General features: G+C 42.0%; 1 protein-coding gene across 1 annotated transcript; it reads left to right on the top strand.

Annotated features, from left to right (window-relative positions):
• The first annotated feature begins 18,507 nt into the window (after positions 1–18,507).
• On the top strand, positions 18,508–60,081 carry slc24a2 (solute carrier family 24 member 2). The gene is made up of 9 exons (XM_034188258.1): positions 18,508–18,637; positions 24,426–24,461; positions 27,615–27,726; positions 28,927–29,010; positions 33,692–33,771; positions 33,883–34,026; positions 52,495–52,584; positions 59,517–59,683; positions 59,814–60,081. Exons 3-9 carry the CDS (start codon positions 27,669–27,671, stop codon positions 60,061–60,063), a joined length of 873 nt encoding a protein of 290 aa, XP_034044149.1. The 5' UTR covers positions 18,508–18,637; positions 24,426–24,461; positions 27,615–27,668; the 3' UTR covers positions 60,064–60,081.
• The last annotated feature ends 12,008 nt before the right edge of the window (positions 60,082–72,089 follow it).

Raw genomic sequence — 72,089 nt, 5'->3', positions numbered from 1 at the left:
CTGGGGTCGGATGGAAGTTTTACCCAATTCCCCGGTGTCCAGAGTCATACCCCTGCATCTTGAATGTAGTGCATGTACAGAAAAGGGGCTACAGGTTTAAAATAAGGTGGGGACCTAATTATGTTGATCCATTACAGGGAGTGTATGTGGATATTTGGCTTGGATCTTTCCAGATTTGGACCAGTAGTCCCTATATGTTTAAAAGACTTCAACTACAAGAGGCACATTCAACTTTCTGTTTGATTGAGAACCAAACTTTGCCAATATGCACGACAGTACAGCACCTTGACATAGAGAAAGGCGGAAGTCTCCCACCTATTAGAAGTGGATGGCGAACCAGAGTACTAGTGGGGCTTTGGCAACCCCCAAAGGCTATACTGATACGACTTAGCATAAAGTCGGGAAGAGGACTATTCCGGAGATCGACTCCTCTGTACTCTGTGATGGCGCAGTATGTCTACAGTGGAACGGCATATTGGGACGCCTATGAGGATATCTTGCACCTACGTAGAGAATTGAATCCTGTGTCTTCACAGTGTTTCTACACACCCCAGGGACCACCACCTGAAATGAAGGAGGTGACAGTCGTCACTTGGAAATGGGCGTGGCGAGGACTAGATATTAGACTCCCATGGCCATCTCCCTTGTTAGTCACCCTTCTTCAGCAACGAGCATCAAGCGTCTCTGTTGGGAGCACGAGACAAACAACAGCACCTAAGATCATCTATCTCCGAGATGGAAGAACCACGGGAAGGCAGCGTGATCACCACGCAACCTCAAAGAATCAACGAAAGACCAAGAGAAGAGGAGCTTGGCATAGAAATGCCACTGCTGCAACGACCCCAAAAGCTGGAGCCGCTGCCACCAGTACCAAGTGAATTCTACTACGAAAATGTTGGAAGAAAGCAGCAGCAACAAAGCCAGCCGTGGAAGAAAAAGTGCCTGCAATGTTGGAGTTGGATGGCCAGACTTACAGCATTATTAGTCGGCATTGCTGTACTTCTAGCTATCCTGTACCACTATGGTAGTACGCCCTGGACCTTAACCCATATCAGGGTCCAGTACGCAACAACTAAAACTTTCCAACAGACATGTTGGGGAGTTGAATCAAGAAACATCTACATGATATGGGACCAGAATTCTACAGAGAAATGGGCAAAGATGAAGAACCTAACCCAGCAGATGCTAAAGAATAAGTGGCTGCAATACTTGAACGACAGTGGGGAATTTCCAACCGTCACCACCAATTACAACCTGACCACCGGAGCAGACATCCTTCAAAACCTACAAGTGAGGGAGCAAGAGATTATCGTGGCAACCATTTTACGGTTAAAACAAAGAGAGCGAAGAGAAGTAGGCTGCACTTGGATAAGACCTGAACCTGGCGGGCCAGCCTGGTATTGCTCATGGGGATGCAGAGTACTACTGGGCTATCGACAGTGATGCCGGTAACGCGTTACTTAGTAACGCGTTACTCTAATCTGACCACTTTTTTTAGTAACGAGTAATCTAACGCGTTAATCTTTCCAAATCAGTAATCAGATTAAAGTTACTTCTTCATGTCACTGTGTTTTACTATTATTTTTCATTGTGGGTCGATAGCAGCATTAAACTTGGTCCGTGGGCAGGGGGTCGGGGTTCGACTGAACTGCCCACTTTCAGTCCGCGGTTTTTTGCAGCTGTTCGACTCGTTGTCACCTCTTAAAGCACGGTGATCAGCACACCTGCACTGAGCTTTACAAAGACATTTTTATACTTTTTTCCTCCTTTATTTAGAGCTGAGCTGAGACGCTCCGTATCTGCACGTTAAAACAGCTGATCCTCCGTGACGCGTCAACAACTAACACTATTTTCCACTCAAATGCACCTAAACTCTCTTTCTGAGGACCACATGATATGAAAACACAATAAAACTTTCTTACCTGTAAATCTGGTCACGTTTTCTGCATAAATAAATGTTATCCATTCTTTGTGCTCAAACGCCAAAGTAGGGGCGAATCCAGATGGAATGGGGGCGTGGGGGAGGGATGTGCCCCCCTCACAACACCCCTAGATTAAAGGTCCAGTTTTGAAGCCTTTTTTTACTACAACTACTAATACTACTTAAAATAATATTAATTTCGACAAGTAAAATATTTAGAGAGAATTTAAATGTTAGAAAATTCTAGAATGAATTTAATAGTTACATTTATAAACAATGTAGGTTCAAAATTGCAAGTTTTACTGTTACAGTGCTGTCAACAGTTAAATATGAGGTCAAGAAAGAGGTCTTTATTTTACTTTTTATAAAACAAGTATTTATTTTCATTGAAGTCAAGAAAGGGTGACTATAAAGTAAGTTTTGGCAAAACAGGTATCATTGTCATGTTGAGGTGGCAGAGGGTTGTTGTCGGCAGCTGGGAAAAGTAACTAAAAAAGTAACTAGTAATCTAACTTAGTTACTTTTACAATTGAGTAATCAGTAAAGTAACTAAATTACTTTTTCAAGGAGTAATCAGTAATCAGTAATTGGATTACTTTTTCAAAGTAACTGTGGCAACACTGGCTATCGAGCAGGATATTGGGAAAGAGAAGCTGTTTTTCCAGCATTACCAAGACATGATGTTTGTAGAATGATAATGCCTACTGGGAAACATTGGGATAACTATAACCTCACCTGTGACAACACCCGCAGAAAAGTGCCGAAAGTGGATATAATATCTACAATAGTCCCTCCGTTGAACGACACTACCGGTATGGTAGCAGGGATACCATATTCCAAACCAACCGCCATCTCACCAGTAGCATTGGTGGGATCCACAAAGATATCACCAACACAGGGAAAAACCAAACCACTCCCTACATCGCCAACACACGATACCCAGCAAGTATTAGAACCAAAAGTTAAAAGTATCGATAACGCGGCTAAAAAAAGATGGAAGAAGATTCATGATTATTGTGTAAAAGAAAAAGTAGCAAAATTAGATAGATGTTACTGGAATCGACCTATTGGATGTAAATCTCAAAATTACATGGTGCTTGCACCAGTTATCGATTTGATAGACAGGATTACTTGGAAACAAAAACAGGAGGCAAAACATGATGAATGGCTTAACGACACCTTTCCATGGGTCTGGAGCGTTCCACTGATACATTTTGAGGGGAATTTTCCAAAGGGATACACGTGGACTGGGCAAAGTTTGCGGGGACCACATAAAGCAAAATTCTATGTGCAAAAACTACCAAAGCCTGATGAGCTAAGGTCAGTACCTCAGGAAGATTTTAGCTAAATTGATCAATGCGTGGCGAATAGAATTTATGAACGCTTACATGAGACAGAATAGCATAATAATTTGGCTGAAGGTTCTGGTAAATCCCCTCGATGTCCAATAGACCAAATTAAGACACGGAATTGGCTAAGATGGGTATATAACTGTACACAGTTGTTACAGATTCCAACCATTAAGGGGACCCTTCAAGCATGGCAGGAAGGAGTTAGACGTAGTAAGGACGTCACCTGGTGGGGAATGGAGAAATATGAAGTTGAAGATTGGGTATTCCCCTGTTTGGATCAAAGTAATAATTATTGGGTTAAATATCAATACATCGCCACGGTCTACTCCAGAGACAGAGCTACTTGGTCCAGTGTACTCTGGAGACCAAACCGTTATGTTACGCCACGGCCCTGGAAAATGATTTGTAATAGACTTAATACCACATGCACGATAAGCCTTGCCCGCCAAAATTGTAGAAATGTTCCCGGCTGGGAAGAATATTGTGATGCTTACTATGACGGCGAGTATGACACTTACGGCCATCAAACAGTTTGGGAGAAGAACAGTGCTGGCGCATGGATAAGAGCTTTTCCACCCAACGTTGGATGTGCGAAGGCTGTCCTGGGACATGGAATGTTGAAAAGGAAGCAGGTCCTAGGCCACATAGTGCCATTTGTTGGTGATGCTTTGATAATGCTTGAGGAAGGATACGCCTTCAAGAAAAGTCTATGTGAAGGACGAGAAGTTGTCGGTTACGAATGGTTGGGACCCAGTCGGATTTACAATAATGGTACGTGTGAATCGCCTGCAGAACATTGGTTGAGCTGTGGAAAAGGAAGAAGTCGGCATGAATGTTCTTGGTGGGAAAGAACGCAAATAATAGCTGGAGGAATAATCACCACTTTCGCTGCAGAGACCGGAGAAGTCATTAAAGAAGGTCTCGAAGTGGTGACTGGTTGGATTGGACATTTGTTTGCATATCTTTGGCCCTATCTGTTAATTATAACAGGACTTATTATTGCTGCAGTGATTGGATATGTTTTGTTAAAAGGAAGTTTCGCAGCCGCCTTGCGCTTGTGTGGGAGGAGCACACAACGCAGTGATATGGAGCCCCTCCTCCGTTAGGGGAGGAGCGATGAAGCCTACAAAGCCCGACGCCGAGACACGCCCTGTTCATTCTAACTTGGGGGAGTGAAGGAAGAAGAAGCATCTACATAACAGCGTACAAACTTAAGGGGATAAGTAAAAAGAATAAGAGAGCACAATGTCCAACAATACTGGCGGCATAAATGACACCATCTTCAAAGTGAGTAGAGTGGAGTTTATTGCACTACTGTTAATATGGCTGCTATACTGCTGTGTCGGCCATTGGGACTTACGACAACCACTGCGAATAGTAACGCTACTACATGGATGTGTCAGATTGGCGATCATCAATCTGCACTACGGTCAGAGTGACTTAGGGTTGTCTTTATTTATCACTCACGTCCTCGGTCACTTTACTCTCCAGTTTGACTGTTGGGGAATATGGCAGTACACATCAATTACAATTTGGATGGTGATAGATATGACAGCAATCTTTTATGCCCCGGCAGTGATAGCTGACATTGTGTGCGAAGCTGTGATGGCCTTGACCTTGTTGGCGTACATAGCTACGTTAACTGGAGCCATACAACGCAGGAAACCCTGGCTCTACAAACTTGGACTTATCATAATTTGGGCCTTAGGATGGGAAATGTTATCAGCTTTATACTGGCTGTCCATGGTTAGTCAACTACTCCTGCTGTTATGGTTTACGACCTATGATGCTTGCTTCCCGCGTACGGCTCCTTCAGCTACAGCGGGAATGACAACGTCACCACAGTCCCACTCTCCTACGGTGATCATGAGGCGTCTCTGGCGTACATCTGAATAATCCCGACGAACACTTTTGCTTGCTTGCAATATAATAGTTAAAAGACTAATGTTTCCTCTTACACCTTAGGGGGATATAAGATGTATTCATTATCAAGCCACCCTGGAACAAGCGCTCTACTTCTGGGAGATAACACCGACTCTGTGGTGCCCGACGTGTTATGCCAACAACTTCCCTGTTCAAGTGGCACGGGGAATAATGGGACGGAAGGATACTTCTTTTCTGCCTCAGGTACCACCAGAAGCATACTTAAAAATTGAGATTGAGGCAGACATGATCTGGCATTCTCTCTTGATTGATCAAATACGAGCTGACACTATAGTGTCTCCAGAGGGATATATGTATTGCCCCGTGTTTACCAAAATGTGGATGTATCCTACGGGAATACGATTCTCCACAGCTCATCTTGCCGATGGCCGGATCGTGGCTATTGGTCCTTCATTACCACCAGTTCCACGTTCATCTCCACAGCGCACTGCGGAGGTTGGGGTGCAAACCGAGGACATGAACTGGTGTTTGGAGGCCCTCACGCAGGTGTTCCTGGATGAACACCTTCAACAGCCCGAGCCTGAGAATATTCTCGCTGAAGCTTCACCTCAAACAAAGGATACATCACCGCGGCCATCTACACCATTTACATTGTGTTATACACCCGTCACCCCCACTTCACCAAGCGCACCATCGTTCCCTGACGGATTATCATCTCAGGAATATGAGGCAAATCCGTCTCCATTGGGATTACCATCACAATCACCACTACTGGACGAGCAGCCTTCTGATGGCGACGGCAAGCTACAGGTGGGCGGAGAGGAGTACGTGGTGCTGGATGAGTGTCGTTCAACTCCAGCTCCTCCTGTTCTGTCTCCGATGGTGGATGAAAAAGAAGTGCTCACCCTTCACCCTGTCGACGACGACGAGGATGTTTTTATGGAGGTATAGAGAGATCGGCGGAGCTTCAAGTCATGGAGGGGGTGTCAGGAAAGATGACTTTAAGCTTGCTTTCAGTTTGTTTTCATCTTGGAATATAATACGTGCCATGGAATTAATATACATGCTGTTGGATTAAACTGCACAGTGTTTGGTACCTTCCAGGAGTAAGTGAGGTCATACCGGACTTCTCCATTGCAAATGGGGAGGCCCACGGAATGAACTCGGTGGTGAAGACGAGGGAATATATCTAAAAACGATTCTAACATGACAAGTATGATCAAATTAAGTATTAATGTGTTAAAATTAAGAGTTGATTAGAAAATGTATTTTACGAATAAGTGAAATGAATGATTATATGAGTTGTTTTTCATAAAGAGTGCAGAGTCAGAGAAAAAGAGGAAGTGAAGAAGATGTCGCAAGCAGGGCAAGAAAAGCTGATGTTAAACAACTGATCAAATGATTAAGATGTTGGTAAAAATTAAATGAATAATAAGGAATGAAAATGTTTGTATATGATCATATGAATTGTTTTTATGTGAAAGAGAGTTGTAATGAAATGATTGAATATGATTGATGTGATTCTAAAGAAATGATTTAAAAGAATAAATTCTCAGAAAAGCTGAAGTGTTAACAGAAAAGAGGAATTTGAGAAATAAGTTACTGGTAGGGGCTGCGGGGATTTCCAGTAAAGTAGAAGGAGAAGGGAGGAGGTTTTGAGTCAACAGCGTCCCCATGGTAACCAAGATCATCTGAGGACGACAAGAGTCAAGAACATATATAACCTGTTGAAACACCAGAAAACGGGGTTATTCTTCCAGGGAGAGGTGCTGTTGCCACTACTCCCCTGCTACGAAGAGATCACAAGACTTGACCATCTTGATTAGATCAACTTTTGGTTGATTGAAGACGGAATAAATTCTTATGTGGATTAACTTCCTGAAGGATTACAACATCACACAAGGATCGTGGTCCGCTAACGATTAATAGCTGATGAAGAGGAAATCAAGTTCATCGAGCTGGGGACCCTAACCTCAAAAACCTCCTTCCCTCACTCCTAGAAAAAATTGTTAAGAAGTCAATCCAGTCCCAGTCAAAGTAAGATCAGTCAGAATTATTGAATTAAAAACAAAAATCTCTGCCAATCATTATTCTAATTATACTTGAATTACTGTTGTGAAATTATCACCATATAATCTATGCTGATTATGTTAATGGAACTTGCAAAACCTGCAATAAATTTCCAAGCATGCAGTTAAAGTGTTAAGGCTCGGACATTGGATTATTGATGCTTCTTAAGGTGTAAAAGTTAAAGTTTATTGGGTGTACAACATCAAAAAGGCTCTAAAAGGTTAGTCTGGTTTTTTAATGAAAATAACACATTCTGGGGACTCGCTGTACGAGTCACTACATTCAAAATCTAGCAACATTCCAAGAGCCCTGATCCATAAGAGGAGAGCTGCCGTTAACGGGCGTGGGCGGTTCGTATCCTGGTTCCTGAGAAGGCTATTCGACTGGGGTGCGAGATCAGCTTCAGCGGGGTGGACATCCAGATGGAGGCAGTGAGCAGCTAGACGAATCTCCTCACCACCAGCTTGAACAGCCTTTGTGCAGCCCTGCCGGGTAATACCCGTGGAGACACGAAGGTCGGACCCCAGAGACGGAGAGCTGGTTTTTACACAAACACACTCATCGGAGGGTGAGCGTGTGCCGTGTATCTAAAAAGCAGGATCTGACACCTGATCTGGCAGGTATAGGATCTGATACCTATACCTGCCCTATAGGCAAACTGCAGGGTGATATTTCACCTGCTTAAGAATCTCTTGCTTAACCAGTTTGTCAAAGCTTTTCATCACTATTGAAGTGAAAGCTACTGGTCTAAAACCATTCAGTGTTCTGGGATTGTCACACTTAGCAATAGAGACAGTAGGGACAACGTTTCCATACTTTAAGAATTGTTTGCGAGGCATTTTCAACAGCCACTCCAAAAAAATGATTAATCCGCTACGAAATAATTATTTTATATATGCAGCGTTCAGTGCACAACCCGTGGCATCCAGCGGAACAAAGCACAGCATCCAGCTGGGAATACAGTGGGTGAGATCTTCATGACTAAGTGCATGCAAATGCGCGGATCAAAGTCGTGCAACTGTTAGGACACCCTTAAGCCCCTTTCACACTGGGGCTGCTCCCAGTTTCTTCCAGTGATGTCATGACGCAGGAATATCTGTGTCAGGTGCGTGCAGCAGGGGGCAGAGAGGAGGTGAGAATGCAGCCTGCAGGTTCTCTGCACAGAGAAGTCAGAGGGCACAGTTTGGCTGCAGACAGACTGTGCACTCTGATTTCTCTTCTACTTTATATTTGTTCTTGTGCAGAGCTGCAGGGCTGCACTCTGAGTTCTGTCATAATTTATCTTTCCTTCTTTGATGGCGAGATATGCGCCCAAGCAAACCGTCCTTAAGCAAACGTGGAGATGTCTGGAGTTCTACTTGATGTTGACATGTCCTGGACTTATGTCCTTTTTTTGTCCTTTTTTAACTGTGATGTGAGAGTTTGAGCAGAGAACAAGGAACTGATGCCTGCAGCCAGACTTTTTTTTTCTTTTAATTGTTCACATGTGTGCATGTGAACAAACGTCCATGAGTAGAGATGTCCGGACTTTTTACTGGCTATTTCTGGCAATCAGTCTCTGAGGAGGACTTTTATGGATTTTATTTAAACACATTTGTGAGAGAAGAAGCTGCAGCTGCTTCTCAGTGCCTCTCTTCACCAGACAGCTCCACACAGAGAGGAGCTGAGCTGCAATCAGCATTTTTTTTCTGTGGTCTTTTTTTTCAGCATGTAGTTTTTACTGCATTAAGTACACGGTATAAAAACAATCCTGTGTGATTTATACTGTGGGAACAATGGACCACAGCAGGAATCATAAATTGGCTTCGAGTCACATTGGGTAACGCCTCTTTGCCCCGAGTTACGCCTCTTTGCCCCGACTTGCGCTGGAACCACTTCCTTTCTGCGTCGAGCACAGGACGCCAAAAAATAAAACAGGTTTAATTTTTCGGCGCCCGACTTGCTTCCTCCTTTGCGCCCCTCGCACTGTTGTGGCGCCGAGCTGCATCGTCTCGGCACTGAGTTGCTTCCATGCGGCGTCGTCATGACGCACGGCGCAACTGGGAGCAACCGGGAGCACCCCCGGTGTGAAAGGGGCTTTAGTATTGAAGCGCAAGACTTTAGCACCTGGCCACTAATGTTGTCTGGACCAGGACTCTTACTGATCTTGGTTTGCTTAAAAAGGTTTACAGCCACAGAGTCATCAATATTAAAAATAAAGCAATCTCTGACCTGCTCACAATTGGTACTCGTTTCATCACAAGAATCATCAGAGTTAAATCTCAGATAAAAACTATTTAATTCAATTAGCCAACTGTGCATTAGATGTGAAACCATTTAAAGAGACAGTACTGCTGCCTTTATGTAGATCCGTCATCAATTTCATACCATTCCACATAGATCTATGGTCAGACTCACTAAATTTAGATTCAAGTTTAGCTTTATGTTTAAGCTTTGCCTTTGCAGTTTAAGCCTGAGGTTCTTTTGTAATACCAACAAAAGCAATTTTGTCCCCACTTCTAAAATGAGCTTTTTTTGATTAATGCAGATTTTTCAGTTCCTTGTTAAATTAAGACTTGTTATTGGGATAGGACATGACTGTTTTTATTGGGATCACACTGGCCACACAGAAAGAGATGTAGCTGCATACTACATCTACGTACTACATCAATACTGTTTGATGATGTCTGCATCTTGTCCCGATGCAGCACAGTCCTGTAGGAGGGGAGCAGGTGCAATACAGTGTGGCCAAAAAAAACCCAAGAGGAGGACCAGGGACAGACGTATCGACCCCTTTTTAGAGGCGGAGCAGAGATTCAATGTCTTATTACCGCGAGTGGGACAAGTGATGTACAGAGTAAAACTGCTCAGTGTCATTTTGCCCTCTGTGCAAATCTTTAATTAACAATTGGGAAGTCCACTGGTTTACACTACAGAATCACAGTTTTATAGCAGTTCCATATAAGAAAAGCATTTAACAGGTGTGTAACTCACATGTGCAGCACAACAAGAAAAGAAACAGCTTTAATCATCACTGAGTGCTACGTATGCACCAAAATCATTATTTATTTCCACAAATATGGATATATGATGTTACTTTTTGTAAGCATTCTGATTACAACTGAAATTTTAAAGAAATTAAAATGTTTATTTTTTTTTTTATACACTGAACAAATATATAAAGGCAGCACTTTTGTTTATGCTCCCATTTTTCATGAGCGGAACCCAAAGATCTAAAACATTTTCTATATGCACAAAAGACCTATTTCTCTCAAATACTGTCAATGAATCTGTCTAAATCTGTGTTAATGAACACTTCTTGTTTGCAGAGATAATGTATCCCACCTCACAGGCGTGGCATATCAAGATGCTGATTAGACAGCATGATTATTGCACTGGTGTGTCTTAGGCTGGCCACAATAAAAGGCCACTCTTGAAATGTTCAGTTTTATGTCACAGGTTTTGAGGGAGCGTGCAGTTGGCATGCTGACTACAGGAATGTCCACCAAAGCTGTTGCCCGTGAATTGAATGTTCATTTCTCTACCATAAGCCGTCTCCAACGGCACACACACACACACGCACGCACGCAGCTGGTGAGAGCCTCTACAAACCACAGGTAATGACACCAGAACAGGACCTCCACATCATGATGTTCACCACCAAGATCATCTGAGACCAGCCACCCAGACAGCTGCTGCACCAATCGGTTTACAGAACCAAAGAATGTCTGCAGAAACTGTCAGAAACCATCTCAGGGAAACTCATCTGCATGCTCATCGTCCTCACTGGGGTCTCAACCTGACTGGAGTTTGTCATCATAACCAACTTGGGTGGGCAAATGCTCACATTCAATGGTGTCTGGCTGCTAATCAACTCTATGTGAAGGAGATGTGTTGCACTGCATGAAGCAATTGGTGGTCACACCAAATACTAACTGGTTTTCTGACCCCTCCCCGTGAAGACCCCCCCAATAAAGCAAAACTACACATTTCAGAGTGACGTTTTATTGTGGCCATCCTAAGGCACACCTATGCAATAATCATGCTGTATAATCCGCATCTTGATATGTTACACCTGTAAAGTGGGATGGATTATCTCTGCAAACAAGAAGTGGTCATTAACACAGATTTAGACAGATTTTGAAGAATATTTGAGAGAAATACGTCTTTTGTATAGACAGAAAATGTTTTAGATGTTTGAGTTCAGCTCATGAAAAATGGGAGCAAAAACAAAAGCATTGCATTTATATTTTTGTTTAGTGTAAATTGGCTGCTGTATACAAGTAAATAGGCCCTTGATATCTCATGGTGTTGATGGTATAGCACAAACCATGTCATAGTATATTATATAAAGGCTGAGTGGATCCTTGTCATTTGATTAGTTGCTTGTATGTCACATGACATGGATTATTCGAACTGTTTGCCATTGTGTTTCACTGACCATGCAATAGTTCTTTTTTAGTGTGCAATTTTGGTGCTATATGAAATGTGCTATTGCAGGCCCCAACCACCGTGCACGCTCACACTACCAGGCCAATATTTAGCTAAACATAGCAGAGTTTGTTTTGCTGGTGGACAACGATTTGAAGGAGCTAATTAACACTGCTAATTCTTCTAACACACACATACACACAAAAAAACAAATCCACCACGCTGTAAGCCGTCTGGAGGCAGGAAGAGCTGTTAGAATGAAGTTAGGATGAAAAGCTGGACAAATTTCCAATGTGATTTTTCACTGGGTTGAAGAAAGCAGACAGCAGTCTGTACACAAAGTCAATGGACGGCATCACGGACTACAGAAAACAATTTTGGACTCCTCTTTAAAGTTTGTGTTGGAATGTTAGTGAGAAACGCAAAAATGTAATTCCCTTTTCTGTTGGTTATACATTAAGAAAATATCAATTGACGAGGATCTATTTTCGGCATTATATTAAGCAAATAATGAATGTTTTTTCTTTTTTTCATTGGAACGAATATTATATTCAGTGAAATATTCGTACCATTGAACTCATAAACATTCATTATTTGTATACTATTGCACCAGTGATGACTATTGTACTGGTGTGCTTTATGAAATGATTTATGAGTATAAGGAGGGTTTGCCACCAGAGACTCTCATTAGCTGTGTGTGTGCGTGCATGCATGCATGTATGTGTGAGTGTTATGTAACTATTCAGAAACCAGAAACAAAGCTATGCAATTTATGACTTTATATTCTCAGACCATGTTAGAGGTTTTTTTAATTGCAAAATTTACAATACAGTGTCATCTTTTCTGGGCTCGGAAGCATCTGTGTTGGACAGTCACACAGTAGGAATCTGTATTATAGTCAGAGCAATCAGTATTCCAGATATTTTTTTGGAAGTTATGGACATTGTGTGGTCTGGATCAAAGGCGAAAAGGACATATATACGAGGTCTGTTAGAAAAGTATCCGACCTTATTATTTTTTTCAAAAACCATATGGATTTGAATCACGTGTGATTACATCAGACATGCTTGAACCCTGGGCATGCAAGAGTTTTGCCTGTCGGTTACGTCATTCGCCTGTGGGCAGTCTTTGAGTGAGGAGTGGCCCACCCTCTCGTCAATTTTTCATTGTTTAGGAATGGCTCAGAGACTGCTGCTTTGTTTGATCAAAATTTTTTCAAAACTGTAAGGCACAACTGAGTGGACACCATTCGATAAATTCAACTGGTTTTCGGTAAAAATTTTAACGGCTGATGAGAGATTTTGGTCTGGTAGTGTCGCCGTAAGGACGGCCCACGGCGCCTGACGGCGATCTGCACTTCGAGGCAACAGCGTCTCGCCATTTCAAGTTGAAAACTTCCACATTTGTTGACCCAGGAAGTCATCAGAGAACAGAGAACTTTCAGAAGTCGTCGGCATGAGGAGTTTTTTCGGACATTCCATTGTTAACGGACATTTTGTAATGAAAGAACGTGCGGGCAGAGTCGCATGTCGGGCCGGACCCGACCGCGGGGGGTCGCGACAGGAAAAACACCTCCGTTGGAAACCTTAACGGGCAAGTTGGAACATGCCCAAGCTGTTAAACAATTTCTCAGTTACTCACTTGTTGAAAGCCATCAAAAGCCGCCTGAATTTTACAAATGGTTTTCAACACGGAGGTGTTTTTCCTGTCGCGGCGCACACAGATTCGCCGAGTCATCACGGAAACGACTCAGCGAATTTGCGCGCACGTCTTTCATTAAAAAATGTCCTTAAACAGTGGAATGTCCGCATAAAGTCCTCATGCCGGCCTCTTCTGAATCTTCTCTGTTCTATTCACGATGTCCTGGGTGAATTAAGCCTTAAATTAGGATGTTTTCAGGTCGAAACAGGCCGACGACGGCGCCTGGAAGCGCTCCGCGACGTCCCGCTCCGTGGGAAGTCCTTACACCGACAGAAACACCCCATAATCTCTCATCAGCTGTTAAACCTTTCACCGAAAACCAGCTTAATTCTCGAATAGTGTCCACTCGGATATTCCTCACAGGTCCAGAAAAAATTTTGATAAAGCAACGTGCGCCGTCTCGGGCAGCGTGTGAAACAAAGGAATTCAGCCGAGAGGGTGGGACCACATCTCACTCAAGGCCTGCCCACAGGGAAATGACGTCACCGACACGCGTGAAAAAACTCACGCATGCACACGAGGGTTCAAGCATGATTGGTGTAATCGCACGTCATTCAAATCCATATAGTTAAAAAAAAATAAAAGTGTCGGTTTCTTATCTAATAGACCTCGTAGACTGTTATCAACACTATGTCTAAAACCATCCATCTGTCATGGTATGAGGTTGTGCCAGTTCCCTTGCCAAAGGTAATTTATACTTCTGTGATTACAGGATTGAAGCAGAAAAGTACACTGAGATTTTACAGCGACATATGCTGCCTTCAACACCACATCTTTCCCAGGGACATCCATGCATTTTTCAACAAGTCCGTGCAAAACCAAAATCTGCACACATTGCAAAGGCATGGCTGCAGAAGAACAGGGTACAGGTACTGGACTGGAATGCCAGCAGTGCTGACCTGTCCCCCAAAGAAAGTAATTGAAGGATATGGAAATGTAAAATCTAACAACAATGACCCCATATTGTTGCACACCTCACGACATGTTTGCTGGAAGAATGGGGCAAAATAACACCTGAAACACGTCATCGGTTGTATCCTCAATACCAAAACATATTTTACATATTGTGAGAAGGAATGACAATGTTATGACGTGGTAAAAGCTTTTATTGTCTCAACTTTTTTTTGGAATGTGTTGCAGGCCTGAAATGTAGGAATGGATGTATATTAACAAATGAAATGAAGTTGACCTAACAAAACATGAAGGCCCGACAGTTTAGCAGCCTGAGTATGCCGACAGCTGAAAAAATTCTCAGACTAAACTTCCATCTACAGACTTAATTTGCAGTCAACAATGCAAAAAAGAGATCACAGCACATTGGGGACCATCACCACCCTGCTCACTTTCTTCTCAGGCCAAAACACACAGCTGACAGCATCATTACACACAGGACTCAATTCCAGAAAAGTTTGTTTCTGGCCACAGTCAGACTGATGGCATCCCTGAACTCAGAGTAATGGACTGTTCACAACCAAAACTCACAGACAATATGTACCACTCAACTATAACCTAATGTGCAATATTTTATTTAATTCCTTTTGAAATAACAGTCATTGGTGCAATATTTGTTTGACCCACATGTGCAATATCCACTGTGTTGCAATACAAGTGTGCAATAACTGATGTTCTCTATCCCCATTAACCTGACACTTGATAATATATTTCTTATTTCAGGCCCACCGGGTAGCTTTGTTGTACTGTTACACCTTTTATACTTTTGTATGTTTATATTTGTTTACGCTACACAAAAATTCCAATGTACCCAATGTAATTTTTTCAAATTTATTAAAAATAAAAACTAAGAACATTCACAGAGTGGTCCTGAAGCCACTCCTTTGACATGCTGGCTGTGTGCTTAGGGTCATTGTCCTGCTGAAAGATGAACCCCAGTCTGAGGTCAAGAGTGCTCTGGAGCAGGTTTTAATCCATGTCTCTGTACATTGCTGCATTCATTTTTCCCTCAATCCTGACTAGTCTCCTGCCACTGAAAAACATCCCCACAGCATCATGCTGCCACCACCATGCTTCACTGTAGAGATGGTGCTTAGTTTCCTCCAAACATGACACCTGCCATTCACACCAAAGAGTTCAATCTTTGTCTCATCAGACCAGAGAATTTTGTTTTTCATGGTCTGAGAGTCCTTCAGGTGCCTTTTGGCAAACTCCAGGCGGGCTGCCATGTGCCTTTTACTAAGTAGTGGCTTCTGTCTGGCCACTCTACCATACAGGCCTGATTGGTGAATTGCTGCAGAGATGGTTGTCCTTGTGGAAGGTTCCTCTCTCTCTCTCTATCTCTCTCTCTCTCTCTCTCTCTCTGTGGGGGGGGAGAGAGGAACTCTCTCCACAGAGGAATGCTGGAGCTCTGACAGGGTAACTATCGGGTTCTTGGTCACCTCCCTGACTAAGGCCCTTCTCCCTTGATCGCTGCTTCCTTTAAACAGCTGGTCGGCTCTAGGAAGAGTCCCGGTGGATCCGAACTTCTTCCATTTATGGATGATGGATGAGGCCACTGTACTCACTGGGACCTTCAAAGTAACAGAAATGTTTCTGTACCTTTCCCCAGATTTGTGCCTCAAGACAGTCATGTCTCTGAGGTCTACAGACAATTCCTTTGACTTCATGCTTGTTTTGTGCTCTGACATGCACTGTCAACTGTGGGAACTTATATAGACAGGTGTGTGTCTTTCCAGATCATGTGCAATCAACTGAATGTACCCAAGGTAGACTCCAGTTAAGCTGTAGAAGCATCTCAAGGATGATCAGTGGAAACAGTATGCACCTGGGCTCAATTTTGAGGTTGATGGCAAAGACTGCGAATACTTATGTATATGTGATTTCTTAGTTTGTTTGTTTTTTAATTTTTAATAAATTAGCAAAAATAAAAAAGTAAAAAATTCACATTGGTATGGGGTATTGTGTGTGGAATGTTGAGGAAAAAAATAATTTCATTCATTTTGGAATAAAGCTGTAACAAGAAAAAATGAACAAAGTGAAGCGCTGTGAATACTTTCTGGATGCACCGTACATGCAGTTAGTGCTGAATAATGTTTGTGTTGAAAATTGGCATTTGTGTATGGAGGACCAAACATGAATTAATAATAAACAAATAGACACATACATAAATGTATAAATAAATAAATATATGTAAAATTACATTAATTTTTTTTATCTTTTATTTTTATATTTATTTATACTTTTGTAATTGTATTAATATTTTTATGCTTGTATTTATACTTTTACACATGCATTTACACATTTATCCTGTTATTTAGTTTTAATTCATGTTTGGTCTTCCAAAGGGTAAATCAAAGGATAAAACATACAACCCAAATTCCAATGAAGTTGGGACGTTGTGTAAAATGTAAATTAAAACAGAATACAATGATTTGCAAATCCTCTTCAACCTATATTCAACTGAATACACCACAAAGACAAGATATTTAATGTTCAAACTGATAAACTTTATTGTTTTTGTGTAAATATTTGCTCATTTTGAAATGGATGCCTGCAACACATTTCAAAAAAGTTGGGACGGGGCAACAAAATACTGGGAAAGTTGATGAATGCTCAAAGAACACCTATTCCACAGGTGAACAGGTTCATTGGAAACAGGTGAGTGTCATGATTGGGTATAAAAGGAGCATCCCCAAACGGCTCAGCCAATCACAAGCAAAGATGGGGTGAGGATCACCACTTTGTGAACAACTGCATGAAAAAATAGTCAGTTTAAGAACAATGTTTCTCAGTGTTCAATTGCAAGGAATTTAGAGATTCCATCATCAACAGTCCATAATATAATTAAAAGATTCAGAGAATCTGGAGAACTTTCTACACGTATGTGGCAAAGCCGAAAACCAACATTGAATGCCTGTGACCTTCGATCCCTCAAGCGGCACTACATTAAAAACTGACATTGTGTAAAGGATCTTACCACGTGGGCTCAGGAACACTTCAGAATACCATTGTCAGTTAACACAGTTCATTGCTCCATCTACAAGTGCAAGTTAAAACTCTACCTTGCAAAGCGAAAGCCAAACATCAACAACATCCAGAAACACCACCGCCTTCTCTGGGCCCGAGCTCATTTGAAATGGACAGACGCAAAGTGGAAAAGTGTGCTGTGGTCTGATGAGTCCACATTTCAAATTGTTTTTGGAAATCATGGACATTGTGTCCTCCAGACAAAAGAGGAAAAATGCTATCCAGCATCTGTGATGGTATGGGGGTGTGTTAGTGTCCATGGCATGGGCACCTTACACATCTGTGATGGCACCATCTGTGCTGAAAGGTACATCCAGGTTTTGGGGCAACACATGCTGCCATCCAAGCAACGTCTTTTTCAGGGACGTCCCTGCTTATTTCAGCAAGACAATGCCAAGCCACATTCTGCACATGTTACAACAGCGTGGCTTTGTAGTAAAAGACTGCGGGTATACAAGACTGGCCTGCTTGCAGTCCAGACCTGTCGCCCATTGAAAATGTGGCACATTAAGAAACATAAAATACAAAAATGGAGACCATGGACTGTTGAACAACTGAAGTTGTACATCAAGCAAGGATGGGAAAGAATTTCACCTACAAAGCTTCAACAATTAGTGTCCTCAGTTCCCAAACACTTATTGAGTGTTGTTAGAAGGAAAGGTGATGTAACACAGTGGTAAACATACCACTGTCCCAGCTTTTTTGAAACATGTTGCAGGCATCCATTTCAAAACGAGCAAATATTTGCACAAAAACAATAAAGTTTATCATTTTGAACATTAAATATCTTGTCTTTGTGGTGTATTCAATTGAATATAGGTTGAAGAGGATTTGCAAATCATTGTATTCTGTTTCTATTTAGATTTTACACAACGTCCCAACTTCATTGGAATTGGGGTTGTAAAAGTATGGGATCGGCCATCCAACTAGCAGCTTGGAGTTTGATTGACCCAAGCAATTTGATTGACATCCACATTTAAATGAATTCTCTCCAGAGAAAACTGGATGTCCTTTTGAATGTTATTCTCCAAACTGGTCATCAGAAATCTTAATTTACCAGCAATATCAAACTTTCCATGATACCTTCGGTATTCAGTTAACTAAGAGGCTAATGAGCTCCAGACTGCAGTAGTAAATCCAGTCACATCTCTTCGACCAAACAAACTCCAGATTGTTATTTGGGCTGCCAAACTTAAAACACTTATGTGTTTATTACATATTTGTTGGATGTTATGTTTACATCTGAATTTGTTTGTTTGTTTGTCAGCAGGATATCCCAAACCAACATGAACAGATTCCAAAGACATTTGATGGAGAGGTGAGCTTCGATTTAAAGACGAGTTGATTATATTTTCAAGTAGAAGGAGATGAATGTTAATTTTTGATTAATATTTATCATTATTTAATTTGAAATACTGTTGCAAGACAGCTCTCCCTGTCTTTGTGTGAACTGAGTTAAAACAGTCAGTTCCAAAACTTTGCTTTTCTTTCACAGTCCTGCTTTGGAAGTTGGCAAACATTCCAAAACATCAATTCCTCATTTATCAAATGTTCATAACAGCTAAAACAGTAACAAAAGGGAGACAATTTGACTCTGTTTTATTGATATAAGACTGTGAAACCTGATGAATTTGAGGGGTTTTGCTTTCTTCCCAGTGAAAAATGTGTCTACTTGTACAACAAAAGTCATTTCAATCTGAATAAATGTTCCTATTTTGATGCATTCAGCTTTAATAGCATTTAATATTTTTGTCCCCATTGTAATTGCTTAGTGCTTCGAAGGTGAGCTTTTTAAAGTCAGTGCTTTTTAAAGTAGCCTCCTGTTATTATTATTATTATTATTATTATTATTATTATTGCTGCTAGCACTTCTCTGAATGTAATTTTACACGTTGATATTCTTACAATTCAGATCGGAGTTAGTTTCACCTGTGAATTATTATATTTCGTACATAAATATTTAGTACATTCAGCATACTAAATCTAATGTCCACACTAAATTAACATTAATGAATGTCAACAAAATGTTTTCAGGAAGTGAAATAAAACTCACGTCAAGTCTGGGAGCATGCACTGATGATACACTTTGCCTCATTCACAACACTACAGACACCACAACACCGCCTTGGGTCCTGGATGGAAACCACCCAGGCTGACATCTGGTCCATTCCCACATCTTTAAAATGTCCATCTGTCTGCTACAGCCAGGTGAAACATGGGCATCCCCTTGGCCTTCTCCAGATAACGGGGTCCCCAACACATGCACCCGTGTGCTGGATAAATGGCCAAAATGTTGTAGCTAACGCTCCTTCACAATGTAAGTGATAGTCCTTATACTTGTCTGTTTTGGTAATCAGTTGTTTTATACAAAGTCATTCCAGCGGTACCAAAGTATCCTAGTACCAAAGACATCCAGACATCGCTTTAAGTCACCGGTAGCGTCCAAGTTTCACAACCATACAACAAGAGAGGTAGCACCAGGACCCTAAAGATTTGGACTTTTTTTTTCGCCCGCAAAGATATTGGCATCGCCAAACACCTCTATCGAGTGACCTCATAACTGCACAAACTCTTCCCAGGTGCATCTCGATCTCAATGGCCGAGGGCCCAGAGACATGTATGTCACTACTGAGTAAGTGAATGGATGTATAAGTTCAACTCTTGTCTCCTGTGGTTTCCAGAGATAGGGCTCCAAATAGCTTTCCTCCATCCCCTTCATAGTGTACTGCCTTCTGATGGAAGGCAGCTGTAGAGCTGAAACAAGAATTTAAATTTTTTGCTGCTTAGTTTATGGTGGTCAAGTGCTTATTAGACTGCCAAACCCTGAAAAAAATATGGTCCTCCAGCTTGTGGGCTGGAGGACCATATGCAGTTCCAGGATGCCGAGATCATGTCAAGGTTGTACACACTGTAACAAAAATAAAAATAAATAAAATTGATAAAATATTTAATGAATATATATATATCCACATAAAAACTTTAAAGTGTTATAGTTGTTGACTCACAGAGTTCATCCAGCCTTTGATAGGTCTTACTTTTTTAACCTGCTAGATGTCCTGCCACCCTCCTCACCAACGTGAATGACAGAGTGGGAGCTGGTTTAGATGGCAATCACCCATCCACGTGAGAAGTTGTAATGGGTTAAAATGTCACCAGTTGAAGATCAATGCTGACCCTTACCTTGCATTAGGCATAAAGGTGCCTCAGTGTTGAGGAACCCAGTGGCTGGAGAACACTGAGGGGATGCCCACAGTTCATCTGGCTGTGGCAAAGAGAAGGTTACTCTTGAGAGGTGGATATGGACTGGTTGTCTGTCTGGATGGATGCCAGCCAGGGTGGTTCCATTGTGTCTTGGATTCAATGTAATTCAGTTTATTTTATTTATATAGCACCAAATCACAGCAATGATGCTTCAAGGTGCTTCACACAAGTAAGGTCTAACCTTACCAACCCCTAGAGCAAGCACACAGGTGACAGTGGTACAGAAAAACGCTCTCTGATGTTTTTGAGGAAGAAACCTCAAGCAGACCAGACTCAGAGGGGTGATCCACTGCTTGGGCCATTCTAACAGTGACAATGTTTTTACAAAAGATGAGAAAAAACAGTCAGTTTAAGTACAATACGTCACACCAGCACACATTCCCAAACTTGGCATTGAAAGTGGCCTACATTTGTGAAATGAACATACAGTGGGCACTCCTGCAGCCAGCATATCAGTTGCAAGCTTGGGCAAAAAATGGCACATTTTAGAGTCGGTTTTTATTGTGTCCAGTCCAAGACACAACTGTGCAATAATCATTTTTAATCAGAAACTTGATATCGTAAATCTGCCATGTGTATGGATTTCTTTGCAAAGTTGAACCCCTCACCAATATAGATTTCTTAAAAAAAACAAACAAAAAGAACAAAATTTGAGAGAACTCAGCCTTTTATATGCATAGGAGAAGTCTTAGATTGTTTACTTAAATGCATGAAAATGTGAAGGAAGAAAGGTTTGCATATGTTTTTGTTGAATGTAAAATAAATTAAGCTTACTTTTTAGTTCTTAATTGTGCTTAACTTTAAGGAGAAACACGTTTATTCAAACTTTCACAGTGCTGAGAGCAGAAATGGTCATATTTCATTCTGGCACATTTTTGATGACAGAAATTAAAGCACAATATAGTAAATAAGAAGAGAACATTCCCTTGGGTAAATATTTCTTGTGTTAGAATGCGTCCTGCTTCCGTCACTACTTTTCCTAAGATTTCTGTCTGTAAAATGGGACATTGACATTACTGATGTGATTTATTTTGTGATGTAATTTTTGTCTTTTGACATAAACACAAAATATGTGTAGTTTAAGTTGCTTTAGATCAATTTTTCCCCAGAAAATCCTTCTCTATACAATTTCATGTCAAAGCTGTATAACTGGCAGTGGTGGGCACACTTCCGATAATCCGATAACAGATAATTATCGAAGATAATGTTTTCATTATCGGATTATCTTTTTAGATAAATTTAAAAACCATCATCGGACTAATTATCTTCCGATGAATTACCGTCCGATAACCTTTAGACCGATAACGTACTAAACTAAGCTGAACAGTGAAAAACATTGTCAAAACTGTTAAAGCTGTTGAGACCTACCTGTTAAAAGTTTCCTAATAGACATGTTGTTCTATCCTCTGCAAACAGAAACCACTCTGTAAGCAAAGGAGAACTGGTGACCAAAAAAAAAAGCAATTTCCTTTAATACTATACTAATATAATCGCAATGTCACCAAGTCATCCAGAGGCATACATGTTTAACTTGTGGTTCAAATTTTAACCACTCTTTTTAGACAAGTTATTTAAAATTATTGTCATGTCTGAAGTTTATAAAGTGAAAATATCAGATATATGTTTTCGTTTTAAAGTAATGTGCTAATTTTTAAGGTTTTGTGAGCACATGCTGTGCCAGGCAGCAATGCATTATGGGTAGCATAAGGTAATCTCAGACGTTCATGACAGGACAAATGCATTTCAGACACTCTGTTCAGGATCCACAGATAACAGCATTAACTCTAGTGCCTAAAACTCTCTGTGAATATATTCTCTGGGTTTATAGACGTTAGTGTATTTGCGTTTGTTAAATTCCACACATCTTAAATGTAGCAGACATGGATTATCTGGAATTTTGTTTGACATTTACTGCCATCTACTGGCCAGGAGTGTTCATGGCAGTATTAAACGTCTGGGTACATGGCTACTGTCAAAGTGTTGGGTATTGTCCATTGTCCAGGCGCTTTTTGTGCATATATTTGTTAACTTTGTATTCTAAAACTACGGTTAGAAGTAATTCCGACTCCTTATCGGTCCACACGAACGAGGTTGGTGCCATGTTTTTAGTTTTTGTGGCAAGTGACGACAGAGAATAAGGCTCCTGATTGGATAGAATTTTATCAGTACCGCCACCCAAAGGTTTGGCAGACTAATTACAACACATTTATATGGTTCGATGTGGATGGATTTTTTTTTTTAACGACGTAGTGTGGATTAAGTTTTTTCCCCCAAACTGAAAGGGTAAGATATTCGGTTTTACAAATACCCGACAACGTGTGTACATGGCCTTATGTCTGTGAAAGGCACTATATAAATAAATTTACTTACTTACTAATATTGAGTGCATGTTTTACAACATCATAAAAGTTTTAAAACATGCAATTGCGATGACACTTCCAGGGCTCCATAAAAATGCCTGTTTTTACAAATAAAAATGGAATATTTTACAAAGCACATTTATCTTTAAACCAACACACGACACACGTCACATTAACGTGTTGGTTTACATAATGGATTACTGAACCAATCACTGTTTAGCACTTTTACCCAGAATGCTTTGCGGTCTGTGTTTGTTACAAAACCTCAGAATTAGTGCCTTATTCAACATTAAAAGATATATGTTATATTTTAACTTTGTACAAATGACAGAATTGACATTAACTGAGTTATTCTATCAGTATATTCAAAAAACCATAAGTTAGTATGACTTTATTTTTCAAGACCTCCGCCTGACTGGAGTGTTGAAATTGAGAGGGAGTTGGTCTTATGACTGCTTTGATTGGGCTGCTGCTGTTGGAGCATTGTTGTAAACAGCTTTGAACAGGGGCAGAATGTTGAAAGAAAAATGATTATGATTAGTAAAGAGTTGGTTTTGTGGGTGCTTTCAGGATTTGTCTGTGCTGTTTCTTGCAGAGAGCAGCATGGTCAGACATTCTTGGTTATTCTTTAGGGTTTTTTTTTTTTTTTTTTTTTTACCGCTTTTGATGCTTTCAAAAGTGATCATGTTAAAAATCAATTTCAGCTCTTTAGTAATTGCAAATGTCCCATAGACAACACTGGAATTTATATATATATTGCAGTTTTCTTTTTTGCATGGGGTGTTTTTTTTTTTTTTGTCATGGTAGACACCCACTTCCTATATGAAATATCTCCCAAATGACACAATGCACAATCTCTGAAGTGGATGTAAGCATATTTGAAAAAATATATATATATATTTTCTATCATTACCACCTCCTGCTAAGCAGGGGTGCCCAAGTTTGGTCCTCGGGATCTACTTTCCTGACACTCTTAGTTGTCTCCCTGCTCCAACACACCTGAATCCAATGAAAGGCTCATTAAAAGCCTGCGAACATGTCTTTCATTGGATTCAGGTGTGTTGGAGCAGGGAGACAACTAAGAGTGTCAGGAAGGACTGATCTTGGGCACCCCTGTGTTACAGCCTTATTCCAAAATGGAGTAAATTCCCTGAAAATTCTGCTCACAACACCCCATAATGACAACATGAAAAAAGGTTTTTGAAATTTTTGCAAATTTATTAAAAATAAAAAATCTAAGAAATCACATGTACGTCAGTATTCACATCCTTTACCCAATACTTCCTTGATGCACCTTTGGCAGCAACTACATCCTCAGGTCTTCTTGAACATGTTGCCACAAGCTTGGCGCATCTATCTTTGGGCAAAAGATAGGTTATTCTTATTCTACTCCTTTGCAAAGCGTTGAATTGCACATAGGACAAATTGATATTACTGTCTGTCTATCTCTGTATGTGCATTAAAAAAATTATTTTTCCCTTGAAGGCAACTGCACATGGAGATGATGAAAACAAGCTGACAGTGAGTTTATTTTGTATTTATGTAATGCTCATTGACAAAAAAGCTTTTGGATACATCAGAGCTCCAACATTTATTGCTGGTCTTTCAGAAAACACAGTTTTTACAGGAATTGAAGCTTCATAAGTGTTTCTTAATAATAATTTTTAAAAGGAAAGGCATGGTTGAATGTATTACTTATTGCTGTAATGCAGTAATGTAAAGCATTACTAATAAATTTTCAGAAATATTACACCCGTTAAATATTTTAATAGTGCATATTACAACACACTTTTGTAACTGAAATTTAGTGGTGTTTTCTTTTTATAAATAGAAAAAATTAAATCACCAATACCGCAAGACGTTTGGCAAAAGAAAAAAATTCTGTGAGTAAAAGAGCTACTTCCTGTTGCTGGAAGTCAGTGGCTGAAGATGGCAAAGGACAGCAAATTTGCAAGGTGGACATACTTGCATTATTTTCAGTTCCTGAGAGACAAGGATAAGAGTAAGTGCAATCTCGTGGTGTAATGAACCACAGCTGATCGGTGATCCATACAGTGCAGAACTGTGGAGAGTGCAGTACTTATAATTATTTTGTCATTGTGACTTGATTTTACAGTACTAACTGCCTTTATTTGCTGCATTTATATTAAAATCACACTAAGTGGAGGGGCCCGTCTTGTGTGCCTCTTCAGTGATGTAGGGCTGCGGAGTGAGGCTTTTCTTCAAAGATAAATCTGCTGACAAGAACCAGCCCGATAAAGGGTTTTTAAAATTAGTTAAACTTAATTCACTAAAAAAAAAAACTGCACACCTCCTTTCCCTTTGTCTGCAAAGTGGATCAGCACACTGCACTGTGTTTTTAAAAAATATACAAACACACTGCTTCACTTTAAATATGCAATAAGATCTCTTTTAGTTCATCAACAGTGTGCAACTTGTCTCTGCTTGATAGCACAGACTCACAAAACTGATTCAACAATTAAAAACCTCTTTCTCTTCATGTCTGTTTTGCAGCACACCCAGAATGTCCAGGTCTCGGGTGCAGGGGCAGACGCACAGGGGGCGAGGGGTGGTTGTACACATTGCAAAACTCCATATTGGAGAATGGGCAGTGGTGGTGTTTGAACCAGGAACCTTCCACACTGGAAATAAGTACACTTAACCACTTAGCCTCCATCCCCTTTAATAATAATAATAACAATGATTTTCAACCGCTTATCCAGGTCATGGACTGGTAAATTGAGAGCCTCGCCCTCTGGCTCAGCTCCTTCTTCACCACGATGGACCGTTTACAACATCCGTAACATTTCAGACACTGCCCCAATCCATCTCTTGATCTCACGCTCCAATTTATCCCCACTTGTGAACAAGACGCTGGGATACTTAAACTCCTCCACTTGTGGCAGTAACTCTCCCCTGACCCAGTGGGGACAATCCATTGTTTTCCGAAAGAGGACAATGGTTCTCAAATTTGGAGGTGCTGATTTTCATCCTAGCCACTTCACCCTCAGCCTCAAACCTGTTCAGTGCGCATTGGAGGTCACCACCTGATGAAGCCAACAGAACCACATCATCTGCAAAAAGCAGAGATGCAACTCTGAGTTCACCAAACTGGACACCCTCTGGTCCCTGACTGCATCTTGAAATACCATCTATTAACATCATGAACAGGATTGGTGACAAGGTGCAGCCCTGGCGGAGTCCAGCTTCCACCAGAAACATGTCTGATCTGATGCTGAGAACACAGCTTTGACTTTGGTCAAATAGGGACCAGACTGCACGTTGCAGCGAATCTGGTACCACATATTCCCACAGCATCCCCCACACCCCCTTCCCCACAGGATACCCAGAGGGACTCAGTGATACACCTTTTTTCCAAGTCCACAAAACACATGTAGACCAGTTGGTCATACTCCCAAAACCCCTCAATATCCTTGCAAGGGTAAAAAGCTGGTTCACTGGTCCATGACCAGGACGGAACCCGCATTGCTCCTCCTGAATCTGAGGTTCCACTAATCCTCTCTAGTACCCTGGTATAGGCTTTCCCAGGAAGGCTGAGAAGTGTGATTCCTCTGTAACTGGAACACACTCTCCATCTCCCCTTTTTAAAGATGGGGACCACCACCCCAATTCACCAAACCAGAGGTATTGTCTCAGACTTCCATGCAACATTGTATAAGCGTGTCAGCCATCATAGCCCAACAACATCCAGAGACTTCAGCAACTCAGGATGAATCTCTTCCACCCCCAGCAACTTGCCACCAAGGAGTTTTGCACCAGCCACCACTGGCCTGCCGGTACCTGTCCACTGATTCTGGAGAACTCTGTGTTAACCAAACACGAAAGGCCTCCTTCTTTAGCCTGATGGCTTCCCTGACTGCTGGAGTCCACCAGCGGGTTCTTGGGTTGCCACCATAACAAGCACCGACAACCTTCTGATCACAGCTCAAAGCAGCTGCCTCAGCAATGGAGGCTTTGAACATGGACCACTCTGTTTTCATGTTCCCAACCTCCCTTGAGATCTGGCAGAAGTATTTTCAGAGGTGTGAGTTGAAGGCTGTCCAGACAGGCTGTTCTGCCAAACATTCCCAGAAAACCCTCAGCACATGTTAAGGCCTTCTGGGTTGGCTCTGTGACTTAACCTGCCATCTGAACCTACTCATCATCAGGTGGTCATCAGTTAACACCTTCATTCCTCCCTTCACCAATGTGTCCAAGACACACAGTGGCATGTCTGATGACATAATTACAAAATTAATTTTTTCCAAGATGGGCAAGGCTTCAAACTGTGACCTTCTGGGATGCATATGGTGGTGATCACAGTGAGATAGTATTGATATGTGGTTCTCACAGACTTCTGTTGAACTGAGTCCAGTTTGTCTTTCAGTTTTAAATGTTTCATGATGACAGTGGATGCTGTCACACTCTTTATACAGCTGAAGACTCCTTATTTCTTTGCCTTAATGTTTATGCAAAGTACTTTATTACTTTAGAGAGGCCTTTAAACCTGATGTTGCTTTGAAGGCAATGAATATGCAGTATCTATCATGCTTATATTACACTGATGTGGTTTGCTATCATCTTTAATGAATGAATAGCTAAGTCTGTCTGTTGATTCTGTTCCTATTCACATCCGTTAAAATCTGGTATTTTGTATTTGTTGCATTTTTGCAGGCCAAACCCAGGCTGCAGAGGGAGGGCAGCTGTGCATCTTTGCACAACTCACTGATGAGAAACAGTATCTTTCAGCTCATGATACACACACTGGACCCACTCAGTGATGAAGGTGCAAAGCGTGCGCGTGCGTGTGCACACACACACACACACACACACACACACACACACACACACACACACACACACACACACACACACACACACACACACACACACACACACACACACACATATATTTCTGTTACTTAGGAAAATTATACCAACTGACCCATTATCATAATCTTAACCAAAATCCCCAGAACAACCATAAATTTGAAAGGCATCAGAGGGCTGATACATACACAGTCAATATACATAAGTCTGTAATGTGTTTCTGACTATGTTTGACTTTATCATATGACTTCTGTGTGACTTCATTATGAAGTCATTCATACCAATCAATCACAAATATTTTGCTGATCAATATATGCTTTAGGTTTCTTGGTTTTTGAGATATACCAAAAAGGAAAACAATGCCCTGTATTCAGCTCTTCATTGGTACATAGGCTAATTAAGCAGATTTCCTTTGAGCTTTAATTGGCTTTTTTGTCTCCTACCTGGAGATGCAACCCAAAAATACAACTTTGCCTCCTACCAGAGTGGCAAGAAACCTGGCTGTCATGGCTGAGGACCAAATATTTTTCTCTGACCATGTTGCCTCTGTCTCCTGGTTGTGCTGCTTTGTACCACATAGCATAAGAACATCAGGCCGTACCAAGCTCAATGTGCAACCCAACTCCTTGTACTGGCTATGGTTATTTCTCGCATTGATCACTGTAACGCCTCCTGAATTGTTCAGTAAAGCCCTTACAGATATCTTAAAACACAGTGGGGTGTCCAGTTTTCAATCAAACGTTTTAAGGGGCACTCCTTACTGACCTCCTTGGGCTGTTCCTTGCTGCCTGCATCAAATTCAAGTCACAGCTGTTTGCCTAAAAGGTGACGACTGGGTCTGCACCCATCTACCTAAATGTTCTTATCAAGGCTTAGGTTACTCCTCAGCTGCTACACTCCTCTAAGCAACTGCATTTGGCACTGCTATCCCAGCACACAAGGTAATCCAGACTATTCTCGTTTGTGGCTTCCTGATGGTGATACCGAGACAACAAGTGCTATCAAGAGGCTCTTAAAAACCCAAATTTTCTCAGAGTACCCTGAGCAATTTTGCTGTTTTCTTCACATATACACAGTTACATTTGAAAATGACCCGAGATAACAAGCTTCCAAGACATCTGACTGGATTCACATGCTTTGTTTCTTTCTGTTTCAGGACAGTTCAAAGAGAAAGCCTCAATGCTTCACAAAATGGCCAAGAAGAAGTGTAAAGATGATGGGGTCAGTGCCAATGGTGTCGGTGAGTAACAGTGAAGCCATTTGTTCTATTTAGTGATAAATCAGATGGCAAAAGCCAACAAATGGCTCATCTCATTACTTGCACTGAGCTTAAGCTTAAAACCTTTAAGATTTTAAAAGTATTTAGGTTATTTAGGGCATATTTATAAGAATCACCACCCTAACCCACTCTCCTCGTTATGTAGTGTTGTGCCAAGAAGATATCTGGAATAAAGTTTTGCCAAATCAACATGCAAATCTATAGCAATCTGCTGTGGTGACCTCAAGTGAAAAAGTGAGAAGCCAAATGGACTTACTTTACACAAAATGCCTTACATGTGAGGCTCGGTGACTGTGTATGTGGATGTGCAGCAAAGACATGGCTTCCTCTGTGTGTAAGCTACCACCTTACTCAACAGAAAACCTGCAGCACACGCTTCTTAAGCCCCGTTTACACATAGACGGTAAGAGCTCCCGGAAGCGTCCCGGAAGAGTTTTTGGCCGTCTTAAGGATCAAACGCCGTTGTTAACACCGGCACTAGGGGGCGTGGCTTAGTTCCGACTTTACCGGGAATCGTCGAAAAAATTATTCAACATGTCAAATAATTCCGGGAGCGGTCCTGGAGAATTCGCGTGACGACGGAGACAACGCGAACAACAGCGTTTGATACTTTTTAATCGCCGTTTCATCCTGCCCCTTCCTGTAGTGCCGCAGTTTATCCCTAATCAACAGCGTGTAAAACGGCGATAGAGCCCACATCAGCGTCCTCAAGGGCGTTTTAACTGGCGACAGAGGCAGACAAAACAGCGGCGCTAGCAGACAGTACGCCGTTCTACACGCCACCTCCTGGTTAACGGCGTTCCAAACGGCCGATAGGCGGCGGTCAGTATAAAAACGCTAACGCGCTGCATGCTGGCCTCTCACTCATGGCCAGCTCCAGATATTTTTGCAGAGAAGCTCCAGTATGCCTCCTAAAAGAAAATTGGCAGCGGCAAGGACTTACCAAGAGGTCTGGTTCAGAAGCAGAGGGGAGGCCTGCGGTGGAGGGGGAAAGAAAGGAGAAGAAAAGGCTGAAGATGATCTCCCTCCCCCTGAAGTGACAGAGGCATGTATTCCTGCTGCTTCAGCCTATTATACTCTGGGGGCGGTGCCTATATGCAAAAGTTCCTGGAGTAACGCAGGATTTGCCTGGATAAAACCAGCGGTACACAGGGCATTATCGGCGGCAGCAGAACACCGCCATTCTCACGCTCGTCTTAACCTGCGATTGTAAAGGACAGAACTGGGTATTAACCCCCGTTGCCTGACATGTGCCGGATGCTACGGTGTCAAAACGTCGCTTTATTCAGCGGATTTAGCTGCGTTTTATCCACGTATTTGCGGCTAGTACGGCGGTCAAAACGCCGGCGAAATGCTCTGCCCCTTTCCACCACAAAACAGCCGGAACTACCGCGAACTTTGGTCTACGTACTACCCGCCGACAAAACCGTCTATGTGTAAACGGGGCTTTAGAGATGAACTTTTAGGCCAATTAACTGCACAACAAGCCATATTACAGATATTTGTAATAAAATGCCCACAGAGGACCCATTTGGTCAAGCTAATATTAACCTTTAGGGCCCCTTTACACATAACATGTTTGGCGAAAAAATCAGGAACTGGATGAAAAACTGTGACAAAAAAAAACAAAAAACCGAATTGGTTAACCGTGAAAAATTCCACCTGCTGTCGGAAGTGACACACGGTCGGACAGGCATGAACAATACCACGGCGATGGTTTCCTACACAATTGTGCGCATGCACACGAACAGTGCGAACAACTGGAAAAGGTGACACCACATCGCGCTCCCACAGCAGCGGAACAATTAGATGCTGGACATATGTACATAAATCAACAAAAATATAGACGCACAAAATAATGAGAGAGCACAGGTTCAGAACATAATAGGAACAATGAATGTACTGTTTAAATGTCACACAGTCATGTTACTGGTCATGAATCTGTTGTCAGTGTAAAAAAAAAGAAAAAGGAAAACTGCAGTTTCTAATAATTCATTTCTGTTATGAAGAGTGGACAATACAAGTATCATCCTCCTGTTCCTCTGTACATGACCCATGGTCATGGACGTAAACAAGCTGATGCACTGACATCAGCCAGCACCACATGTCCAGGTGTCCAGCGAGCAGTGTGCCGAAGGACACCGTGTCATGTGGCCCATAACTCACGTGGTGGACGTGACAGTCCGATTGCCAGCTGAGTGATCACATGATCACACGGAGCTTTTCACATGGGGCAGCCTACCTGATGTTGTGCGCGCTGGCGTGGCCACTGTGGTCGCTGCGGTCACTGCAGTTGCTGCGGTCGCTGTGGTTGCTGCTGCCTGTTGCAAAGGCGATATGTGTTTTTATGTATTTCCATGTGAAGACAGCATGCACATGCACGCACCTCATGGTGGAGTTTTGTAAGTTAATATCCTGCATAACACAATATGTGTTCTCCAGCTGAGTTGGGAGTACACAGTGGTCAGCTGTTCCAGCTGGACATTACAGCCGTCCAGATGTGCGTTGCGCTGGACAGCAATCACACTCCAGTGACCTCAGCCGCATCTGACAGTGTTCATGGTGGGGGTGGGCGCGACACACTCGCACGCCACATGTTGCGGGGGGGGGGGGGGGGCACACTTGCATTACATATGTGTTGCTTGGTAACGGCACACTGGTGGGGCACTTAGACATTATGGGACCATTCACACAGCCAGCTTGAATGTGGTCACCTGCCTTCTACTCTCGTCCCAGCTGAGCAAATACCCCCGCCTTTTCTAAGTGCGTGAGTGATGTTGAATGTTCGTAGGTGGCACCTGGCCGAGAGGAGATCAAATGGGCACTCGCATGACACTCATTTACTTTCGGCTGGTGGTGTGAAGGCTGCCTGGATCGTGCCATTCGACCACAGTGTGACATGGCACGATATGTCCGACCTGCGTGAGACATTCCGTGCGAATACTGTGAACACGATCAGCTGAAAGTGCAACCTTATTTTGTGCGCAGTTTGAATGGGTTACCGGCACAAGCACTGAATTTAGAGGGTATGTGCTGTGTGCAAATGAGTTGGAGAATGGAGTTCGAGGCAGCTCCAATTTTTCACAAGTGGCATGCGATTCCTCCTTTGTGCACCATTCGGCTTCAATTGTGTTATGTGTGAAGGGGCCTTTAACATTACGTTATGTACAATATGATATCATTTTCAACATACATGAATGATTAAATCCACCTTGGTCACATCATCAGCCACATCCTGAAAATATACTTAACGCTAATAAAAAATAAATAAAACTTTTTCTTTCCATTTATCGGCAGATCACAAACCAGCTGTAGGCGCTTACCACCACGTAGTATATCAGAATGTGTGGAATCATGGCGTTCATTATTTTAAGTCAATACAATACAGAACATGCAACAATAAAATGAAAAATAAAATAATCAAAGTTTATTTATAGCTTAAAACTACCACAATGGTGTGGTGATGTTAAAGTTATCTCCATACATAACTTTACTGTCAAAATAAGTGAATGGCCATGAATGAATGGTTGGCAAGAATGGTTTGGTTCGAAACAACTGGTGGTTATTTTTATTTAAACACAAAAAAATTTAAAATTAGAAATGTTTCTTGGAGCCAAAAAACAGTTCATTCAAGGTACTCTTTGGAACTGGAAAAAAGTATACAATAATAAAAAAAAAAACATTCTAGAGCACTCTCTTTAACATATCAAAAGACCTTTATTGTCACTGGATGATCATGTAATGTCTAAAAACAAGCTCTGACGTGTTTCTGCATCAAACCTTCATGTGTTTTAAAAATGTATTTATTTACAATATATTTGATTCATCTCGCTCCTGTGCCCACACACAAGCACCTCCATCTTCGTCTCACAAAAGCCGATTTTCTTCACTCTCTCAGCAGTTATTCCAGTGAGGAATACAAGCAATTGGCCTTTTATTGTGGCCAGTCTAAGGCACACCTGTGCAATAATCATGCTGTCTAATCAGCATCTTGATATGTCACACCTGTGAGGTGGGATGGATTATCTTGGCAAAGGAGAAGTGCTCACTAACACAGATTTAGACAAATTTGTGAACAACATTTGACAGTCTTTTGCATATATAGAAAATGGTTTAGATCTTTGGGTTCAGCTCATGAAAAATGGGAGCAAAAACAAAAGTGCTGCATTTATATTTTGTTCAGTGTATATGGATTATTTTACATGTAGCCAAGCAGTTAAGTGCGCTTATTTCCAGTGCAGAAGGTTCCTGGTTCAAAGCACCCCTGGTCATTCTCCATGTAATGTGGGGTTGTGTTAGGAAGGGCATCCAGTGTAAAACTTGTGCCAAATCAACATGCAATCCATCTTAGATCTACTGTGATGACTGCAGGGACTCACTTACACAAATACTAAATTGTGCTTATATGACAGCATTTACAACCTTTTCGATGTACAGTTTTATTAATGGGAGCACTGTACCTTAATTTCTTAATATGCATTATGCGATCTTCACAACTCAAATATCTCACTTTTGTGATGAAAAGTGACATCACTGGCTTTACAAGTAACCACTAATTTTCAAAAATGATGTTGACATCACTTTATTTCAAATATTCAAACATTTTGTGAATAACTAACTTGAATAACTGTTGTTTTCACAGTCGAAAAAACAATGTCCAATAGTGTCAAAGTTGCAGTGGAAGTCACGCCACCAATGAATGGTGCCATGGGAGGAGTTGTGGTATGTCATGCACTGTCTCGTAAAAAACTCTCTGTACAGTCATCATCTTTTTAAAAAGAGTCACAGCCATGTGTATTATAGACACTACTGTTCTTTCAAACACTCCCACAGGGTGGCGAGGAGGATGAGGATGATGATGAAGAGCAGCCTCTGAGCCTAGCGTGGCCCGACACAACCAGGAAACAGCTCACCTACCTCTTCATCCTCCCCATCATCCTTCCTCTCTGGATCACAGTGCCAGATGTTCGGAGAGAGGTGAAAATGATGCTTGACACAGATGTTTAACAGTTTTGCAGCTTTTAAAGTTGGTGGAAAAGCTTGACAGTCTCCAGCCCACCAAACCACCTTTGAGAACCATAGTTTTAAAAGGAATCTTTATCTACCTCAGACCATTTAACGCTTGTTCTACAGCTCCGAAGAGTAAATATCTGATCAGTCGATTACTGTATGTGGCAGATAGTGAATGTAGGCAAGGTGTTGACGAGGATCTGCTGAAGTTCCTACCAAACATCAGAATGGGAGAGAATGGTGATTTATGTAACTTGAAATGTGGCATGATTGTTAGTGGCAAACAGGTTGGTTTGAATATTTCAGTAACTACTGGTCTACTGGGAAGTTCATGTACCACCATCTCTCGGTGCAAGAGAGAATGAAGGTACAGGACTGTAACTAAAGGGTGCAGTGCAATGTCATGCCAGCTGTACCCTAGAAAGATACAAACATACCTTTGAACATGACCAGCAATGATTTTGTACCTTTAAATTTAAACAAAGTTCTGCAGTTATCACTTTAAGGTCCATTTCTTACATTCAGAAGTACAGATTCTGAGCTGTGAAAAGTTTTAGACCCAGACTGGAAAACGTCTAGACTGCAGTAGCAAAAATACAATCTTCTCTGGAATTTTAAAAATGAAAGGCAATTTTGCAATAGGTGTGTTACAGTCTAACTGAATGAAACTAACTGGACCCACAAATACAGGGAGCTGTAGTGAAAAAACAAGATGACCATTTATTGAACAACAAATAGAAATGATGCAGGAATGTTGGTAGAGACATTGGAGCATGAGGACACAGGCTGGATCAGAAGGTGTGGAGTGGCAGGGAACCAGAACCAGGCGGCTGCAAACGGAGCTGACAGGTGGCAGGAACGCTGGAACAAAAGAGCAAAAATGCAAATCAGAAAATGGGTTATGCAAAGTCAAGAGTAACATGAAAAGCCTCTCACAGAGGATAGAGGGGCGAGGTTACCACAGAGCTGTTATGGATAAACCAGAAAACACAGTTAGGACCCAAAATGCAGGGAGTCAGGATGAAAAAGCCAAACAGCACTTTAACATAGTTGCCTGGAAACATAGAAGTTGAGGTGGAACAGAGCAGACAGCAAGGCAACACAACAAGAGCGAAAACAGGTTCTGGGGGAGGTGGAGGTGTACATGATTGCTGGCAGGTGCAGTTAATTAACTCTGTTGTGCCTGAGGGGGAAGAGAGAGAGAGAGAGCAGAGCAGACACCAACGCGGCACAACAAAGTGTAAAAATAAAAGTAAAAAGACAAACACATTCAATTTAAAGTACCCATCAATCCACCTAACCTGCATTGTCTTTGGAAGTGGAATGAGGTCAGAGCACCTGGAGGGAACCCACGCAAGTACAGCGAGAACATTCAAATTGCACAGAGAAAGACCCAGGTGGGAAATAATCCTACAACCTTCTTGCTGTGGAGCAGCAGTGCTAACCACGAATCCACCATGCCACCCAGAATAAAATCAAAAGATCACGAGGATTTTATTGGTTATTTGCAATAATATCAGAAAAAATATTTACTTTTCTGAGTTTTTCTCCAACTTTTTCATAAGACACAGGAAGGCTGTCTTTTTCCTACTTACATTCAGCTCTCTGGCAACCACATCTGACAAACCAATAGCATCCAAAACATATAACTATCACAAGTGGACAGAAATGAAGAGGTTAAGTCCTCAGTGATGAAAAAAGAGGGACCAATATCTGACTAGACAGAGACTTTAAAATCAACAGAGACTAGCATAACCGTGGACGAGTTAACTATAGAGTGTGCCGGAAAACACACACGTTGGCGTGACAGGGAAGAGAAACATGAAATAAAACAGGCATGTGATCAGAGAAAACTGCATCACAGACTTCAAGGTTAGAAACAGGAAGAGATAACACAGGATCCAGTGTGTGACCAACCATGTTCTTGTGTGTGAGCTGTTGCAAATTGTACAAAGTTAAAAAGAGCCATAAAATCTTTAATCAGTAGCTTAAAAGGACAGCAAACAAAATCTGTAATAATGTTGTGCAGTTAATAAAGCCACAAGGCAGAGGTGCCGCCTTCACTGAGGATGCACATAGAGAGGCTCAGAGCCACACGCAAGGTGCTTTACGTACAGTGCCTCGCAAAAGTATTCAGCCTCTTGGTATTTCACACATTTTAAATACAAAAAGTAAATCAAGCTTCTCAATATAAAAATGTCTAAAATTATCTTCCTTAAACTCAAACTCAAAGCAAATCTCTACAACTTGATATAAATTAATTAAAATATGAAAAGATAAAGATAAGATAAAATAAGATGACGGGTTGGATAAGTAATGGCGCCTTTGGTATAATAAGGACTGTTTTTTTTTTCAGTATATTTTAATTTATTTAACCAGGTTAGTCCCATTGAGATTGATACCTCTTTTGCAAGTGAGATCTGGACAATTATAAAGTTTCCAATCCACCTAACCTACATGTCTTTAAATGTGGGAGGAAACTGGAGCACCCAAAACAGAACCCAGTGAAGGGAGAACATGCAAACTCCACACAGAAAGACCACAGGTGGGAATCTAACTCAGGACTTCTTGCTGTGAAGCAATAGTGCTAACCACTAACCACCATGCTGACAATAATACCTGTAAAAAATCAGTTTTATTGGCAGTTTTTTCATACAAGTCAGGGGATGGATACATGAACATTTCCAAGTCACTAAATATGTCTTATTTTCATCAATTATGAAGAAATACAAACAGTATGGCACAGTGACTGTGCAAGAAGGAAAAGAGTGAGGAAAGCCATCAAGACACCCACACAACCAATAAGACGTTATAGGCTTCTGTGGCTGTGATTGGAGAAATTGTGCACAGTGCAAATTTTGTATATTGTATCCCCTGTTATACAGCTTCATGATGAAGGGGTATAGAGGTGGATGTCTGTCTACTGCACACAGATTTACCATAGAGTGCCATACTGTTTGTATTTCTTCATAACTGATGTAAATAAAGTTCAAGACATATTCAGTGACTTAGAAATGTTCATATATCCATCCCCTGACTTGTCTGAAGAAAACTGGCAATTAAACTGATTATTTACAGGAATTATACCAAAGGGGCTGATTACTTATTCAACCCACCATCTTGGCTTTAATATTTTAATTAATTTATATCATGTTGTAGAGATTTGTAGAGAGTTGCAGCGATTCTAGTAATATTTTAATTTTTTTTTATTTTATTCAACATAGTGATTTATTTGGGTTACCCAGTAAATCAGAAATGTTAAAGTTGGAATAAATCTTTTTTTCAATCATTTTTGGGGGGAAATTAAAAAATAATAATAAATAGACACCATTATTTTGGCAGCATGGTGGCTTAGTGGTTAGCACTGTTGCCTCACTGCAAGAAGGTCATGGGATTGAGTTCCACCTTGAATATGTATAGCCACGGTGTCAAACAACAACTTTGAATTGGGCACCACAGTCTCGTTTGAGTGTGCGGTCATTAAAGGGTTAAAATATGATGCATATGACATAATTTCTCTACTTCTGGGGGCACAAACATGGCACTTTCTCTGAGATTTTGGGAAAATTCCATGCAAACAAAGTGAAAATACAAAGAAAAAGTGAGGATACGGTGGGACAGTGGACATGTGTTGTGGTTTGTTCATGACCAGTCATCTTATTTTATCTCAAACGTGTCGAGGCGGTTTTGCAGGCGAGAGAACGGAGCTACTTTGCTGTTAGCTGTGTAGGCTAACACTTACCGACACGACCTCTCCCATTTGCCTTGTTTTCCATTCTCCACTGGGAATCGAAAAAAAAAATGCACTTTTCGTGACTGCTTCAGTGATTGCAGCTGAAAAGAAAACAGTACACCAGACAGCAGCTGTCCCCATAAGTGGTCAAATCCCACGATATCACACAGAGTTCAAACGAGACTGTGCTGCCTTATTATGCTTGCTGTTGTTAATCAAACAGAGTAGTAGCCCCATTTCATAGCTAATAGCATATGCTTGTTGTTATGTACTGACCTTAAGTTTAAATCAATAATGAGGAGACAGACATGGAGTGTGGTTGCTGTTCGTTTACTGAAGACTGAACAGTATACAGGAAATCAGCCCAGAGGGCATTGGGAGGTTACGGCAGCCTAATAGGGCCAAACTTAATAATGAGACCCCAGCTCAATACCTAACATTTCCTCCCCCCTTATTCTGTAAGACTAACCCAAGTGTTCACTGAAGATAACATAACAATTATAATGTATAACATAACAACACAACATAGCATTCAAAAAAGGATATGACGTTTCATCAGTGAGGATTACAAGTCCAAGAGGTCTGGAGGCCGCCGCTCGCGAGTGGGGTACCGGCGAGGATGGTAAGTCACTGGAGACGGCGGCAGCGGCACTGGTTCCGCCGTCGATGGAGCCTGGGGAACCTGGTCTGTAGCGTCCTTCTCCTGAAGTGTGGCCGGCAGGTTTTCGGAGGCAGCCAGGCCCTCCACTGTGTCTGCCTGGCTTGCGATGTCAAGTGCTGGAGAGCCCATCAGCTCCATGGGGGGGCCTTTGCTGGCCAACAGCTGGTCAGTATGACAACGCCACACTGCATCTTTGCTGGTGCGCACTTGGTATGACAGCGGACTGGTGATGGCAACTATCTCCGCTGGCACCCACTTGGGACCCCCTAGGTACAACCCCTGGCAAAAATTATGGAATCACCGGCCTTGGAGGATGTTCATTCAGTTGTTTAATTTTGTAGAAAAAAAGCAGATCATAGACATGACACAAAACTAAAGTCACTTCAAATAGCAACTTTCTGGCTTTAAGAAACACTATAAGAAATCAGGAAAAAAATTGTGGCAGTCAGTAACGGTTACTTTTCTAGACCAAGACTTGTGCATTGATGATGTAATGACAGCCATCTCCCCAGTGCCTTTACCTGACATGCAGCCCCATATCATTAATGACTGTGGAAATTTACATGTTCTCTTCAGGCAGTCATCTTTATAAATCTCACTGGAACGGCACCAAACAAAAGTTCCAGCATCATCACCTTGCCCAATGCAGATTCGAGATTCATCACCAGGGGCGTCGGTTTGCATATGGACCATAGGGACAAGTCACAACCAATATTTTGGGATGGCAAAATAGTCCCTACCAATATTTAGCATTTTTTGATATAACAAAATCATTCAATATTTTTTTGCGAACTCGATACTAAATTTTAGTCGTCACGTTTTGTGTTTTCGACTTGCCAGAGTGACAGGGTTACCCATGTTGCAATTTCATTGGCTCACGTTCTTCTCACATGAACGTAAACAAAGCGCATCTCGTGGCAGGCAGTGCTTAATTTGTAAAGTGGGAGGTCCCGGAGCGCAGAGGATGGGTGGCTCCGGTGCAGAAAAACAAGAAGGGCGAGGGGGGGGCTTGCGAACAAAGCTGTGCGCCACACTTAAAATAAACTGCACACCCACACAAACACGCACACACACCTTCACAAATGACACTAACACCCTGCCTTTTCCTCAAAAATTACTACATTTATGTTTGCTGTCTGTCTCTGTACTTTTCTGTCACTTTTGCGGTCTTTTTCATACTTTTCCCTCGTTTCAAAAGTCACCGAACGCACTTTACCGTAATATATGCAACATATAGCATACTGTTGGAGAGCACGGGTTCTTGGCTTGCTGTCAGTGTTGAAATTTTTCAGAGTGAGGGCTTACATGAGAATTTACGGTAATGAGAATCAGCGGCGCACTAGTGTGAAGCTTCCGTGTTTTTCCTCTACGTTATGACATCACAGGCTTACGTTTACCGTAATACACCATATATCATTGGAAAGCCCTTTTTTTTTTTTTTTTTTTTTGGCAAATTAGGTTGCCAGATACCTATAACTGCATTATTGATGAAGAGGATAGATTATACATCTTGGTTGCAAAAACTTTTTTTTTTTTGTTAGGTCCACAAGTATTTTTTTGTTGTTGTCTTGTTCTCTCAGGTGTAGGCCTATAGAATAGATTTGTGATTTTGGGTGCAGTTTTGTTATTTAAGCTATTTGTTTGTTTGCCTACACACTTAATAATGTAAATAAAGTGTTAAATTATTCAGCATTATGTCGTCATATGTTATGTATTATGCTGTACTTGTGCGTCTAATGGTATGAGTGGGTTAGGGGGTGGTGGTGGTGGGCAGGGGGGCCAGTGGGGTGGTATTGTCCCTATCAAAGCTGAGACCAAACCTACGCCCTTGTTCATCACTGAATATGACTTTCATCCAGTCATCCACAGTCCACGATTGCTTTTCCTTAGCCCATTGTAGCCTTGTTTTTTTCTGTTTAGGTGTTAATGATGGCTTTCGTTTAGCTTTTCTGTATGTAAATCCCATTTCCTTTAGGCGGTTTCTTACAGTTCGGTCACAGACGTTGACTCCAATTTCCTCCCATTCATTCCTCATTTGTTTTGTTGTGCATTTTCAATTTTTGAGACATATTGCTTTAAGTTTTCTGTCTTGACGCTTTGATGTCTTCCTTGGTCTACCAGTATGTCTGCCTTTAACAACCTTCCCATGTTTGTATTTGACCCAGAGTTTAGACACAGCTGACTGTGAACAACCAACACCTTTTCTTTTTTCCTTTCTTTCTTTAATATTTATTTCATTAATTTAAAAGAAAAAACAGAAAACAGAAACAAAGCACCACAACAATACAATGAAAAGGAGCAGAAAGAAGAACAAGTCTTATGATTTCTGCCCCCTCCAACAACACAATCACCCAATACCCAGCACCATAATCAACACCATTCAACAGACTACATTTCTTTAACTCGTCCCATACCACTGACCCATTTCATAATTATGACGATTAATTAATAAATTACATCTCTGACAGGTTACATTCCAAACTCAAAACACTCCAAACATTAACAGATCACCTTCTTTTTTTTAACTTCCTTGCAGCCTACTGACTTATTTCACAGTTTCATACTTACTTAATACATCTAATTTAATACATTTTTTAAATAATTTAACCGACCTTAATTCTTTAATTTCTTTATTAAGATTGTTCCATAATTTTACACCATTTACTGCAATACTCCTTTCTTTTACTTTAGTTCTAAATCTTGGTTTTTTAAAGACTTCTATTCCTTTCAGTTTATAACTACTTACTCTTTTTTCAAACATATTGTGAATGTTTGTAGGTAAAGCATTTTTATTAATTTGGTACATTGTTTGTAATATTTTCAAATCGACTAAATCATAAAATGTAAGTACCCTATACTTAATAAACAATGGATTAGATGGATCTCTAAAAACACTGTTACTAATCACTTTTAAAGCTCTTTTCTACAAAGTAAATAAAGGTTGTATATAGGTTGTATATGTTGATCCCCAGATTTCTACACAATATGTTAAATATGGGACAATCAATGAATTGTACAATGTTAATAAACCATAACTATTTAATGAATATTTTACTTTATGCAAAACAGCAATGGCTTTCGCTATTTTTCCTTTTATGTAATTTATGTGTGACTTCCATGTAAGATCTTCATCAATCATGACTCCTAAAAATTTTGTTTCTTTTACCCTTTGTATATCCATTCCATCTATTTGTAATGACATTATTTTTTTTCGCTCTATCATTAAACAATATAAAATTTGTCTTATTAATATTTAGTGACAATCTGTTTATATCAAACCAATATTTAACTTTTTCCAATTCGGTATTTATCACTTGTGCTACTTCCTGTATATCTGATCCAGAGTAAAACAGCGTTGTATCATCAGCAAATAAATTACTGCCAAGCACATTTGATACATGAGTGCCGGTCCCAAGCCCGGATAAATGAGGAGGGTTGCGTCAGGAAGGGCATCCGGCGTAAAACAAGCCAACCCAACTATGCAGACTCAGAATCGAATTCCCATACCGGATCGGTCGCGGCCCAGGTTAACAATGTCCGCCACCGGTGCTATTGCCCAACAGGGTGCCGGTGAAAATTGGGCTACTGCTGGGCGAAGACGATGAAGAAGAGGAGGAAAACGTTGCCACGAACAGCAGGAGAAGAAGAAAACTAGAAGGGTGGAAATGAGAGTGGGGACTTTGAATGTTGGTAGTATGACTGGTAACGGGAGAGAGCTGGCTGATATGATGGAGAGGAGAAAGGTAGACATATTGTGTGTGCAAGAGACCAAGTGGAAGGGAAGTAAGAGCAGGAGCATCGGCTGTGGGTACAAGTTGTTGTACCATGGTGAGGAGAGGAAGAGAAATGGTGTTGGGGTCATTTTAAAGGAAGAGTATGTTAAAAGTGTGTTGGAGGTTAAGCGAGTGTCTGACAGGGTGATGAGTGTGAAGTTGGAAATTGAAGGGGTGATGATGAATATCATCAGTGCATATGCCCCACAGGTAGGTTGTGAGATGAAGGAGAAAGAAGATTTCTGGAGTGTGTTAGATGAGGTGGTGGAGAGTGTGCCCAAGCATGAAAGAGTGGTGATAGGAGCAGACTTCAATGGGCATGTTGGTGAAGGGAACAGAGGTGATGAGGAAGTAATGGGTAGATATGGTATCAAGGATAGGAATGGGGAAGGACAGATGGTAGTTGATTTTGCAAAAAGGATGGAAATGGCTGTGGTGAATACCTACTTTAAGAAAAGGGAGGAGCACAGGGTAACATATAAGAGTGGAGGAAGGTGCACACAGGTGGACTACATTCTTTATAGGAGATGCAAGCTAAAAGAAATCAGAGACTGTAAGGTGGTAGCAGGAGAGAGTGTCACTAGACAGCATAGGATGGTTGTTTGTAGGATGACTTTAGAGGTAAAGAAGAAGAAGAGAGTGAGAGCTCAACAAAGGATCAGATGGTGGAAGCTGAAGGAGGAAGACTGTTGTGTGAAATTTAGCGAGCAGGTGAGAGAAGCACTAGTTGGAGGGGAAGCAATTTTGGACAACTGGAAAAGTACTGCAGATGTGGTGAGGGAGACAGCTAGGGCAGTACTGGGTATGACATCTGGACAGTGGAAGGAAGACAAGGAGACTTGGTGGTGGAATGAAGAGGTCCAGGAAAGCATAAGGAGAAAGAGGTTGGCAAAAAAGTTTTGGGATAGTCGGAGAGATGAAGAAAGTAGACAGGAGTACAAGGAGATGCAGCATAAGGCGAGAAGAGAAGAGGCAAAGCAAAGGTAAAGGCATATTGCGAGCTGTACAAGAAGTTGAATATTAAGGAAGGAGAAAAGGACTTGTACCGATTGGCCAGACAAAGGGACAGAGCTGGAAAGGATGTGCAGCAGGTTAGGGTGGTAAAAGATGCACATGGTAATGTGCTGACAAGTGAGGAGTGTGTGCTGAGAAGGTGGAGGGAATATTTTGAAGAGATGATGAATAAAGAAAATGAGCGAGAGAAAAGGCTGGATTATGTGGTGAGAGTAAATCAGGAAGTAAAAGAGATTAGCAAGGACGAAGTGAGGGCTGCTATGAAGAGGATGAAGAGTGGAAAGGCAGTTGGTCCAGATGACATTCCAATGGAGGCATGGAAATGTCTAGGAGAAATGGCAGTAGAGTTTCTAACCAGATTGTTTAATAAAATCTTGGAAAGTGAGAGGATGCCTGAGGAGTGGAGACGAAGTGTGCTGGTTCCTAGTGTGCAGAGCTGCAGTAACTACAGAGGCATAAAGCTGATCAGCCACAGCATGAAGTTATGGGAAAGAGTAGTAGAAGCTAGGCTTAGAAAACAGGTGAAGATCTGTGAGCAGCAATATGGTTTCATGCCGAGATAGAGCACTACAGATGCAATGTTTGCTCTGAGAATACTGTTGGAAAAGTACAGAGAAGGACAGAAAGAGTTACATTGTGTGTTTGTGGACTTAGAAAAAGCTTATGATAGGGTGCCAAGAGAAGAGTTGTGGCATTGTATGAGGACGTCTGGAGTGGCAGAGAAGTACGTTAGGGTAGTGCAGGACATGTACAAGAATAGTGTGACAGCGGTGAGATGCGCAGTCGGAATGACAGACTCATTCAAGGTGGAGGTGGGATTACACCAAGGATCACCTTTCTTGTTTGCAGTGGTGATGGACAGGTTGACAGATGAGATCAGACAGGAGTCCCCATGGACTATGATGTTTGCAGATGACATTGTGATCTGTAGTGAGAGTAGAGAGCAAGTTGAGTCTAGTCTGGAGAAGTGGAGATATACTTTGGAGAGAAGGGGAATGAAAGTCAGTAGAAGCAAGACTGAGTACATGTGTGTGAATGAGAGGGAGCCCAGTGGAATAGTGCAGTTACAAGGAGTAGAAGTGGTGAAAGTAGATGAGTTTAAATATTTGGGGTCAACTGTTCAAAGTAATGGAGAGTGTGGTAGAGAGGTGAAGAAGAGAGTGCAGGCAGGGTGGAGTGGGTGGAGAAAGGTGGCAGGAGTGATTTGTGACCGAAGAATATCAGCAAGAGTGAAGGGGAAAGTTTACAAAACAGTAGTGAGACCAGCTATGTTGTATGGTTTAGAGACAGTGGCACTAACAAAAAGACAGGAGGCAGAGCTGGAGGTGGCAGAGCTGAAGATGTTGAGATTCTCTTTGGGAGTGACAAGAATGGACAAGATTAGGAATGAACATATCAGAGGGACTGCTCAGGTGGGACGGTTTGGAGACAAATCAGAGAGGTGAGATTGAGATGGTTTAGACATGTGCAGAGGAGGGACCCAGGGTATATAGGGAGAAGGATGCTGAGGATGGAGCCACCAGGCAGGAGGAGAAGAGGGAGACCAAAGAGGAGGTTCATGGATGTGCTGAGAGAGGACATGCAGGTGGTTGGTGTGACAGAGGACGATACAGAGGACAGGGTGAGATGGAAACGATTGATTCTAACGGGAACAGCCGAAAGACAAAGAAGAAGAAGACATTTGATACATTCACAAAATCATTGATATACAAAATAAACAGTTTGGGTCCAAGTACCGATCCTTGTGGTACTCCATAAATAATGTTACACAATTCTGATTTGGTATTATTTATCTGTACAAACTGTTTTCTATTTTCTAAGTAGCTTTTTACCCACTGATGTGCAATACCTCTTATTCCATATTGTTGTAACTTGTGAAGCAATCTTGAGTGGTCTATAACATCAAAAGCCTTTTTCAGGTCGATAAAAATACTTACAAAATAATCCTTATTATCTATTGTTGTTGATATTTTCTCTATTAGTTCCATACTTGCCATAGCTGTCGAATGTTTTGTTCTAAATCCATACTGAGCATTATTTAAACTATGATGTTTCTCAATAAATTTATCCAATCTTGTCACAAAAACTTTTTCCATGATTTTATAAAACTGTGGAAGCAGTGATACTGGCCTATAATTAGAAAAATTATGTTTGTCTCCATTTTTATATAATGGGACTACCTTAGCAATTTTCATTTCATCTGGAAAAATCCCAGTTGACAGAGACAGATTACAAATATAAGTAAATGGTTCAATAACAGTTTCTATTATACTTTTTACAGTCATCATGTCTAAATGACTTGCAACATTGCGTGATGATTTACCCTCTTTTAAGAGTTTGATAATCCTCTCTTTTGTTTCAATTGACATCTCTCGTGTTGGAGCCATGATTCATGTCAGTCCACTTGGTGCAACAGCTCTCCAAGGTGTGATCACTCCTTTTTAGATGCAGACTAACGAGCAGATCTGATTTGATGCAGGTGTTAGTTTTTGGGATGAAAATTTACAGGGTGATTCCATAATTTATTCCTCAGAATTGAGTGATTCCATATTTTTTCCCTCTGCTTGGTCTACAAAATGTAACCGTTACTAACTGCCACAATTTTTTTTCTTGATTTCTTATAGTGTTTCTTAAAGCCAGAAAGTTGCCATTTGAAATGATTTTAGTTTTGTGTCATGTCTGTGATCTGCTTTTTTTTCTACAAAATTAAACAACTGAATGAACATCCTTCGAGGCCGGTGATTCCATAATTTTTGCCAGGGGTTGTAATTATGAGCTAGAACAGGGTCTCCTACGTGGAAAGACCCTTGCGTGACTGACCTACGTCGACTCTGTTCTTGCTGACTGCTCAGCACGATTTGGCTCCTTGCTGGAGGACACAGACAGTCCAGTTTGGTGCGCAGCGCTCTTTTCAGGAGGATTTCAGCGGGGGATGCCTTGGTGGTGCTGTGTGTGTTGTGAAAGTGTCGTGACACGGACCCACAACAGGGGGCGTTAATGAACGGACAATGGATAAGCCAAAAGTAACAATTTAATGTTGTGAATCGCACAACGACGTCGGCTTCCATAGACGCCCACCAGAAGCGCTGCCGGACCACTGCCACGGTCCTTCGCACCCCTGGATGACAGGAGAGCTTGGAACCGTGACAGAAGTCAAGGACCGCAGCCCTGGCCTCTGGTGGGATGTACAACTTGTCCTTCGGACCTGTCCCCGGGTCCGGGCTCCGTGTCAGGGCCTCCCGGACGGTCTTCTCCACATCCCAGGTAAGGGTGGCCACGACAGTGGACTCGGGGATGATGGTGTCAGGGGGGTCTGACGGCTCGGTCTTGACCTCCTCCTCATGCACCCGGGACAGGGCGTCAGATCGTTGTTTTTTTGTCCCGGGGCGGTAGGTGATCCGGAAGTCAAAACGCCCGAAGAACAGCGACCAGCGGGCTTGCCTGGGGTTCAGACGCTTCGCCGTCCGGATGTACTCCAGGTTCCGATGGTCCGTGAAAACCGTAAATGGTACCGATGCTCCCTCCAACAGGTGTCTCCACTCCTCAAGAGCCTCCTTCACCGCAAGAAGTTCTCGATTGCCGACGTCATAGTTCCGTTCAGCTGGGGTCAACCTGCGGGAAAAGTAGGCACATGGATGGAGAACCTTGTCGGACTCCCCGCTCTGGGATAGCACGGCTCCTATCCCTGAGTCAGAGGCGTCCACTTCAACTACGAACTGGCGCTTGGGATAGGGCTGCACCAGAACCGGTGCAGTCGAGAACCGGCGTTTCAACTCCCTAAACGTGGCTTCGCACCGATCTGACCAGGTGAAGGGGACTTTTGTGGAGGTCAGGGCTGTCAGGGGGCTAACTACCTGACTGTAGCCCTTGATGAACCTCCGGTAGAAATTTGCAAAACCGAGGAACTGTTGTAGTTTCCTACGGTTCGTTGGTTGGGGCCAATCTCTCACCGCCGCAACCTTGGCCGGATCAGGGGTGACGGAGTTGGAGGAGATTATGAACCCCAGGAAAGACAAAGAAGTGCGGTGAAACTCACACTTCTTGCCCTTCACAAACAGCCGGTTCTCCAACAACCGCTGTAGGACCTGACGTACATGCTTGACATGGGTCTCAGGATCCGGAGAAAAGATGAGTATATCGTCTAGATATACGAAGACAAACCGATGCAGGAAGTCCCGCAAGACGTCATTAACCAATGCTTGGAACGTCGCGGGTGCATTGGTGAGGCCGAACGGCATGACCAGGTACTCAAAGTGACCTAACGGGGTGTTAAATGTCGTCTTCCACTCGTCTCCCTCCCGGATCCGAACCAGGTGATAAGCATTCCTAAGATCCAATTTTGTGAAAATTTGGGCTCCATGCAAGGGCATGAACACTGAATCCAACAGAGGTAACGGGTATCGGTTGCGAACCGTGATCTCGTTCAGCCCTCTGTAATCAATGCATGGACGGAGTCCGCCGTCCTTCTTGCCCACAAAAAAGAAACCAGCACCCATCGGGGAGGTGGAGTTCCGGATCAACCCGGCAGCAAACGAGTCCCGGATGTAGGTCTCCATTGATTTGCGTTCCGGACGTGACAGGTTGTACAGCCTGCTGGACGGGTACTCAGCGCCCGGTATCAAATCAATGGCACAATCGTACGGACGGTGCGGGGGCAGCGTGAGTGCCAGATCCTTGCTGAAGACGTCAGCAAGGTCGTGGTACTTGGCTGGCACCGTCGCCAGATTGGGGGGGACTAAAACCTCCTCCTTAGCTGTCACACCGGGTGGAACCGAGGATCCTAAACACTCCCGGTGGCAGGTTTCGCTTCACTGAACCACAACCCCAGATGGCCAATCAATCCGGGGATTGTGTTTTAACACCCATGGAAAACCCAAAATCACTCGGGAGGTTGAAGGTGTTACATAAAACACAATCTCCTCCCTGTGATTCCCAGACACCACCAATGTCACTGGCTGTGTCTGGTGTGTGATTAGTGGAAGAAGGGTGCCATCTAGTGCCCGTACCGACAATGGTGACGGTAAGGCCACTAGAGGGAGCCCAACCTCCTTTGCCCATCTGCTATCCAGCAGATTCCCCTCCGACCCCGTGTCCACCAGTGCTGGGGCGTGAAGGGTTAGATCCCCACTCAGGATCATGACTGGGATACGTGCAGATCGTCGGGGTCTCCCCACGTGGGTGTTGTGACCCACCCTTAGCCCAGTCTCTAAGGAGGAATGCTGCTGTTTTGACCGTTTGGGGCATTCTCTCTGTGTGTGCTCGGTAGAGCTGCAGAGAAAACACTCTCCACAGTTCAGCCTCCTTTGTCTCTGATCTGATCGCTTTTTGGCCCTGCTCATTTCCCTAGCAACGTTAGCAGGGGGAGCTGTCGTCACGTGGAGAGCCCTGGCAGCGGAGCGTGGGGAAGTCGGCTCCCTTTCGGACCCGGGAGGAAGAGGGACGGCTTGTGCCTGACCACGCTCTTCGTCTCGCTCCCGTCAGTGTTCTGTTAATCGGTTGTCTAACCGTATAACCAGGTCGATAAGCCCATCTAAATATCCCGCGGCTCGTCCTTCGCCACCAGGTGCTCCTAAGGACCAGAGACAGTCCGTTTACAAAGGCGGCGCGGAGCGCAACAGGGAGCGGGATGCGGGACAGGCCATCTGTGTTTACCACACAGTTCAGATTGGCGGTACTTGATGTCGTAGGTATGGCCTGACAACAGCAGGGCCCATCTCTGCATTCTGCTTGCAGCCAACAGTTGAATGCCCGTTTGTGTGGTCCAGTAAGGCTGTTAGCGGTTTATGGTTGGTCAGAAGCGTGAATCTCCTTCCGAACAGATACTGAGCTGGAATTTCCTAATTCCGAACACGATGCTCAGAGCCTCCCGCTGAATCTGTGCCGTAGTTACATTCAGCTTTGTTGAGGTCTTTGAAGTGAAAGCAATGGGTTTGTCTGTGCTGTCCGGCATGATGTGTGAGATGACCGCGCCAACCCCATGGGGTGGAAGCGTCACAGGCTAATGAAGTGGCAGTGGTCAAAATGGTCAGCACATCAGAGTTCAGAAGGGCTTTCTTGGAGCTGGCAAAAGCCATTTGGCAAGACTCTGACCACTCCCATTTCCTTCCTTGCATCAGTAATTCATAGAGCGGTTCCAATAAAGTGGAGACATTTGGAATGAATTGGCCGTATAGTTCAGGAGCCCCAGGTATGAGCGTAACTGGTTTACGTCTTGTGGTGCTGGGGTTTCCAAGATGGCCTAGGTCTTGGAGGGGGCCTTGTGTAGACCCATGCCATCGATTCACATGGCCCAGTATTTGATGGAGGACTGGAAAAACTCACATTTTCCTTGCGAACTTTCAGTCCATATTCCCTCAGCCTCTGTAGTGTCATGTCCAGGTTGTGGAGGTGGTCGGCGTTGTCCCTCCCATGATGAGGATATCGTCCAAGTAGCACTGTACCCCAGTAGCCTAGCCAGAATCTGATCCATGGCCTTTTGAAAGAGTGCAGGGGCTGACTTGATTCCAAAAGCCAACGGCAGTATCAAAAAAGGCCCTTATGCGTGCTGACTGTCAGTAGCTCTTGGACTCGGGGTCCAATGGCATCTGCAGATAGGCCTGGTTCAAGTCTATTTTGCTGAATTGTTTGCCGTTTGCTAGACCGGCGAAACAGGTCGTAGATGAGGGGCAGTGGGTAATGTTCATTTTGCAAGGCTGGGTTAACAGTCACTTTGAAATCGCTGCAAATTCGTAGGCTTCCATTTTTCTTAAGGACAGGCATGATTGGGTAGCCCAGTCACTGACAGGCACCGGTTCGAGCACCCCACTATTCACCAGATTGTCCAGCTCCTTTTCAACTTTTGGTCGCAGTGCGTATGGGACCAGCCGTGCTTTAATGAATCGGGGGTTGCTCCCTGGTTTCAGGGTCAGCTTTGCAGTGATACCCTTCATGTGCCCTAGTCCTTCTGTGAAGAGTTCACTGTGTTTCTTTAATACAGCTTCTAGAGCTGTCTCTCCTTGGCTCAACATGCGGATGGTAGGCCAGTCAATCTGCACTTTATCCATCCATGATCGGCCCAAGCAGGGATGGGTAATTGCCTCGAACAACGTATAAGAGCAGCTTTACAACATTGTCCATTTAGCTCCACTTTGACCTTGACCAAGCCCTTGACAGCCACTGTCTCCCCCATATAGGTCTTCAGCATCACCCGTGCTGGTTGGATTGGCAAGTGGTGTAAGTGTTCTTGATACACAGTCTCTGAAACAAGTGACACTGCTGCCCCGGTGTCAATTTCCATCCGCACTGGTTTGCCCTCCAGCAAGGTTGTCGTCCAGTAGCTTTCAGATCCTCCAGCCAGTGAAAGAATGTGAAGGGGCAACTCGTCATCTGTGGATTCACTGGCACTAGCTTCTTTTTTCCATCACATGCATCGTTTTCTTATGTGCAGCAGCTCTCTTTTGTTGTTAGTGTTTTTCTGCATTGACTGAGTTCCCTTTTTCTTATTACGACAGGCCTTTTCAATGTGACCTTTTTTCCACAGGCATGGCACTCCAATTCTTTACACCAGCACTCTGCTGCCGGATGGCCTTGTTTGCCACAAAGATAACATGGCCTCGTTGTCGAGTTGTCCAGTTGTCCTCTGTACTAGCTACCTTCAACACCTTAGCAATGGCTGCACTCAACTGTTGTGCCTCCTTTGCAGCCATTTCCATTGACGCACTTATTTCAATTGCTTTGGTCAGAGTTAATTTGTTCTCAGTTAGCAGTTTTCTCTGAGTGGCCTCATTGCGCAGTCCACAGACCAGCCGGTCACGAATGGCATCATTAAGCGAGTCCTCTTTAAATTCACAGTGCCCCGCTAACATCCTGAGTAAAGCAGTGAACATAGTCACAGTTTCCCCCTCCTCCTGATTACGTTTGTAAAATCTGAACCGTTCAGCATTCATTAAGGGCTTAGGCGAGAAATGTGCACTTAGAGTTTTAACAATTTTGTCATATGTGAACTTTCCTGGCTTCTTGGGCTGTGCCAGTGCTCGGAACAGATTGAAAGTCTTTGCGCCCATTACTGTTAGGAATGTAGCTACCTTTTTCTCCGCGCTGATTCCGCTGGCCAAGACGAAGAATTCAAAATGCTCTGTATACGCGCTCCATTGCTCCACTGTGTCATCAAATGGTCTAATGTTCCCCAATACACCAGCCATTGCAGAATGATTTTCCCTGCGCTGTCCTTCGTCCGATTGTCTGTTGTCTGGCCCTCCAGATGAACTTTCCTGTTCGGTGTTGTTTCCAAGTAAGCTTTCGATGCTACCTCCCGCTTTTTCGTCGCCCGATGCACTGCTCATTAGGCAATGAACTAATCGACTATGCGACTAACAAAAAACGAACACTCTCAAACTTCTTCACGTGAGATCAGATGCATGCTCGTGGAAATCAGCCCAGAGGGCATCAGGAGGTTACAGCAACCTAATAGGGCCAAATTTAATAATGAGACCCCAGCTCACTACCTAACACTTATATTCCAGAATAGCATCACACCATGCAAGGTGGAAGATGTGTAGTTTTGAACTACACCATTTGCGCTCAAGGCTTCTAGACTTGAAATAAATGGTAACAAAGTAATACATCTGATTTTTATTCTTCTGATTATGACTTGAAATGGCAGCCTGTACAGTGCAGAGAGTCAGATGTTCAAATGAATTAAACTTATGATCCCCAAGAGCCTTCAAGCTAAACCCAGATCTATAAATTAAAGCAGCACCTCAGCCTTGCTTTGTATTGTGATTGTGAGCAACATTATTAAATGTGTACACGGGTGGACAAGCTTCATTCAAAGGTAGGAGGAGGCCGGGTTTCAACCAGGTTTCACATAAGACAGTCATGTCCAGGTGGTGTTTCAGAATTAGATTATTAATCAGCAGTGATTTTGAGGAGAGTGACCTTATAAATGAAATGTAAGATGAAAACCTTACCATGACCTGCAGAGTTTCAGCTAAATTAGCCTGAATAGTATCTAGTTTCAATGGAGTTTTGATACACCGGCCATATGGATCTTTACATGTAACACAGTTTTAAAACTCTAAAAGTACTCATTCGTAATATTTAAATGCTAAGTGAAAGACAGCTGGTGAATTTCAGACATGTTATGAATTTTCTTTTTGTTTGATCTCTGCTAATAGCTTCATTGCATCATCATGGATGGACCAGAGATGAATTGTTTGGTTCATTGCTGGAATTTTCTCTCTCTTTAAAAATATATATATTTCTTCTTTCCACAGACATCGTCAAAGTTCTTCCCCATCACTTTCCTTGGATCCATCTGTTGGATTGCTTTCTTTTCCTATCTGATGGTTTGGTGGGCTCACCAGGTATTTCCAACAACAAAGGCCTCAGTGCAATCTATGTCACATTACATATGGTTTTTCTTTGTAATCCCAATTACACACCATCTCTATTGATGAATCTGTTCTTTTTTCCATATTCCTCCTTAGGCCCCTGTCCCACTGGGGAGAGAATTAATTGCGCATGAATTGAGTATACAAATTGCAGGCATTCGTTGTCATCCGCAACAAAAATGGCCAAAAATGACAAATGTCCCAGTATGAATTATGGATATATTAATAATATATAGTGAATATATGATGAACAATCACGGTTATATAACGCATGTAGTGACGAAACTGATCCGATACATTGGGATTATCGCGGCAGCATTACAGGTGTATTATGAATGCATCGCGCACGTGTTGTGCGTGCACGGCATCTGCATTGCGGTCATAAAAGAAGTGCACTCAGGCTGTCGGCATCACTATTCACACCAACAATACAGGCTCTGGAGTATTTGCTGGACTTGGACAAGTTGATCACAGTTAATGTTCTTGTTGTCATGCGAGGGTTCACTGTTCATGAGTTTGGGGAGCGGGAGGGGGGAAGCCGCTCGGGGTGTGAGATGGTGTTTTTTTCTTTTCTTTTGTTTTTTTGAGAGCGTCACAGAAAACAGGCTTCAGCGTGAGTTGTGGCTATAAACAGCAACTCTTCCTTTTGTTGGTGTTAAATAAAAGTCCTGGATTGCAGCAGCTATTACGTCTTTGTGGATTTACACAGCTGGACCGGCACTGACTGGCAGGTATGTCACTTTCTGCCACATATAGTACTTTGGGTTTATGTGACGTGTTTGTTATGCATTCACAGATTGTCCGCAAATCAGCTGCAAAGCAGATGTAATAAAAACGCTTTATTCGTGGCCAGTCTGTATGCAGTCGCTACAACATATTTTAGTTTGTGATGTGGACATGATGGGCACGATATATATCTGTTTTACACACTGTCTCAGTCTGCTGTCAAGCCGCAAATCCCCGTCAGTTGCGGATATCAGCGGTTAACGGCAGATATACAGCGCATGGAGTGAGTATGTATTGTGTATGAATTGAGTATATATGGAGTATGTGAGGCAGATGTTATCCGTTTTCAGATTTTTGAACAGCTCAAAAATCCTGGCTGCAGACATGCGTGCCTCTGCGGATGATCACGGGCGTGTTCGGATGACGGCCAACTCATACATGCATGTTACACGGATATTGCGGATGTTTGGCGAATATGGGCAATTTTGTTTGCAATCCATATGCAAATCCTCCTAAACGCCAGTGGGACAGAGCCCTTACTCAGGGCACTTGATATCTGAGTGCAGAAGAGAGGGTGTTAAATGTGTGACTGACTTTGCAAGATAATCCCAACTAATCTGCAGAGATCTGCAGCTAGATCAACCTATAACACCCTATTTTAAAGAGCCAGGTCACCTGTGCTAACACGGAATTAATAATAAAAATGAGTTCTGAGTCAAAGTGTAAGAAATCAATGAGTAACACATCAAATCTAAAATGAGTAAGCATGAAATTATAGAAAATGAATAAAACATTCGAAATAAATACTTTCATTGTAAGAATTGAAAAGAAGCCGAGTCTCGAGCAATCCTGAATCCAAAGAATCCTCCTGCAACTGTTGGATTTTCTTTTTTATTAGAAATTATATTTCATTTATTAAATTTGAGCTACCCAAGTTTCAAATGTAAGTTGTTAAATTACAGTATATTGTTATGAATAAAACACTCCACTGAGTTCGAAACTCGGATATATATGTATATACAATTTTTGTATTTTTTTTTCCTGTGCAGCACCATATTCGAGTTAATCGAGATGTGTTTGTTGTGCACACTTTCACATTAACCATTGAGGAATTATAGCCATTTCTATATATAGTTTCAAGATTTTGAGAGACATCAGCAATTGAGCAAAGAACAGTAAATATGAGGATTATTTTGTTCATACAAATCATCACTTTTAAAGCCACTTTTCTTTACACAAGTCAGGGGAGGGATTGGGAAAGGGATGAATGTTTCCAAGTAACTAACTATGTCTTTGACTTCATTTCATTAAGAAATACAAACAATATGTTACTGTATGGTCTGCCAGGAGGGGGCAGTTCTCTAAAACTGAGTGACTGTGCAAAAAGAGAGACTGGTAAGGGAAGCCACCAAGACAACTCCAACTTCATATATTCAGTGACTAGGACTTTTTATTTATTTATTTGTTTTTGCACTGATCCCTCGACACTGTAAAAGTGATATTTTCTATTAAAAATAATAATTAAAAATAATCCTTATCCTTTGTCCAGGTACTTATGAGCTCTGACAATGAAAGCACAATGTATACTCCAACATCCTCAGTGTGCTATTTTTTAAACCTCTTGAAGTAAAGCAACAACTACAGGCACATCTTGATTGACACCACGGTGGTGGTGTACAGATTAAAAATTACAAAAATTGTGTCACTGTCAAATTACTTATAGACCTGACTCTATGTAGAGTCCAACTATAGGCATCTTCATTTTAGTCTTGGATACCCAAAATGTGAATTCCATATATCTCTAAATTATTTCTGCTTGAAATTAAAATTCTAGATTTCTTTATTGCAGTTCTAACTATGGATCCACTTAAACATAGCTGTAGTTTTTAATTATATGTTTCACAATTTAAAGTATTTTAAATGTCTTTGAATATCCTGTATCTAGCTAAACTCCATATAATAAAAGGAAAGTGGCCTCTGTGTGTTTGTGTATCTGGGCCTCATTTTAAATCCAGAAAAAGCTGACTTTTATTCTTTGGCATACTTGTGTATTTTTCATGTGGTTTCAAGTTGTAAAAAGAGCAAGGTGATGGGACCAATATGCACTTCCACAATAACAGCCTGTATTTCAAAATAAAAGCCTATGAGGTTGCTGCAGACTTGACACAATTAATTAGTCTGGCCATAGTCTAACATCTTCTACATTTTCTGTATGCATGTGACCCCAGACCCAGAATTAACATGATCACACTCCAGACAAAACAGCAAAATTGTCTCAACAGTGTCTAACACAGGCCAAAAAAGAGAGAGAGGAAAAAAGGAAAGAAATTTGATCTAATGTGAACACTGTCACAGTGCAATTATAAAACTTCAGTTATTCGTAATTTCTTTACATGTAATATTGTACTGGTTAAGCAGCTTCAGAAAAGCTTATTGACAACAAAAATTAATTTTAGAAATCACAACTGAAAACAGATTCAACCTTCAATGAAGACTTTCATTAAAGCCAAGAAATCTTTCTATGTCAGTACTTGTGAAATGGAGCATAACTGTAAACAGATTTTCTCCCAAAAGTCAGATTTCCTCTGTATATAGCACAAATGACCACATCTAGAACCCATGGTTCCTCATGGGTCATCGTCCTACTGTAATTATATCTGAAGCCACTTGTGACCAGTCCCCACACTAAATTGGGAATTGTTTACTCACAAATCATTATTGTTATAATATCAGGAATAGCGTTCTGGCAGAAATCCTCACTGATCATTGTGGCTTGAAATATATATGAAGATACCTTGAATTATCATAAAATAAGTACCTCCCCTTCATCCGTTCCCTTGTTTTCACTCAGGGTCGCCACAGCGGATCCGCAACTCCATATTACATGGAGAATGGGGAGGGGTGGAATTTGAATCAAAAAGCTTCCACACTGGAAACAAGGGCACTTAAACGCTTGGCCACCACCCCTTCCATATCTTGAATTATTATATTAGTCAAAAATCCAGTTCAAGATATTCAACATTTATGCATAATCACATCATATATCTACACACTCTAAAAAATGAACTGCTGTCTCAAGAAAAAGTGATGTAACAATTTGCACAGATTTTTTTTTTTAAATAATGTTTTAATTATTAGTTCACTGTATTCACAGTATTGTCTGTGTCAGCATAGACTTGAAAATTCAAACGGATTAAAATGCATTTCCACCTTTGTGCTGGTGTTGTGTGATACAGATTTGACTGATCAGAATTCCTCTTCAGATAAACAAATTACCTAAAAGGTAATTGTGTAATTGGAAATTGAATTAAAGATTCAAGAAATGCAAAAAAATGTTCATTTTGAGATTTTGGTGAGTCACTGTACGATAACTGTGATGTCAGTATAGATGCGGTGCATCCGGAAAGTATTCACAGCTCTTCACTTTTTCTACATTATGATATGTTACAGCCTTATTCCAAAATGGATGAAATTAATTTTCCCTCAAAATTCTACACACAATAAAAAATGCTAATTTATTAAAAATGAAAAAGCTAAGAAATCACATGTACATAAGTATTCACAGACTTTGCCAGGAGGCTCAAAACTTCTCCTGTTTCCACTGATCATCCTGGAGATGTTTCTATAGCTTAATTGGAGTCCATCTGGGGTAAATTCAGTTGAATGAACATGATTCGGAAAGACACAAACCTGTCTACATATAAGGTTCCACAGTTGACAGTGCATGTCAGAGCACAAACCAAGCATGAAGTCAAAGAAATTGTCTGTAGACCTCAGACAGAATTGTCTTGAGACACAAATCTGGGGATGGTATAGAAACATTTCTGCTGCTTTGAAGGTCCCAAAGAGCACAGTGGCCTCCTTCCTAGAGCTGGCTGCCCATCTAAACTGAGTGATCGGGGGAGAAGGGCCTTAGTCAGGGAGGTGACCAAGAACCCAATAGTCACTCTGTCAGAGCTGCAGCATTCCTCTGTGGAGAGAGGAGAACCTTCCAGAAGGACAACCGTCTATGCAGCAATCCACCAATCAGGCCTGTATGGTAGAGTGGCCAGGCAGAAGCCACTCCTTAGTAAAAGGCACATGGTAGTCTGCCTGGAGTTTACCAAAAGGCAGCTGAAGGACTCGCAGACCACTCACTCACTCACTCATCTTCAACTGCTTAGTCCAATTAAGGGTCACAGGGGGCTGGAGCCTATCCCAGCAGTCATAGAGTGTGAGGTGGGGTACACCCAGGACAGGACGCCAGTCTGTCACGGGGCCACAAACAGACAAACAAACACATCCACACCCACACACACACCTACGGAGAATTTGAAGATTCCAATCCACCTCACCCTCATGCCTTTGGATGTGGGAGGAAACTGGAGCACCCGGAGGAAACCCACGCAGACACGGGGAGAACATGCAAACTCCACACAGAAAGGCCGCAGGCGGGAATTACTCTCAGACCTTGAGAAACAAAATGTCTGATGAGACAAAGATTGAACTCTTTTGAGTGAATGCCAGGTGTCATGTTTTGAGGAAACCAGGCACCATCCCTACAGTGAAGCATGGTGGTGGCAGCATCATGCTGTGGGGATGTTTTTCAGTGGCAGGAACTGGGAGACTAGTCAGGATTGAGGGAAAGATAAATGCAGCAATGTACAGAGACATCCTGGATGAAAACCTGCTCTAGAGCACTCTTAACCTCAGACTGGGGTGACGGTTCATCTCTCAGCAGGACAATGACATTAAGCACACAGCCAAGATATCAAAGGAGTAGCTTCAGGACAACTCTGTGAATGTCCTTGAGTGGCTCAATCAGATCCCAGACCTGAATCCGATTGAACATCTCTGGAGAGATCTGAAAATGCCTGTGCACCAACACACCCCATCGAACCTGAGCTTGAGAGGTGCTGCAAAGAGGAATGGGCAAAACTGGCCAAAGATAGGTGCACTAAGATTGTGGTAACATATTCAAGAAAGCTTGAGGCTGTAATTACTGCTAAAGGTGCATCAAAGGATATGAATACTTACGTACATGTGATTTCTTAGTATTTAATTTTTAATAAATTTGCAAAAAAACTCAGAAACACATTTTTCATGTCATTATTGGGTGTTGTGAGTAGAATTTTGAGGGTAAAAATAAATTTACTCCATTTTGGAATGAGGCTGTAACATAACAAAATGTGAAAAAAGTGAAGCGCTGTGAATACCTTTTGGTTATACTACCAATAGAAGAAGCACTTACGTTGGTCCAGTAAATTTTACTCTGCAAAATTTACTGTGTAAGATTTTGTATTAGGACGTTACAGATGAGAGTTTTATGTCATTTTAGCAAAACACACAAAATGAAGCAACACATATACCTTTTCTGACAAATCAGATCTTTCCCAAGAACTACACAGTGGGGAAAAAAGAAAACTGTCCAACTTAAAAAAAAAAAAAAAATTCTTCAGTTGTTAACACTGAAATGAATTAGGTTCATTTCAGCAGAACTCCATTACTGGTTTCTTGCACCTGATTGTTCCTTTCTGTGGCTCATAAACAAATGGATATACAGTCAAGCCATGTTACAGTGTGTAATCTGTGGTAATAGTGGTGTTGCAAAGCTTTATGACCAATTGGGATAGTTTTGAATGTGTTAAACAAAAAAATCAACATCATGATCCACAGATATGGATAAATGGATGGAATCAGTGCATAGGGGATAATATGTGTCTCTTACTTTCATTTTATAGAAAGCTTTGATTTTATTTTGTCACTGCATCTTGAAATAAATTGTTTCTGCTTGAATGTGCATTTGGCTGTTCAGTCACTTTGATGCCAGCTAAAATTAAAGACTAAAATGAAAATACAATGCAGATTGTTTTCTCTTTTGAAGCAGAGCTGTTTCATTGATCAGAGCGGGCAGCAGAGCGCAGCGCAGGCACTGTGAGCATGCTCAGAAGCTCCCATGTCATGGTGTTGCATTCCATCGCACTTGTAATCAGCACTAACCTGGGGTATAATCATGAATAATACTATGACACCCAACTTTAGACTGCTGCTGTGGACAGTCAGACTCGATTCCTCATTTTCAGAATGTGGACAGCAATCAAACCTGAAAATGGGACAAAATTCATTTGAGTGTTTTCTCAATTTCTTTATTTTTTTATTATTGCATCTTGCAACATTAAGCAGTTCTCACTTTCTTTGAGGTTGGAGAGACTTTCTGGATCACAGAGGAGATCATGGGTCTGACCATCTTAGCCGCCGGCACTTCAATCCCTGACTTGATCACCAGTGTGATTGTAGCACGAAAAGGTCTGGGTGACATGGCTGTGTCCAGCTCCGTGGGATCTAACATCTTTGATATCACTGTAGGGTGAGTCCAGCTAACCACACACAAAAAGTTTAACAAGTGATAATGAATTCATTAAAAAATACTGTGAATCAAACTCAGCTCCCACTCTGATTTAACTGCCATAAATCCAAACATCTCTGGTCTTTTCCAGTCTTCCATTCCCGTGGCTCCTCTACAACATCATCAATGACTTCAAGCCAGTCCAGGTGAGCAGCAATGGCCTGTTCTGTGCCATCGTGCTCCTCTTTCTCATGCTGCTGTTCGTCATCATCTCCATCGCGTCCTCCAAGTGGAAAATGAGCAAGCTGCTCGGCTTCTTCATGTTCTTGCTTTACTTCATCTTCCTCATGGTCAGCGTCATGCTGGAGGACAAAATGATCACCTGCCCCGTCACCGTCTGAGAGAGAGAAAACATCACGTGTGCTCACGTGGGCGACAGGCTTGTCCAGCTATTTTTCATGGTGTCATACATACACACATACACACAGTAGAAGACTTTGTAGACACACAGTGGCTGTGAGCACACAAACATATGGAGAGGTGCACACAGCCTGACAAAGGTGTTTAATCCAGCCAATAGGAGTGGATGCCACATTTTCTCTCCACCATGTGACAGAAACTGTTCTTGTTTTGGAAGCAACAGACAGTTTATTGATCTCAGGATGGAAATCAAAGATGACTTATTAGACAGTGTTTTTTGGATCCGCCACAGGATTGTTTAAGAATTTCTTTCACTTTCCACACTCGTAGCCACATTAATTAAATATCAGAGACTTTAATTTTTTGTTAAAAGAGGTGGAGCTCGAGAGAGTGCTGAACTTATACAAATACAAGTGAGAAAAGGACACAAGAGCAACCACTGAGCTTTGCAATGGTCCTTTAGATTAATTTGTTTATGAATCACCACATAGTATGTGGCTATATACGTATATTTTAACCAATACTGGAACACCTTTTCTGACTATTCAAACACATTGTATTTGATGCCACGTTTGAGAACTGTTGTGTATTCACATAGTGCATATTCCTAATAGCACATAATGAAAGGTAATTGGAATAGTAATATGGAATAGAAAGGACCAACATGGTAACATGACTGAATGTTGATGTTTCTATCAGTACATCCCATGTGATCAGAACTGGCACCTCATCTCAAAAGGACTTCTATGACTTTTGCACTTCTGTCTTTTATGTGTATCTAGGTCATTAACCAGATATGTTACATGAGCACTGCCCCCACTCCTAAACCAGACTGTAAATGAAGGAACAGGAATGAACCAAAAAGGGTGCAATTGCTTTGTCCCTTCTTTTGTACCTTAGGGTACAGAAATAATTCTCCCTTTCTGTGTGTTTGGGCCACCAAAATATGACACATCCACTGAGTGGTGGTTCTCTGGGTGAAAATGGGTTTTCCTGATTTTTTTTTTTTGTAGCAGGTCTGTTAAACAGCTTTTATTTGGTGTATAATAAGTCAAAACTGAACTAAAATTGGGATAATAACATCATTTTAAGAATAATTCTATGTTATTAGAATTACATAGTTTCCCACTGCATGCTGCAGGTTATTGGACATTCATGACTTTTTTGGCACATCTGTTACACAGCTTTGTATAATAAGTGAAAACTGAACTACAATTGGGACTTTGACAGATAATTTTCTACAGCTGCATGTAAGCTGACAGTCTTGCATGTTGGGGTGTACCAACGTATTTAAACAAAATTTCTATTGCATGTCCAAATTTTCCTTGGTAACATTTGAAATCATAGGGCCAAGGGTTAAAACAAAAAACAAAAAAAAACAAAAAAAACAAAACAAAAACAGGTATAGTTCTGGGGTTAGGGGATTCTCATTGACCATATCTGACCCATGACCTAATGATTTTATAGCCAAAATAATTTAGCACCCTCACAAATACTGGATTATTGCTCACTTAAATATCCTTTCTAATGTAAAATTTTCATGATATGGGTCAAAATGTTTGAAACATCCTTGGAAATATGGCGGTGTAAACGCAGCAGCAGAATCACTGGCCATGCATGAACGTGAGTGTCCACTACAGTTTTTTACTTGTTATTCTCAGGTGAACAAAGTTATATATATATATATATATATATATATATATATATATATATATATATATATATATGTATGAGGTCTGTGAGAAAAGTATCAGACCTTTTTATTTTTTTCAAAAACTATATGGATTTGAATCACGTGCGATTACATCAGACAAGCTTGAACCCTCGTGGGCATGCAAGAGTTTTTTCACGCCTGTCGGTTACGTCATTCGCCTGTGGGCAGGCTTTGAGTGAGGAGTGGTCCACCCCTCCCGTCGGAATTCCTTTGTCTAACAGCTTGCTAAGAGACTGGCACTTTGCTTTATCAAAATTTTTTCAGAACCTGTGAGGCAGATCGAAGTGGACACCATTCGAGAAATTCAGCTGGTTTTCGGTGAAAATTTTAACGGCTGATGAGAGATTATGGAGTGTTACTCTCGCTTTAAGGACTTTGCACGGAGCGGGACGTCGCGCCGCCCTCTGAGGCGCCGTTGTCAGCCTGTTTCGAGCTGAAAACCTCCAAATTTAAGCCTCTGTTGACCCAGGACGTCGTGAGAGAACAGAGAAGTTTCAGAAGAGCTCGGGATCAGCAGTTTATCCGGACATTCCACTGTTAAAGGAGATTTTGTAATGAAAGACGTGCGGACGGATCGGCGCGTCGGCAGGCAGCCGGCGCGGTGCGCCGCCACAGGAAAAACACCTCCGTTGGAAGCCTTAAGGACAAGTTGGAACATGTCCAGCTGTTAAACAATTTCTCAGATACTCATTCTACTGAAAGCCATCAAAAGCCGCCTGGTTTTTACAAATGGTTATCAACACGGAGGTGTTTTCCTGTGGCGGCACGCCACGCCAGCTGCCTGCCGACGCGCCAATCCGTCCGCACGTCTTTCATTACAAAATCTCCTTTAACAGTGGAACGTCCGGATAAACTGCTGATCCCGAGCTCTTCTGAAACTTCTCTGTTCTCTCACGACGTCCTGGGTCAACAGAGGCTTAAATTTGGAGGTTTTCAGCTCGAAACAGGCTGACAATGGCGCCTCAGAGCACGGCGCGATGTCCCGCTCCGTGGGAAGTCCTTAAAGCGACAGTAACACTCCATAATCTCTCATCAGCCGTTAAAATTTTCACCGGAAACCAGCTGAATTTCTCGAATGGTGTCCACTTCGATCTACCTCACAGTTTCTGAAAAAATTTTGATAAAGCAAAGCGCCAGTCTCTCAGCAAGTTGTTAGACAAAGGAATTCCGACGAGGGGGGTGGACCAGTGCTCACTCAAAGCCTGCCCACAGGCGAATGACGTAAGCGACAGGTGTGAAAAAACTCACGCATGCGCACGAGGGTTCAAGGTTGGCTGATGTAATCGCACGTGATTCAAATCCATATCGTTTTTGAAAAAAATAAAAAGGTACATTATTTTTCTTGCTGACCTCGTGTATATATATATATATATATATATATATATATATATATCCACTGCAGTCTGCATTTAGAACATATCATTTCACTGAGACAGCACTCACTAAATTGGTAAATGATATTCTGCTTGCAATGGATTCAGACACCACAACGGTTTTGTTACTGTTAGATCTTAGTGCTACGGTGGATCATGGTATTGTATTTGATAGGCTGGAGAATCATTTTGGGATTACTGGCAATGTCCTTGCATGGTTTACGTCACACCTGACCAGTCGTTCTCACTGTGTCTTGTACAACAACACTACCTCCAAACTTGGTGACATGAAATATGGGGTTCCACAGGGCTCTGTCTTAGGTCCTCTGCTTTTCTCCCTTTATATAGCATCCCTTGGCCACATATTGCAGGGTTTTGGGATTACCTATGATTCCTACAATGATGATAGTTGTACATGCTGATAACTGCTGGTAATCTCATACACATAAAATCCTTAGAGGATTGCCTTGTGTCAGTAAAAAGCTGGATGTACAGCAATTTCTTACTTTTAAACTTGGACAAGTCCGAAATGATGGTTCTTGATCCATTGAGACATCGGCATCAATTTGACCAGCTAACGCTTAACCTAGGCTCGTGTGTCATTCATCACACTGACAGACTGAGGAATATCCGGGTGATTTTTGATCCCACATTGTCCTTTGACCTCCACATTAGAGATATTACAAGGACTGCTTTCTTCCACCTGCGAAACATAGTGAAAATTTGTCCCATCATGTCTATAGCTGATGCAGAGACCCTGATCCATGCATTTGTTTCTCCTAGATTGGACTACTGCAATGTTCTGTTTTCTGGTTTGACACAGTCCACCATTAGGGGTTTCCAAATGGTTCAAAATGCTGCTGCCAGACTCTTGACAGGAAGCAGAAAGTTTGACCACATTACACCCATTCTGGCATCTCTTCACTGGCTTCCTGTCTCTGTGAGGTCAGATTTTAAGGTTCTGCTATTAACCTATAAAATTATTTATGGACTAGCACCTCTCTACTTAGATGACCGAATTAAACCCTATGTACCGGCCCGGGCTCTGTGTTCTCAGGACCCAGGACTACTTTGTGTCTCTAGGGAGAAAAAGTCTGCTGGCCACAGAGCTTTCTCTCATCGTGCACCTGTTTTGTGGAATGGTCTCCCTACGGAGATAAAACAGATTCTGTACAGACATTCAAATCCAGACTTAAGACACATTTATGCTCCCTCTCGTATGGCTAGCATACTGGAATAGGATAAAACTATGCTTCCTATCCTTTTAAATTCATTTTATTAGTAATGGAACAGGTCTCTGCCTCAACTTTATCGAAATCTGAGTCTGTTAGTGAAGCTTAGGGCTGGTGATCACCTTAGTAATTTCTTTGTTTTCTGTTGATTTACTGCTGATAAATTATACCTTAGGTGTGGTTTTTCCGGTTGACTGATTCTGCTCTTTTTCTCACTGTCCAAGCAGTGAGTCACCCCTTTGTGTCTGGCCTGCTTCTTCCTCAATATCAGATGGAGTTTTTCCTTATCATGGTTGCCTGTGTGTTTGCTCTAGGGGTTGGTAATGTTAGACCGTACTCATGTGAAGCACCTTGAGTTTGGTGCTATATAAAATGAAATAAATTGAAATATATATAATAATATAATATATATAATATATAAATATATATTTAATTTATAATTTATAAATATATAAAATAATATATACGAGGGCTGTCAATAAAGTAACGGTCCTTTTTATTTTTTTCAAAAACTATATGGATTTCATTCATATGTTTTTACGTCAGACATGCTTGAACCCTCGTGCGCATGCGAGAGTTTTTCCACGCCTGTCGGTGACGTCATTCGCCTGTGAGCACTCCTTGTGGGAGGAGTCGTCCAGCCCCTCGTCGGAATTCCTTTGTCTGAGAAGTTGCTGAGAGACTGGCGCGTTGTTTGATCAAAATTTTTTCTAAACCTGTGAGACACATCGAAGTGGACACGGTTCGAAAAATTAAGCTGGTTTTCAGTGAAAATTTTAACAGCTGATGAGAGATTTTGAGGTGATTCTGTCGCTTTAAGGACTTCCCACGGTGTGAGACGTCGTGCAGCACTCTCAGGCAGCGTCATCAGCCTGTTCAAGCTGAAAACCTCCACATTTCAGGCTCTATTGATCCAGGACGTTGTGAGAGAACAGAGAAGTTTCAGAAGAAGTCGGTTTCAGCATTTTATCCGGATATTCCACTGTTAAAGGAGATTTTTTTAATGAAAGATGTGCGGACGGATCCGCGCGTCGGGACGCAGCCGACGCGGTGCGGCGGCACAGGAAAAACACCTCCGTGTTGATAACCATTTGTAAAATCCAGGCGGCTTTTGATGGCTTTCAGTGGAGTGAGTATATGAGAAATTGTTTAACAGGCAGGACATGTTCCAACTTGTCCTTAAGGCTTTCAACAGAGGTGTTTTTCCTGTGGCGGAGCGTCGCGGCGGCTGCGTCCCGACGCGCGGACCCGTCCGCACGTCTTTCATTAAAAAAATCTCCTTTAACAATGGAATATCCGGATAAAATGCTGAAACCGACTTCTTCTGAAACTTCTCTGTTCTCTCACGACGTCCTGGATCAATAGAGCCTGAAATGTGGAGGTTTCAGCTTGAACAGGCTGATGACGCCGCCTGAGAGCGCTGCACGACGTCTCGCACCGTGAAAAGTCCTTAAAGCGACAGAATCACCTCAAAATCTCTCATCAGCCGTTAAAATTTTCACTGAAAACCAGCTTAATTTTTCGAACCGTGTCCACTTCGATGTGTCTCACAGGTTTAGAAAAAATTTTGATCAAACAACGCGCCAGTCTCTCAGCAACTTCTCAGACAAAGGAATTCCGACGAGGGGCTGGACGACTCCTCCCACAAGGAGTGCTCACAGGCGAATGACGTCACCGACAGGCGTGGAAAAACTCACGCATGCGCACGAGGGTTCAAGCATGCCTGACGTAAAAACATATGAATGAAATCCATATAGTTTTTGAAAAAAATAAAAAGGACCCTTACTTTATTGACAGCCCTCGTATATATATATATATGTGTGTGTGTGTGTGTGTGTGTGTGTGTGTGTGTGTGTGTGTGTGTGTGTGTGTGTGTGTGTGTGTGTGTGTGTGTGTGTGTGTGTGTGTGTGTGTGTGTGTGTGTGTGTGTGTGTGTATGTATGTGTGGATCCTTGCCATTTGATTGCAGCTTTGTATGTCACATGACATGGATTCACTATGTAACACAGTTTTTGTTCCCGGCTTCTAAGTGTTGTATTTCAACTGCTTACGCCTAAAGCCTATGGAAAAATGACTACATTCAGCACAAACTTTGATTTTATTTATTTATTTATTTATTTTATGTTCTAGAAAGTTCTAAAAGTTTCTTGAAATTTCTAGATAATTCTGGAAACTTCTAGAAAATTCTGTACAGTTCTAGCAGTTCAAGAATATTCTAGAAGACTACTCAGTAGTAGTGAAGGCGCATCGAGAATATTCTTGAAAACAGACAAATTTCAAAATATCATTGTTCTGATCACAGAAGCAAAGTTTCTGTGGAATAACAGCTATTTCTATTTATTTAAGGCATAACAGGTGAGGAAAACACACTGTGTACCCAGGAACAAAACAAAAATAAAAATTTGTTACATACGTGGTCTGTCCATAAATTAACGGTCCTTTTTATTTTTTTTAAAAACTATATGGATTTTATTCATATGTTTTTACGTCAGACATGCTTGAACCCTCGTGCGCATGCGTGAGTTTTTCCACGCCTGTCGGTGACGTCATTCGCCTGTGAGCACGCCTTGTGGAAGGAGTGGTCCCGCCCCCTCGTCGGATTTTCATTGTCTGGAAATGGCGGAATGAAAAGGACTTTTTTTCCATCAGAATTTTTTCAGAAGCTGTTAGAGACTGGCACCTGGAAACCATTCGAAAAATTGATCTGGCTTTCAGTGAAAATTTTACGGGCTTCACAGAGAATAAGGACTTTAACTACAGCTTTAAGGACCCCTTTAAGGACGGTCGGTGTGCCGCGCTGCGAGCTGTGACGATGCGGCACAAACCACTGGATCATTTCTAAGCTGATGGCTCTGTGGATACGAGACCATCGTGTGCTCTCTCTCTGGTTATCACAAGACCTGGACATCAGCCATTTTCCAGCAGATTTCACTTTTAACAAGAGATTTTGTCATGGAAAGCCGCGCGGGGGCTTCGCGCGTCACGACCGATTCGCTGATGAAGCGAGACAAAGGAACACCTCCGTTTCGGAGTGTTAGAGGACAAGTTGGGACATGTCTATCTCGGCTTTCAGTGCTTACCAGTCGAGTGAGTATAAAAGAACTTGTGGAGAGCTGGACATGTCCCAACTTGTCCTCTAACACTCCGAAACGGAGGTGTTCCTTTGATAATCCGACGAGGGGGCAGAACCACTCCTTCCCAAGGCGTGCTCACAGGCGAATGACGTCACCAACAGGCGTGGAAAAACTCACACATGCGCACGAGGGTTCAAGCATGTCTGACGTAAAAACATATGAATGAAATCCATATAGGTTTTGAAAAAAATAAAAAGGTACAATACTTTATGGACAGACCTCGTAGTGTTTCATCTCATTTGTGTTGCACTGCATTTAGAGTGCAAATTTGGTTTCATACGTTTGATACTATTGCACTCTGCGCACACACACACACACACACACACACACACACACACACACACACACACACACACACACACACACACACACACACACACACACACACACACACAAAAACAATCCACTGCGCTGTCTGGAATCTGTTAGCAGGAAGTTAGAATGAAAAGCTGTACTAATTTCTGATGTGATTTTTTTCACTGCACTGAGGATGTACACAGTCTTTTTTGTAGTATACACACACACACACACACACACACACACACACACACACAAGCGCCAACCCAGTTGTGTAAGCGTGCGCGGACACCCGCGGGACAACGACACAAGCGAGATGACAGTATGATTGAGCTAACTGACGGTGCTAATTCTTGTAACACACACACACACACACAATTCACTCCGCTGTAAGCCGTCTGGATGCATGAAGAACTGTTCAGATGAAAAGCTGACGTGATATTCGGCTGGAATGAGGAACTACACAAAGTCATTTTTTATGGATGTCCGAAATCAGTGCAGAGCATCACTGGAATACACGTCACAGTTTGGACTTCAGCAGCAGTGGAACACCAAAATGTAAGTCCCTTTTCTGTTGTTTATAAATTAATAAAATGTCATATGGCATGGGCCTATTTTAGCCATTATATAAAACAAATAATGTTTTTACATTCTTTCAATGGAATGAATATTTAATTTGGTGAAAGCTGGAACAAACCATTCAACTCGGCTTGGCCTCATTGAACGATTTGTTCCAGCTTTCACCTCATGGAATATTTGTACCATTGAACTCATAAACATTCATTATTTGTAATATATAAATAAAAGAAAACCACTTTCATAAGCCTGCAGTTCCAAAATAAAAACAAAGTGTGGTTGATTCAGCTGCTTGGTTCATATGTTCATGATTTCATTATAATATAACATCCATCCATCCATCTTCCACCGCTTAGTCCAATTAAGGGTTGCGGGGTGCTGGAGCCTATCCCAGCAGCCATAGGACGTGAGACGGGGTACACCCAGGACAGGATGCCAGTCTGTCGCAGGGCCACAAACAGACAAACAAACACAGACACACCCACACACACACCTAAGGACAATTTTAAAGATTCCAATCCACCTAACCTGCATGTCTTTGGATGTGGGAGGAAACCGGAGCACCCGGAGGAAACCCACGCAAGCACGGGGAGAACATAATATAACATGTTTCTCATATTTTTTCCTGTAAAAGAGATAGACAAATTATTTTCACTATTAGCACTTTTAATTTTAATGGAGTCCAACACCTCACAGTGTATTGTGACACAACAGTTGTTTCACAGTTACATTGTACAGGTACGTGTCCTTTATGATGACTGGTGGAATCATATTATGATCATGTAGCGAATGAAAATGATTTATTCTTTTTAAACATTCCTGCTCATTCTCCTCTGCTGTGGGACTTTTATTACCCATAATGACCAATTCTTGTTGCTGTATATAAACAAAACAGTTTACTGTATTTAGGATCTAACACAAAAAGGGAATTTTTTAATTTTAACATCCAACAGCTATGAATTTGCACATAAAGAATGTCCTCGAACCTCATGCCGTTTCATTGCTGCTTTGACGCCGCCATTGTTGTTACTGGACTTTGAGCTTGTAGTAGACTGTAGTATGGTAGATACCAGCTGACAATAAAACACAGAAGCTCCTCCTCAGTTGCAAAAAAGAATGCTTCACTCACCCTTCATTCATCATTTCTTAATAGATATAACTTCCTTTACACTTCAGCTAACTGTTTTTGCTATGTTTAAATTTTTTTTAATTGTATTGGACTTTTAAAAAGCCCATAAAAATGATGAATTTGAATTGTTTATCATATAATTTAAATATACTGGAGTGACTCATTTTTCATTCTGTCCATATCTTGACCTTTTTCATGGTTAATCCCTTGACCTCTGTCACCTGCAGCATACAGACAATCAATCAGAAAAAGAACATTTTTAATATACTTTTTTGGAAAACTCTTGTTGATCTACAATTCCTGAAAATACTTAGAAATGCCCATCAAATCCATTTGCAAGTTGAGGAATAAATTAGAACACACCATTATATATACAAGTTTTGAATGGTTATCAATAATTGTAGATCACCTGCTTTGGCTCATTCAGTGCAGTGTTTCTGAATATGTAATTGGAGGAATGGATAATTGATCATTTTTCTTGTGTTGCCTACTTTATACGAGGTCTGTCCAAAAAGTATCGGGCCTTTTTATTTTTTGCAAAAACCATATGGATTTGAATCACGTGTGATTGCATCAGCCAAGCTTGAACCTTCGTGTGCATGCGTGGTTTTTTTCACGCCTGTCGGTTGCATCATTTGCCTGTGAGCAGGCTTTGTGTGAGCAGTGGTCCACCCCTCTCGTCTGATTTTTATTGCGAATAAATGTCTGAATGATTTGGAGCTTTGCTGCATCAATTTTTTCCAGAAACTGTGAGAGACCTCCAGGTGGACACCGTTCAGAAAATTAATATGGCCTTCAGGGACAATTTTATGGGGATTACACAGATTAAGGAGTGTTACTGCCGCTTTAAGGACGGCCCACAACTGCTGAGAGTGCGCCGCACTCAAACCCCGCTGAAACAACCAGATCATTTCCAATGTGAAGGCTTTGTTGATCCGGGACATTGTCTGACTTTCACAAAAAGGCAGAAGGCGTGGACATCAGCACTTTTTCGGCACATTCCACTGTTACAGGAGTTTTTTTATGGAAAGAAAAGCGGAGGGACATGCCACGGAGCAGTTCATTACGCGGCACAAAACCACCTCCGTGTTGGTCTCACAGGACGGCTTTCAGGTGCATTTCAGACGGCTGTCGGTGGGTTTTCAGTCGTGTGACTAACCGAGAAATTGTTCATGAGCTGGACATGCCAGAACATGTCCTGTGAGGCTTCATCACGCCGTTGCTTTGCGCCATGTGGCTCCACCGCGACACGCGGAATTCCTCCGCTCCTCTTTCCATGACAAAAACTGCTGTAACAGTGGAATGTGCCGTTCATTTCTAAACTGGACGCTGTCTTGATCCGGTATGTCGTCTGACTAGCACAGGAATTGTGAAAAGACGTGGACAGCAGCACTTTTTCGGCACATTGAGACAGACGTGCGGAGGAGTTCCGCGCGTCGCGGTGGAGCCGCATGGCGCAAAGCAACGCCATGATGAAGCCTCACAGGACATGTTGGGGCATGTCCAGCTCATGCTCAATTTCTCGGTTAGTCACACGACTGAAAACCCACCGACAGCCATCTGAAATCCACCTGAAAGCCGTCCTGTGAGACCAACATGGAGGTGGTTTTGTGCCGCGTAATGAACTGCTCCGTGGCGCGTCCCTCCACTTTACTTGCCATGAAAAAAAAACTCCTGTAACAGTGGAATGTGCCGAAAAAGAGCTGATGTCCACGCCTTCTGCCTTTTTGTGAAAGTCAGATGACGTCCCGGATCAACAAAGCCTTCACGTTGGAAATGATCTGGTTGTTTCAGCGGGGTGTGAGCCTGTCGATCGGCGCTGGGAGCGCGGTGCGCTCTCAGCAGTTGTGGGCCGTCCTTAAAGCGGCAGTAACACTCAATCTGTGTAATCCCCATAAAATCGTCCCTGAAGGCCATATTAATTTTCCAAACGGTGTCCACCTGGAGGTCTCTCACAGTTTCTGGAAAAAAATTGATGCAGCAAAGCTCCAAATCGTTCAGACATTTATTTGCAATAAAAATCCGATGAGAGGGGTGGACCACTGCTCACACAAAGCCTGCTCACAGGCGAATGACGCAACCGACAGGCGTGAAAAAACTCACGCATGCGCACGAAGGTTCAAGCTTGGCTGATGCAATCACACGTGATTCAAATCCATATGGTTTTTGCAAAAAATAAAAAAGGTCCGATACTTTTTGGACAGAACTCGTATGTCAATCATGTGACATAGTCCTGGATGTGGACTGTTTTTTCTACCAGCAGTCATGGGAAAACACTTAATAAAGTACTGTAGATTAATTGTGTTTTGCTTTTATTATTATTATTATTATGGTAATACAGTCAAAAAGCATTACAGAACAACATTCACAATATACTGCTTAAAGTATTTAGTTTTTCTTTTTTGTTTGCATTAACACACTGACAAAAGAGAAAACTTAAAGAAACTGATTCCATTGATAACACCAATGAATATGATGAATGTGCTTCCCTCTTAAGTGTGATAGCAGGTCGCGGTGGCCTCTGGCTTGCACCCTGGGGTGGCTTATCATCT

This window comes from Thalassophryne amazonica, chromosome 15 (assembly GCF_902500255.1).
Source record: "Thalassophryne amazonica chromosome 15, fThaAma1.1, whole genome shotgun sequence".
NCBI lineage: Eukaryota > Metazoa > Chordata > Actinopteri > Batrachoidiformes > Batrachoididae > Thalassophryne > Thalassophryne amazonica.
Note: the sequence above shows the minus strand (reverse complement) of the source record. Positions and strands in the feature narration are given on the sequence as shown.

What these genes read in the sequence shown, in the direction of transcription:
- slc24a2 (XM_034188258.1), top strand. Translation starts at nt 27,669, where the DNA reads ATGAGAAACAGTATCTTTCAGCTCATGATACACACACTGGACCCACTC. An exon ending in GTGCCATGGGAGGAGTTGTG is followed by an intron (nt 33,772 to 33,882) that starts GTATGTCATGCA and finishes ACACTCCCACAG; the next exon opens with GGTGGCGAGGAGGATGAGGA. An exon ending in ATCTTTGATATCACTGTAGG is followed by an intron (nt 59,684 to 59,813) that starts GTGAGTCCAGCT and finishes GGTCTTTTCCAG; the next exon opens with TCTTCCATTCCCGTGGCTCC.